Source organism: Oreochromis aureus, linkage group 23 (assembly GCF_013358895.1).
Source record: "Oreochromis aureus strain Israel breed Guangdong linkage group 23, ZZ_aureus, whole genome shotgun sequence".
Lineage (NCBI taxonomy): Eukaryota > Metazoa > Chordata > Actinopteri > Cichliformes > Cichlidae > Oreochromis > Oreochromis aureus.
This window is the reverse complement of record NC_052963.1, coordinates 42,352,235-42,404,982: the sequence shown is the minus strand read 5'-3', so window position 1 is coordinate 42,404,982 and position 52,748 is coordinate 42,352,235. Positions and strand designations below refer to the sequence as shown.

Sequence of the window (52,748 nt, the reverse complement as noted above, 5' to 3'; positions counted from 1 at the left end):
TAAAAATCGGTTTAAAGCCATGTATGTATACAATTTAGCCTAATTACACTATTTAAATATAAAACTGCATTTCTTTACAGATTTAGTTAATCACACAGGAAGCACTGAAACAATGCAAACATTCATGCTAATCAGTATCTCCTGCTGATCTGGCCGTGCTCGTGTGGTAGAAACATACATTGAATACATTTAAAAAATAAATGGCGCTTTCTCGCTACACTGCCAAAAACTGTTGCTATCGCTCCTCATAAAGCAGGCTTAATGGTTTAGTTTACACATTTACTTTCCATTCCCCGCCCGAGGTCAGCAGCCAATGGCTTGTCAGAACTTCAGAAGCGCTATTTAAGACGCAGACAGTTCAAGGTGGTTCAGATATCAGCGCACTGCGAGCAACAGGACGCGCGGGCTTATTCCTTACTACAGGACTGCATACACTCCCGGGCTGCGGCGTTTCATTGACTGATTTCGTCCTTAAAGATATTTTCTCCAAAAGGAATAGAGTGCAAAAGAAATGAGAGCGTGGAAAGTGCGGTTTCTGTGCTTCGTGGTGTTGAATGCAGCTGTGCAAAATGTGACGTCCTTGGAGGAAGAGCTCCCCGATTCTATTTTTGGTGAGTTGTCAGTTTAACTACATCCACATTTAGGTCTGTAGGTTTGTAGTTCTGCGGGTACGTGAGGTGAAAATTCCCGTGTAACTATAACATGTGGTGAAAACCACGCGCAGTGCTTGTGTATGATTTGCGTGTGTGTACAGTAGTTTCTACCTTGCCAATGATATCAACTCGCTATAGGACATACTTTAGGTCACGTGTCTGTGACTAAACTCATCTCTGTGCTCTCTGATACTCTCCTCACCTGGAAGAGACGCTCTGAAATTGAAGCTAACGCTGGAAATTAGAGAAATAAACGGAAATGTTTCAGACTGTTAAATCATCCCAACAAACTGATTTATCCGGGTGCCATCATGTCTGTTTATTTTCACAATATGGTCCTTAAACTATTGGAGCCTTTCATCTGGTAATTGTTTGGGTCTGGTCTCCACCTCCCCACACTTTGAAAATCAGTACAAGGCCCAGTCAGCTGACAGTGCCAGCGGGACCACAGAAACTTGGGCAGATTATATTCGGTGAGATGGCAGGAACAAAGCTGGGAAACCCTTAGGAGCCTCTGTGGAGCTCAGTCCTGACCAAGTGAACCCCTTTAACCCCTGAGCTTTGATCTCCTCTAAGGTGGAAGCTCATTTTCTGAGGGGCCCTGGGGGCGGACCTTATTGCCGCCAGCAACTCAGCTAGATGGTCAGACTTCTCAGACTTTCCAGCCAAAGTTTTAGATAAGATTTGCACATCTGATCGAAACACCAGGAAGCCAGAGGATTTGTTTCCTCTGCTTTATTTTTTTAAGAGTATAATGTCCTCTTAAACCATCCACCTAACTGGATAATCTTCTCTGTCAGGTAACTTCCTCGATCCTGTGAAAGCCTTTTTTGACCACAAGGCTGAGAGCAATGCCACTGTTGCCAAATTCTCGCTCCGCAAGCCATCCCATCCCGATGATGACCTCTGCTACATCATTCCTGGAAAACCCGACTCCCTGGCAACCTGCACCTTCAACAGCACTTCCAAAACCTTTCTCATAATCCATGGCTGGACGGTAAGCAGAGACGCATCAGCTTGTTTTAACCTGCCCCTATTTTCCAAAATATCCAGAGCTTTGTTTTCTTTGGACTCGAAAGGAGAATGAAAACCTGGGATTAACTTTCACCAAATTCTGGTGAGGTAGCATCTCACCAAAATAACAATCATATTAACTGATAACCAGCCAAAGTATTCCCTGACATGTTGATCTGGAGGTGGCTTAAATTACACGCGTATACTAGTTTCACCTGTCAGGATTGATGTTTGTTTGTCTTTTCAACAGCTGAGTGGTATGTTTGAAAGCTGGATGCCTAAACTGGTATCGGCACTGTATGAGAGAGAGCAGACGGCCAACGTCATCGTGGTGGACTGGCTCAGCTCGGCTCAGAATCACTATGTGGTCGCAGCTCAGAAAACCAAAGCAGTGGGGCACGAGATCGCTCAGTTCATTGATTGGATCGAGGTTAGTTGGGCTCATGATTTCACAGGTCTCATTAAATATCCTTTCAGTTAAATATAGATGAGTTAGTGATATTTAACCTAAAGTATTTAAACGATGTGTTTATATGAGTAACAAAGAAAAAGCAAATGAAATTAAACCCAAAGGTAATGTGGAGTATTTCTTACACTCTCCTTAACTTGGAATTACTTTTGATTTCCAAGGAGACCACCAACATGCCTCTTGAGAACATTCACCTGATTGGCTACAGCCTCGGGGCCCACGTGGCCGGATTTGCTGGCAGCCATGCAACCAATAAAGTCGGAAGAATCACCGGTAAACAAGACAGAACATTTCAGATGTTTGTTTTAAAGCTTTTACCACAGTAATAAAGTAGTGTAATGTTGGTCCTCCTCGTCTCTGTCTGAAGGTTTGGATCCCGCTGGTCCCGACTTCGAGGGCAAGCACGCCCACAGGCGCCTCTCCCCAGATGACGCTCACTTCGTGGATGTCCTTCACACCTTCACACGCGGCTCTTTGGGTCTCAGCATCGGAATCCAGCAGCCTGTCGGCCACGTGGACATTTACCCCAATGGAGGCAGCTTCCAGCCAGGCTGCAACCTCAGGGGAGCGCTGGAGAAGATCGCTAACTTTGGAATATTTGGTAAAAATAACTAAAATGACTGCAGCCCTGATTTTACTGTATCTGCACAGTGCTTGTTGTACTCTAGCTGCATAATTGGGATTTTTTTTCTTTTATGAAGAGAGTAAGAAACAGTTTAAGTTAGTTAAAGCGTGAATGATACCTTACCTTCTAAGGACAACTTTATTATGAAGCGATCAGATCAGAGCTTCAGCCAGAGTAAAACAAAATTAAGCACTTTTTTTTAGAAACATGTAAGCGCCTATACACAGCAGCACAGAAGCTTGTAACTGCTTGCTGCTGTCATTAATATCTTAGCAGTGGACATTGTTAATGACAGCTGCACAATGACGTCATTCACACCAGTGCGAAAATAAACAGAGGGTCCCAAACATGGCTGAGGAAAGGTCAGATTAAAAATAAGTAAATTTACCCGGAGCACGGTCAGCTACTGAATGGAAAAGTCATATATATGCAATGTAGAGAGTTACAGCAGATATTAAATTGCATCCTTTTTCTTTCCTCCTCAGCTGTCTCGGACGCAGTCAAGTGTGAACACGAGCGTTCGGTTCACCTGTTCATCGACTCCCTGCTGAACGAGCAGGAAGCGGCCAAGGCGTACAGATGTGGCAGCAACGACATGTTCGACCGCGGGATGTGCCTGAGCTGCCGGAAAAGCCGCTGCAACACGGTGGGCTACGACATCAGCAAGGTCCGCAAGCCTCGCAACGTTCAGATGTACACCAAGACACGATCCTCCATGCCTTTCAGAGGTCAGCGGCATGCTCTTTAATATCATCTCTGTTATCACATGAAAGCTGATATATTTGCAGAAACAAAAACCAAAGAATAATCTGAAAAACATCTCATACTTTTTGGGTTTAGTGACTTTTGAGATTTTATTTGCTTTGGTTGCAAAAGTCCGATCACGTGAAACTTAAACCCATTAAGTTTTATTACGTTAATTTACACGCATGCTTTCAGATCCTTAAATGGTGCAAATTGTTGCTTTGTTTTGCAGTTTACCACTATCAGCTGAAGATCCACTTCTCCAGTAAGGTGAATAGCTCAAATATGGAGCCCTCGCTTACTGTCTCGCTGTATGGAACCAAAGGAGAGGCTGAAAACCTGCAGCTTAAGCTGTGAGTGAGAGGGTTTGAACCCTTATAAAGAGGAATTACTGCACAGTGACTTGCATTTTTCAAGTTATGAGTTGTTTTTAACACTTGCACAGTAATCAAAGAAAACAGCACGAGACAGAAACCATAAACAGAAAGAGGCAACGACACACAAACACATTTCACTGCTGGGCCTTTACAGCGTGCTTTCATCGCCGTTCTATCATCTTTTATGGCACATACTTTACAAGCCTCAGTTAAATAAAACATGCTGGCTATGTGTATGCGTGGGGCTTTAACATTTCTTTCTGTGTCTGGCAGAAAGGAGAAAATTGTGACAAATAAGACGCATTCGTTCCTGCTGGTGACAGAGAAAGACATCGGTGACCTGCTGATGCTGAAGTTTAAATGGGAGGAGACAAACGGCTGGTCTGCGTCAAGCATGCTGAAGATGGTTTCCTCTTGGTGGGCCGGCAGCTCAGATAGCGCTAACGTGACGGTTCACAAAATCCGCATTAGAGCGGGCGAGACGCAACAAAAGTGAGTTGCAGAACATTAAAGGTGTAGTTACCAAATAATGTCTGTCTGCCAGAAGAAAATAACTCGAGGCTTCCCGAGTTTTCCTCAAACGCCAGTGTTGGAGTTTCCATGATGCACTTCATATTACTGGGATTTATGGCTAAAATAAATATCCTTACAGTCACAGTGTTGACTGTTATTATGAAGCTTAAAGCACAGGCTTAAGCGGAATCTCACTGAGCTACTTGAACACGCACAGTTAAGCAGTATTTCATGAATTTCTCCCACAGGATGGTGTTCTGCATAAAAGATCCCGACGCTCAGACGCTGACACAGGAGCTCACGTTTGTTAAATGTAAGGATCCGTGGAGGACGAACAGAAAGCGAACTCCAAGAAGGTGAGCTTGCCTCTGTGTTAACTCTACTCTTTACCATTGCATTACTGCTAACGCTGATAAATAACAATATATTTGCTGCTTCTGTCTGTAGAGTAACTCTGGAGAACCACTGATCGTGAAGAAAAGACACTATCCACCATCCCCTTTGTCCATTTCAGCACTTAGCAGATAATTTATACACTAGTAACTTTTATACACCTGTAAATATCTGAAAGCCTTTATCACCTTGTATATATCCAAATAGGTATAATGTTTAAAACAATATGTATGTGAATACTATGTCATACTTTGTAAAAAAAAGTCATTTAATGACTTTTGCTTCATTGTTGTACTACTAGTAAATCTTACTGACAGGCCAGATCAACAAAGTTTGGTTGTAGAGGTACTAATGCCCTGGTGTGTAGTACAATAATAATATTTCATATAAAGGAACCACTGTGAAATATAATAGTGACACCTCTGAAAATGAGGAAAAATAATATTAAAGGTGTATTTTTTGTGTGTTTTAAGCAGTAGGTTACAGTTTAGTTGCCTTTTTATGTGTTACCTAAGTACCTAAGTAACCGAGCATTCACCACTGTGACTCTCAGCGCTGTATGTGACTGTGGGACCGGTATCAGTGTGCCTTACTGTAAACAAGCAGCAGAAGCAAGCTCTTGCAAACTGAACTTTCGGCTTTTTATTGTTGCCTTCCAACTCGGCGTCCGTTGTTCTTATTGTATGAACTTATACTGAAGTACTCAAAGCTGAAAAAGGTGTTATTTTAAATGCTTTTGCATGTTTTACTGCTTCACTCCTGCAAGAAGATGTTACTTTGAAGCTGTCACCTCAAAGAAGTGCTGGATACTCTTCCAACAATGGCTGAGTATGTAATACTCAGTGTGAGCTAGAAAGCAAAGCTTGTATTAATGTTTGTGATGTGTGGTCTTTGTAAAGTGCAATGTCTGCTGTGGATAAGATTTTATTTTTTGGCTAATGCTCATTCAATTATGCATTTCCAGTTTGTAAGCAACACTTAAACCTCAGTTCTTCAGAGGTATTGTACTGTAATGATTGTGACTTTTAAAAAAAGGTATTTTGCACTTAAAACAGGGAAAGAGAAAACAACTCACCTGTACAATAAATGTAAATACTATAATATAGATACTGGAGTTTCTTATATGGAGCGCTGCTAGTTATATATTTTCACCTCTCTGTGAATTTGATCTATAAAAAGTGTGTTTATGTAATCACTGTATGTACATAGCTGTAAATAAATCTCTGTATTGTATAAATTCTTTAAAAAAAAACCAGTGTGTCGCCTGAGAGCTCATCTTGAGCTTGCATTTTTTTAAAGGTCGAGAGAAATGCTCAACTTTTCTTCCTTGCTCGCTCAGTATAAAAAAAATCATAATTATCAGTCCTATTTACCACCTCAAGGCTGTTTGTTCCATTAAAAAAATATTATCAAAGTGTGTTTGATCTAAACAGTTTTAACAATTTAAACACTCACAACTGTTTCTGATATAAAAGTGCAAGCAGCCTGGATTCAGCCCAGTGAGCTGTGTTATTTCTGCAAGTCCTTGTAATTGTGGTGTCCTGACACGTGTTTGGCTACATGTGTCAAGGTGACCCCAAAGATATGCTGAGTAAGGACATTGTAAACTGCAGCGTCAGCTTTAGTTTAACCACACTTTGGTTCTTTACGGGACCACAAAGGTTGGACCTTGCTGGTTTGACCTCGTAGATAAATTTGTTTTATATCTTCTTATTCTAAACTGTTAAGTAGGTTGTTAAGAAGATTGAAGATAAATGTAGCGGAGTAAAATGTACAGTATTTGCCCAGAGATTTGCAAAATAGTATCTACTGAAAGAAAGTACCGTCAAACTCTATGTACACGCAGACCCTTCAGTTGCAGGTGTTGTTATGGTTGAGATGGAAAGCTGGATGCTCCTCATAGCTGAAATTAGTGTCTTAAACATGCTCAGTTTATTTAAGGCTTTGTAGTGACAGATGGCTTTACATTGCAGCGGTGCTTCAGCTCTCTGAGGGGCACCTGACTGACCCACATTTGGCAGCAGAAGAAGCAAAATTTTACACAACACATAAATCACAGGAGACTCTTGCGGCTTTCCTAAATGTGAAGAGTTACACAAAGACATTGGTGAACATGACTGAGTTTTTGGGCAGTTGAACAAAGCTGATGAATCCTCGACGTGGCACCTGAAAATCTCAGGTAAAGGACGTTTATTCAGTCTTCAGGGATAAAAAGTCACTCCAAGTTACGTGTGTCCAGTTTAATGCTGCAGAGGCAGACGGTGCAGCCCATCACTCCAGACAGCGTCAGGATGGCCAGCAGGATGGCCCACCAGTGAGCCTGAGGAGAATAAATAAAAACATGATTTCGAATAAACTGGAAGCTTTGGTGTAGTTTGGTTTAAGATTAAGATTAAGATCACTAGAATAAAAATCTGTAATTTAATCTTTAATTTAAAATGTTGAGCAGGAAAAATAATTTTATTGTTCAAAGGTTTTCATATTTTTACCAAAAATATTACCTCCCTGATTTTGCTGTATTGTTCATTATTGTTCACTTTCATATTATTGCCTCAGTTATTACCCCCATTACATAAATCAGTCTAATGTTACTCAGCTAGAACCCATCACTGATACAAAGCTATTATTTAGTAATAATGTTATAATTAAATAGCATTACAGGCTATTATAATGTTATTACTCCGCTATTACCATGTTATCACCGAGTATTAATCTACCTTTTCTTTTGCAATCGTATCTCTTTTTGTTTATGAAGCAGATACTAAAACACTATACGTGCGACTTTTTCCACCACTTGAAGCATCAGAACAGTTTCTTCTTTCAAAAGTTTCAGTGTATAATGTTTTGTGGTTTCATACTGGTTAGGTCCCAGTCACAATAACCTATATACACTGGCTGATGACTACCTAGCAACCACTAGTTGCTAGGGAAAAGGGAGTATTCCAGTGGTTGTGACTTTTGTGACTGATTTCACACAGTGACAGCCAACAACCTCCTGCAACTACTCACCTACTGGTTGGGAAATACACAGTTTCTCCCAGTGACCAATAGGATACCAAGAGGGATTTAAAAAAGGTCGATATTATTTTGAATTACTTCAAATTCAAATGAACACAATGGCTAAACATCCTGTTTTGTTACACAGGGAGCACATATGGTAGCTGATCTTTTGGGTAACTCTACCGATTGAGTAAGACTTCTGACGCACAAACTGGCTGAAAGAAGACATGCTTCAATGCCTGCTGCACATGCACTCCACACCATTTCAACCCAGAAACTGTAGAAAAGACTGTACTTTGGTTTTTTTTTGTTTTTTTTTTTTTTTTGTTTGTTTGTTTTTTTTTGCCTGTCCCATTTGGTTCTTAAGCCATCAGAATTGTTGTCTGAAGACCAACAAGGATACCAAATGGATGTACTTTGTTTTAAGACTGAACACTGAACACCCAGATATGAACAACATATGGCCCTGATAGAGAAAACAAATGTTCTCCAGCTGCCAATTGCATATTAGCCAAATAATGGGATGGGCTCATCATGTGGCTCTACAGGTCGTCAGTCGTAAACCTCTTTTTTTGGATCATACCTAATCTGAAGGAAAGAGGATTTTTCTTCTGTATTTGAGCACAAAAAGCACTTTCTTACTACAACCATCTTTCTCACAAGCACCTTTTCTTATACCTAAGAGCTTTTAGCCTAAAGTTCACACACTCATACAGATGAACAAGTATACTTCAACAAATAGAGCAGAGGAGCTTCTTCTAGTAGACAAGCTGCTCTCCCTCCTAAACCACTGCTTGTGGTAAGGCACAGCTTTTACTCTAAGGTTCAGCTTAGACATGTTTTATAGCCATGTGTAGATCGAATACATTTTTGAGGTGTAGACAGATTTGTATTTATTTAGACCCAGCTACAATCCCTCATGTCTTAGTCTCAGTGTTTCTTCCTGTTTTATTTTAATAGTCTAAGGTCTCCTGTGTATCATGTTCAGTTTTGCTTCCCCTGTCTCGTCAGTCTGATTCTGTTCAGCTGTGTTCCTCAGGTGTGTCCACTCTGCCTTATTACGTTCAGAAATAGAGCCATTTTTTGGGTCCAACTGTGCCTGCCACACAGTGAAACCTGACAATCATTGTATTTATCTTATTCTGATGTTATCACACTAATGTAGCATCCACCTTCATCCACTCTCCCATGTCGTCGAAGTCATCCAAATGAAGAAAGGAGTTCTTCAGTCTTGCGATGGGGCCGTCTGCATCGAGGATGCGGCATACGTGAAATTTGTCGCAGTATCCACGGTTTCCAGAGCACGGCGCACCACCCACCAGAGGCAACACTTTTTTCTGGAAGTGATCGGACAGAACAGATGATGTGGTGCTCGCGCAAGTCTCAGGCTGATCTGCAAGAAATACAAACAAAGGAAATCAAATCAGATTATAGAAACATTACACACACACATAAAGAGAGAGAAAAAAAACTGTTTATACTTTATAAAAGCAAGTTTCTTGAGTCACATACCAGCCTGCGTGTGTATCATAAAAGAGATATGCCACTCAAAACTTGACAATGTGAAATGGAAACCAGAGTTTGAGAAACAGCTGACCTTTAATAACTACGATCTGTGAACACAGATTGGTCTAAAAGAACACAATCATTTAGTAACCTCAGCACTAATTAACACAGCCTGAGTTGTTGAGACACGGCGTGTAAACACATTCCTCTGTAGCAGAGGACACATATGCCTGTGGTTACCGGGCTTCTGGCAGCACATGTGGCATTTCTCCTTCATGGAGTCTCCTGGACAGTCACACTGCTCCAGGTGGTGCTTCACACAAACCGACCCAGTGCAGACCTTCAGAGACAAACACACAATACAGTTAGGATGCAGAGTCAGAAGAAGCTGGGAGAGAACTATGATGTAAGAAATTAAGACAAATAAGAGCCAGTTCAAGTTCATCAATATCAGTATGTCTATTGTTGATGATCAAAATATTGACTCGATTGGTAGGTAATTGGATTATTTCACTACCTTAAAGTTTATGTCAGTCATGCGAATTAGCAGTGAATTAAAATTTATATATCTTGATATTTATGTTTTATAGAGGACCTATTATGTTAATTTCCAGATCCATGTTTTTATTACTGGACTCTACCAGAGCTCATAAAGGTCCTTATTTATCGTACAGTGGACCCTTGATTTAAGCCATCTTATATCTCATTGGCTACCTCTCACAAACAGGAGATTTGAACTAAAGGTGGGCGGGGCTTCTTTCCTCAGAGCCAGAGACTAGTGCCTGTGCACCATATTAGACATATGTGCTCTCTTTGATGTCATACATATGATATGATATGATATATCTTTATTAGTCCCACAAGGGGAAATTTCATAAGGCTGCCGACCTATTGCACGCAATGGCGGCGCCATCTTACCCTCCGACCATACATACATTACACAAAAACATCACATGGGGAAGACAGGTCAGAGAGGTATAACAATGGGAAATGCACCACATGAGGAAAGATAAGGAGAAAAAATAACTCCCCCAGACTGAGCTCCAACAGGAGATCAGTTTGAGAACAGAAAAAACACCTCTGCACATAGCACATGAAAAAACTCTTAATACACCAAAGAAACACATGACAAGCAACAGGGGTGGGTAAAGGGTGAGAGACAGCCGATTTAGACAGTACATCCGGGCCTGCAGCCTATGCGCTGGTCTCCTTGATCCACCGTCAGCATCGGAAGGGAATAAGCGTCGAAGGCTTTTGGAGGGGGGAGGGGGGATGAGTGTATGTCTGCATGTGTATATATGTCTGTGTGAGTGTGTGTGTGTGTGTCCAGAGTTCAGCTGAGACAGTGTCCTTCGCCCTGCCAGGCTAAGTAAACAGTCTTCCAGCCAACCCAGGTGGCCTTGCATATAAAGGGAAGAACAGTCAAAACACAGTCGTTATCAGGGTGTTGTTGTTCAGCTCCAGCCTTGCAACCGCAGCTGGCGCCGAAGGGGATCTCCGCATGTGTGATGGTGGTTTTTACTTTAGTGCGAACAACTCATATGAATTTCCAAGCAGTTCTACAGTCCAACACTGGTCTCTCAATCTCCCGATGGAGAGCCGCGAGCTTCGCCATACTTGCGCTCTGTGATGTTGTCATTCTTGTGCCCAAAGAGACGATTCTGAGAACTCACGACAGTGTGCCTCCCCGAGATGTCATCGAATTTACGCTCAGAGATGTTATTCCGAGCGAGCCCTTCCGAGATGTAATCCAGTCTGCACTCAGAGATCTTATTCTGAGTATTCACGGCAGCCGTAGCCTTTCTAAGATCTTATCCGTGCTGCGCTCAATGAGCCCATTTTGAGAAACTCACGCCTCTTCCCATCATTTCAATCCCAGCGGGCAGCCTTGTGGAGGTTTGAACAGCCGGTTCCGCTTCCTTAGTTCTCCGGTAAGTCAGGGCCAAGCCAGCTCCGATCAGCCAGAACCCTGTTACCATGGTTTCGAATAGGTAGATATCTTCAGCACTCAGGCTCACCCAAGCCCAAACTTCTCGTTGAGAAAGGGGTGTCAATTGCATTCAGAGACCAATTGATCAAATCCATAATTCTCTTTTAGGTTTTAGAGAACAGACTGTGAGAGAGTGTTCCAGGGAAAAGTAATACAAAAAACACGAGACTAGACAAGGACACAAGCGGCTAAGCAGGGAAGCTAAGGGAGAGGAGGAGGAGGAGAGGAAAAAAGTGCGACCGCCTTCGTCAAGAGCAAGAGCAAGAGAGCCTAGGGCATTAAAAAACGGTCTGAAATCAAGAAAAAACACAGAAAAGTATACCAGGTTCAATTCAAACAACACTAATTCAAATACTCAAATACGTACACACGCACACACACACACACAAAAAAACCAAGCTAGTTTAGGGAGTGCTTTTCATTTCATGTTAATACATCAGATTTAGCCATTCATAACCATTCCTGGCTAATGTCTCATAAGGAAACTGGGGAAACAATGACAGGTAAGATGTACTGAGGCGCTTGTGTTGCATTAACTTTTTCAGTGTATATAACACTTACAGACACTTATATAGTGTTCGACAGATTTTAGAAACTGCCTCTTACTTTCTGAGACTTCGTAATGTGGGGATCTGCATCACAGATGTGTTTTACTGTTGTTGTTGTTTTTTAAGCCTGAAGTAAATTTATGTTTGACATGTTTTGATGAACCAAATATGTTTGTTTGAAGTTTTTTTTTCTCTTTTGTGTTTCGTTGGAAATAATATATCAGAGTCAGTGAAAAAAAAAAAGATGAATTTGAGAATTTTAACTAAAGATAAGTTTTCCCTTTCTTGGTTTACACTATTACTTACATCTTCTTAAAAGCCTTTTATCATGTTTTACGTTTGGGATTATATATTTTATGTTCCCGGATCAGGTCATCAAGGTTAGATGAGGTTAGAACATCTGGAGAATAATATATCCAGAAAACCACAGTCACAGCTAGAATAAATGCTCTCCTGCTGAGAGGACAGAGTAACATCTGTATTTAATTTTGGAGGGAGATCCTGTTGTTATCCTGCTGGTTAAAAAGGATTTTTCTCTTCTTTTTTCAGAAATGCTGTGTTAAAATGGCACATTTGTTTACACCTGTAATACCTGCCAATAAACACAGACATTGGGTTTTAAATGTTCTGATTATTTCAAGATAATTTTCATTTCGTGCTACCTAAAACAAAAACAGGAAGCACTTGATTGTATTTTAAATGAGAAACTGGAAACAGCCGAACTTATTTGTGTGCAACGCCCTCAATCACTTTTAATCACAAGGCAATTGCACAGGTCAGCTGATGGGAGGCAACCTGCACTCTCTGCACTCTCAGACACACTGGTGAGTGTTTGCAAATAATTGTGTTCTCTTCTATAAAAGTAGACAGACTGCTTATATGTCAGCATTCTGTCTGCAATATGCAATCAGTCTGAGTCAGTCTGCACTGATGAGTGCAACTCATCTGTAACACGTCTCTTTGCAATAGAGAACTTGATTCTGCTGGTTGCATTCTGGTAAAACTACTATATAGAAGCAAGGCCAGTTTGCAGTTAAATCACCTTTCTGCAGCAACGATGTCAAGTGAAGACATTTCTTAACTTTTATTTAAAATAAGTGAGCCTCTGGCTGGAATGTAATGTGAATTTCTGCATATGCAGACGACACAGTTTTATTTAAAAAAAAGGTCGTACGTAATTGCCAACTTGACCAAACTGACTGCAGACTGACATTGTCTTCTGTTTTGTGAAACTTGCTTGTTCTGCCAACTACAACAAATATCATTGACACTGATATTTTTGTATGATCACGATATTAGGTGTAGACAGCGCTGACACACAACACAACAAACTGCACTCACTGAACACTTTGTTAGGAACCCCTGCTCAACTGAACAATGTAAATATCTAATGAACCAATCATGTGACAGAGTTGTTGGTGCCAGGCAGGCTGGTCTGAGTATATCAGAAACTGCTGATCTGCTGGGATTTTACCACACAACCATGTCGAGGGTTTACAGAGAGTGGTCTTAATAAAGAAAAAATAGCCACTCAGTGGCATTTCTCATGGATGAAAATGCCTTGTTGATGTCAGAGGTTGTGTCAACATATGAAGAACTCTTTTTCATATCTCTGAAAGATGAACCAGAGTAGCAAAAGACCACTCCAGGTGCCACTCTTGTTAGCTCATAACAAGAAACCGCGTGTACGGGATTGCTAAAATTGGACCATAGAAGATTGGAAAACTGTTGTCTGGTCTGATGAGTCTCGATGAAGTTCTGCGGCATTCTAACGGTAGAGTCAGAATTTGGCTTTGACAAATTCCACAGCCTACCTGAGTATTTTTGCTGACTATGACCATGTCCTTATGACCACAGTGTGCCCATCTTCACCTAATAAGGTGTCTGGCGAGTGGACATGATGAAAAAGAAATCTCTGGAAAAGCTACTAAATGAACCTTATACTGAAAGTCTATTACCATGTGCTGCTTTCAAGGTCAAGATTCACATGCTTTGCAACATTGCTGCACACTTGCCCTCATTGGGTAACGGAGTGTGTTAAGTAACACTCTGGTGTGGTGGATGTGCCCGCCTCACCCCATTCAGGCAGACACGCGTGCCCTGACTGCACACAGTGAGGTTTTCCTTGGCAGCTGGTTCGGGGCAGAGCGGGGAGAGTCCTGAGCACACGCTCGCTTTCTGGCAGTCTGTCTCTTCGTTGCACCTCTGACCCTCCGGCTTAAACTCGCAGTTCTGACCACAACACAGGCCCTGACTTGGACTGATAAATGGAAGAGAAAAAACACCACAAACATGGTGACAGCTGCACATGAGAGCCACATCTAAACTAAACAAAGCCGCATCTTGAAACTAGAATATAAATAGTTTAGATGAAAGACTGATGATGAATATTTAAATTTATTAACCTCAAACCCATACATGATTGAACTTAAAATATTCAGAAAGAAAAGAAAGACAGATAATTACAGTATTAGGAAATCATTTCGCACACTTTGATGTTGTGTACATGTGGAGTACCTGCAGACTTTACCAGGCTTGAGGCGACACTGGATTCCTACAGGCTCTTTAGCACTGTAGCAGCAGAGATCTGTATCTTTGTTACCGACATCACACTCCTCACCCTCCTCTATGATCTGGTTTCCACAGATGGGCTGATCACTGACTGCCCAAAATGAACAGACAAGCAGATAAACACATGAGCAGATACACACATACAGATATAGCCTGAAGGCTGCAGCAACTAGTGCACAATGTAAACAGCATGCAGGACACTGATATTTCTTCCTCACCCATGAAGCAGTCATCTTTCTTCAGCTTCAGGATGTTGCTAATGTGTTTGATGCTGCAGGGTGAGAACTTATCGTTGTTTTCACGCGCCCCGTCTGTGGCGTAAGGAAACATCAGGTACCTGCCTTTACCGACATCGGAGCCGAGGTTCCTGCAGTTAGCGCCCTCATCGTGCTGAAACACAGACAAAACACCAAGCATCTTCACTCGACTGCAAACAGAAGCAGCAGGCGGAAACGGATGATCAACCCAAGCTGAAGATATTTGCTTCCACCTTTTAAATATAGATCAGGGAATCAACTTCCTTCACTGATCATAGGAGCTTTTTCAGTCATGTCCATCAGCAGGCCTCAGCTGAAAGGGCAGTTTTACTTTTAAGAGCAAAGAGACAAATCTTGAATCCCCTGTCCATCTAATGAGGTCCGCTGTGTTCCACATGTGCAATAAAACTAGAGCTCATACTCTTAGGATGATAATGTCTCTGATGAATTATTAGTCTAATGCAGAGAGTTGAAGTGAACATGCAAACATGCTGAGGGAAACGGCATTGATGGGGATATTTTTGCACATGTTTAAGATTAGGTTGAAAGACACTTGTAATAATACAGTCGTCAGCATGCATAAAACTAACTTGAATTGTGTTTCCACTCTTATGCCTCAGTTTCTTTTGTGGGGGCTTCAGACTTTACACCAAACCTTGTATTCGCTTCTAGCGTATACCAGAACTGTGCTTTCTTTATAGCTGAAAAACAGGAAGAAAAGCAAAGCTGTGTTCAATACCTCTGCAGAAATGTAAGTAACAGCACTTCCTGTTTACTTTTTGAGCACCTGTAGCAGTCTTCAGATGCTGTTTTCACAGACACGATGTAATTTTAGGTTAACCACAACCAAAACAAAGATAAATGTTTATACTAGAAAGCTTTTCCAATTCAGGAAAAACCTGGTGTGCTATTTCCTTGTATTTTATGAGGTACTGAATGTTTCTTCTTATACAAATATACATAAGCTCTATGCACTACACCCCCCAGAATACAATGAGAAAACAAGGAGCGGGACAACAAAATATTCAAGAACAAAGGATAAAGCAATCAATGACTATACAGTTTAAGTAAGTATGATTTATGGAGCAGCAACACGTGTAAACAAATATGGGGACAGGGGAAAAATAAAGTGTTCCTAAAAAGAAACAGGTTACTTTAGCAACGGTCGCGTAACACAGCATTCAAAATGAGCAATTTTTTTTTTTTTTTTTTTTTTAAGAAAAGGTATATCATCAATTTAAAGTTTTGGTATGTTTCATGTGTTCGACTGGGGATGAAATATGTATTCATGAGATGTCAGAATTAGAATCAGCATACTTTGTTAATCCCTAAGGAAATTATGTGGGTTACAGTTGCTCCAGTATGAATAACAGGAACAGAAACAGACTAGACTATTTAACAATACAATATGTTACAGATTTAAGAAATAGCACAGTACAAATACAACAATACAAATCACTCAATAATAAATATCAAGGATTAACAGAGGTGATTATAAATAAATATCTAGAATACTGACAGCAACATTACTGAGTAGAAAAGAGCGTGTGCAAAAAGGGTGTAACTATTACAGTGTTTACAGTTGTACAGGGAGATGGCCACGGGCAGGAATGATTTCCTGTGTCGTTCATCGGTGCTTTTTGGTAATCTCAGTCTCTCACTGAACGTGCTCCTGTGGCTAGCCAGCATGTCATAGAGTGGGTGGGAGGTATTATCCAACATTGTCCTTATCTTGGACAACATCTGCCTCTCCAACACCACCTTAAGAGAGTCCAGCTCCATCCCCACAACATTACTGGCCTTGCGGATCAGTTTATTTGCCAATCATTGCATTTTGTTTTTATTTCCATTTTACACCTGAAAAAAGAAGTTCCAACTTAATGTAAATTAAGACTTGCTGCGTAAATCTGCTTTGATAGTTTTGATAGTTATTTTCTTTTTATCCATTCACATTAGAGTTACAGCAAAGAAAAGATATAACTTTTCAGATATTAACGTGGAAGCCAGTCTGACAATTAATTAATGGGAAAGAAATGACCTTCAAAAATTCATTTTGTTGTTGCTGATTTACAGTTGCAAGTTGTAAAGGTTTAGATAGTGAAGGTTGCCTTTGCAAACTTTGGTCTTGTTTCCAACCCATCAATGATGTCCTCTTTATATTTCAGTTTATCTTTCACCTGATGAATTCATTTTTAAAAATCAGTGTAGAGATACACAGTTTGGAAGGGAAATATTCCGAAAGCCAAAGTGTCTTTTTAATCAAAATTTCCTCCCCATCACAGTCCACTCCTGTGCTTTTTCCACCATGAAGTTGCAGGGGAGACCTTCAGTCACATGTCTTTATGTCTTCCTCAATCCTATGCAGCCTGGAAACATGGCTGTCACAGGAGCAAAGATATTAGAGGGGCCGGGGTGTGCTTACAGTAGTTTAATTTATAAAAAGCCAGCAGGGTCTGACATAGCAGAGCTAATCTGCTCAGGAATGCCTCAGAGGGCTCTTTGGTGTGCGGTAATATGAATAATAGAGGGCAGGGTGAAAAGAGAGTGTGGAGTGCTGCTGGCGTTTTGGGCAGCAGGAGAAAGGTTGGAGGTGTTAGCAGCTGTCACACATACTGAGGTGCAGGCATTTGTGTGCTTATATGACGTGTGTGCTGTTATTGAGGTGGTGGAAGAGGCTGCCAGGCTCTGCTTATGGACACAAACAGAGAGTAACCATAGGACACAAGTGACTGACATCAGAGCTCCTCCCGTTCCCTTTTTTGAGACGTACCAGTGAGACTGAGACAGGGGTCCCTATAAAAACAAACCAGTCAATAAAGGACAAGGTCTCCAACGCCCACAGAAGTGAATCATTCACAGACAATTTGTTCCAGTGCAAACAGCCGTGTGAGAATATGTGACATAACACTTTGAATCTCTGGGACTCGTCACGTTCAGCAAACAGCCGACGTCGTTTTATGTTTAAATAAAAGATGGAAATGATTCAGGTTGAAACTAGCAAACAGACATCCAGGATACACTGAACCCATGAAACGTGCAAATCGAAGAAAGAGCCTCCTCACGTTTTACCGTCACTTATTAGAACAACAAACAGAAACAGCAGCAGATATGGCTGCACTAAAAAAAAGGAAAAGAAAAGAAAAGAAAAGGCATGATACATTTAATTTTGTTTTCTAGGTGCTGAGCAATCTGGCTTTCATTTCAATAGAGTTATTAACCATGAGTAAGACTGCTTCCAATACAGGTAGTATCAGTCAGAAATCACCTGGCCTTATTTTGGTGCATGGGGCACTGTTGTCACTAAAGCTAGGCTAATGCTAAGTCATTACTGTCACTCAAAAAAAACACTGTCCGTCTAATAACCCACAATTTGATTTACATGAACATGAAATTGTGGTCGTGGAGCCTTGCAGTAGTTCTGGTAATTAGCAACATATGCTAGCTGCACCATGGAGATATAGCAGCACAGAAGATTGAGATATACTTTTTAACCCAGATAAATACAACTTAATACAACTTGCTGTCTCTGCAGCTGCCTCTGCAATATCTACAAAAGGCCTCCTGTTCGACCTTCTAGATATAATTTAAACCACAACTGATGTCAACAAGTTCTGACATATATGAAAAAATCTTTATATAAATTGTATGGTTGAATTGTAATCATGTTTTGTTTTGGTTTTTTTGCTGGTGTTTTTCGTGGTGACTGACCGGAGATCCAAGGCTGTGGCCGAGCTCGTGTGCCAAAGTCAGCTGGACTTGTCGAGGAGGCAGAAACTGTCCGTAGTTCTGAATTGTGACCAGACCTGTGTTCAGGGTGCAGGTAACACCGCTTTTGAGGGCCGCAGGCTTTGAACACACTCCTCCACAGTTTCCTTAGATAAAGAAAATAAAAGACAATATCTGAGATTGTGAGGTTCACTGAGTATATGACACTTAATACTATTTGTAAATATAGTTTAAAAGCTGAAACTTCTGAACATTCCGATTTATCCCAGCGTGCTCCTGAAAAACTTTTACATATACATGTAATGATTGTATGATATATTTTGATGATGTATCTTTGCAATTGCAAATGTCCAATGCATTTGATGCATTGGACATTTTTGGCAACTTTTTGTTAACAACAATGTTAATTTTATACAAAAAAAGAGTTTTGTCCATAACATTTTGAAATTATGGCAGGTATTGATCATGTTGATGAGCGAGAGGTCTCAGAAACTCATGTATCAAATATGATACAAAGGGCATTATAGGGTTAATTTTGTTATGTTTGTTACTGTAATTACTTCTTATCTTTGTATAGCTGTCAATTCAATACATCTCTGTTTATTTATATAGCAGCAAATCACAACACTAATGCCTTCAAGGTGCTTAATAGTGTAAGGTAAAGAATTTACAATAATCCAAAAAACCCCAACAATTAAACAACCTTCTATGAACAAGCCCTTTGGCGACAGTGGGAAGGAAAAACTCCCTTTTAACAGGAAGAAACCTGTGGCAGAACCAGGGTCTGGGAGGGGTGGGGCCATCTGCTGCGACCTGTTGTGAGTGAGGGGAGCTGTCTGAGTGCTGCAACCAAATTATCCACATAGGATTTTAAAAACCACTGAAGCAGCTGAGAAAGGTAGAAGTACAGGTCACTGCAAAGCTGTAACCTCATGAATTCCTCCTGAGTTGATAAGGAAGATCTTACAATCATAACAGAAACGAGCTGCAAATCTAATTAAAGCATGGCACCTGTTACTTTACAGGGTGATAAGGTTGCATAAGTGACCTTGTGCTACTGGAAGTACTTTAAACCAACAATGCTCTGCTACTGAGGCTCCAGTTTGAGGTGTGGCTAGAGTCAGGTGAACCTGCTGAGCTCTCCTTTTTTCACACCAAAGCCTGTGGTCGTTTTCATTGCCTTTCAGTTTACATAATATCCATTGAAAGCCACTCTTACAATTATAAACAGCTGTCCACATTCACATGGAGGGATATCTGGGAAGTGATGTCACCTTGCAACTGGCCAGCCACTGAGCTAGCTCTACAGAAACCAGTCTGATTGGTCAGGCTGCACACCTATAGGTCAGAAAGACTCCGGTCCGCTGGCTGTTCATTGGATAAAGTATGATGTGAATACCAGTAGTTTGATATAGTTATCTAACTAAATTTTCAGTCTTATAGGGTCAGTTCTTCTCATTGTCAAGAACACACTGAACCTTGGAGGAGTCTAACCCGCGTTTTCAAAGCACAGAAATATAAGTGATCACAACATCATCCAGCTGGGGAGTTACTTCCCCATCTTTTCATTGGTTCCCGTGCACCCATGTGTCGGTTTAGGTTGCAGGTCTTGGCAGTCTGGTGACTTTTATGTAACATCCTCTTACATAATGTTATCAGCACTGCCATTTTGGCGGGAAAAGCTCACAACGTACGTGTCCGTTTCGGAGAAAACCGAGTTCGCCAGGTGTCATTGCGGACTGTGGGAAAATGTCGCTGGCATCTGGATCTCCCACCTGCATGTCTTTGTTACGCAGTGGGTGTAAGTGTGACAGGAAGGGTCAGGGACAATCAGAGGTCAGAAAACAAAAACAGAAGCGTACCCTATGACACCAGGCTGGAAGCAGTAGCAAATAAAATGTCTTCTAGATAAGCGAAGGAGGGTTGAGGCTATTTTATCTTTTGGCAATTGAGACTTTGAGGCTTTTAAGCTTTAGATAAAAACACAAAAAGAATTAAGATAGACTGCCATAACTATAAATCCTCCGCAAAGTTAAAAGTCAAACTGCCGAGCACGGCTTTTCCAGTCACATTAATGAAGAACGCTGGCTGCTTTTCTCCTCCATTCCCTCCTTTTGACCTGAAATGGTCCCCCTAATTCAAGGGGCTGCATTTCCTAGAAAGAGTGTTACTTTAAAGGTCCCCACTGTGGGTTTTGTCAGCGAGCGTGCAAGCGATCGCAGACTCGGCCTGCGCTCTTTTCCTCTCCTTTTCTCCTTCTCGTCTCTGACACACAAAGGAAGCGTACTGAAAGACTCCTATTATTAGCCTGCTGGATAAACACAGTCTGCATGAGCAAACAATCATCTGGCTCGCTTAAATCTAATGTACACACCAACACACACACACGCACACACCATCAGCAGGAAACATGCGTGCATATATTGTATACATACACTAACGGTAGAAAAAAAGCTTATATGGTGACACAGCATCAGTTAACATCATAGCACACACAAACACTGAGATGCTTGCACAGCACACACACACAAGCAAACACACATGGTTTTAATGTAAATGAGCAAACGCTACAAAGACGGAAAGGGTCTTTCCTTAGACCTGAACATATCTGGGGGAGTCGGAGTACCCAAATAAGACCTTTAACAGCAAAAGCAGATGTAGTGAACATTTTGAGTGCCAAAAACAACAACTAGTTCCCAGATAATACACTGGTACTACTCAGGAAGGCAACCAAAAGTACTGCAAATAATGTACATCTATACAGGCTTCTGCTCAAGGCTGTCTTTGTCTCCAGAGTTCAATGACCTTGCAGTTGTGTATGTTTATTTGCTGTGTTATGAGGCTGTTTCGAGCATTTTTATTGGTCAAAGACTAAAGACTTAATCTGACGGGTGTGTAGCACAGCTCTTTATCAGCCGGGGTCTTACACTTTGTATGTTTTTCAGCTCCAATAATGTCAGTATAACAAAATGAAACTATTTCATTGAAAAGGTCTTAGCTGCCACTGCTGGTTATTTGCATGCATTCATTTTATTACTGCTGCCACTGTTGTACATAGGTTTGATTTTTATGTGTCTTTCATCTTTCTTAATTCTTCTTTATAATAAGGAGAGAGAGCAACAGTATTTTGATTCTCCTGTATGTCAAGTACATGCAGGAAATTGACAATAACAACAAAAACAATCATTGAATCTTAAAGTCCGTTTTTTTTCTAGTTAATTGTGACAGGAGAGACCCTAGATGGTTAAAGCTTGAGGACTTTAATAATTAAAGTAAAGAAACCTTAGAAATTATATTATTCTAGTTATTATATATATATATATATATATATTATGGATGTATATGGCTATATGGACATATATATGTGGATATATTTTTTATATTATTAGTTGTGTCCACTCACTACACACATATTTCTCCAGATTACAGTGTGAAAAATCACTGACAGAATGATGACTAATTTGAAGTTCAGTCACAAGTTATGAGCCCTGCATGCCACCAGTACAGAATAAGGTTATTAAACAGCTTGTTATAGCTGAGATTTTATGCACCTGATCTGAATAAGACTTTTTTTGGTACAACACACATAAAGCCTTTAATTGGTCTACTTACAATTACAGAACAAATAACTGGCCTAATAGTAATTAGATACTTCTGCTGCTTTCTAAACTCCATGCCATGCATTGCATTGTATTTTACTGTGTTTTGACATTTTGTCCTTGTTTGAAAGCTGACAGAGAGGCGTGCAGGCAAAGGGAGTGGGTGGGGGTGGGTGACATGTGACAAAGATCTAAACGTCCTACACTGAATGTCCCAGCACCGGCACAGGCTGAAAGGTGATTAACCACAAATAAGAGTCGGATCCAAAGGAGAGGAGCTGTGCTCTGTCTAGCTTTTCATACAGCAGATTATTTACAGATACAAGCTACATTTTCAAAGCAAACCATGGTAATGAAAAAAAAGAGCTTTCTCGAGTTTTCTTTGCAGCATTTCCTTTAAAGTTTCTCCATGTCTAATATAGCTGGCGAATATCCCCTCCTTTGTGTATGTATACATATGTTCGAGGCCATTGTAAAGATTCATTAACGCTAAACGTAATGTCTGGAAACTTACTGTCTTGGTGTGGTTCGAAACTCCGAGCTGAGCCCAACCCCCCACTAACATAGAAAAACACAACTTGGAGGGGTTAGAGGAGGAGTTTGGTGTGGTGGATGGGGGTTGTGTGTGTCTGCATGTGTGTGAATGCAGCACTTTGCTGAGGCTGCAGATGGAAATGGGGTGTTTGAGTTTAAGGGCCAGTGGTGAAACCACTAAGAAACTGGTCATACGGAGGTCGAGTGCATCAGTCTGTGGAGGTCAAACCTCTCTGCTGTTTCTATGGGAGGTCACATGAGCCTGAAAAGTCCTAACAGTGTAACACTGCTGCTATGAATCTACAAAGTGTGTGTGTGTGTGTGTGTGTGTGTGTGTGTGTGTATTGCTCATGTGAGATGTCACCATGGCAATCATGTGGTGGAATGCAGCTCCAATCCTCTCTAAGTCGTCTAGGAGCGGCTGTGTGTGTGTGTGTGTGTGTGTGTGTGTGTGTGTGTGTGTGTGTGTGTGTGTGTGTGTGTGTGTGTGTGTGTGTGTCAAAGGTTCAGCGCGCCCTAATCGTATGTCTTTCTGGTGGTTTGCTCTCACGCCCCTGAGTTTAACCAATCAAATGTTGCATGTGAGACATAGAATCAGGCAAGAACCTCCTACCGCAACAGTTCTCATACATGTGGTCAAGTCCTTCCAGCACACCAATGATACTGCAAATCTACGGCAGCTGACTAATGCTTGAACAGTACGAACTAATCCAGGTATACTGTGGCAAAGTGGGATGGGAGTTTATTTATTATTATTTATTATTATTTTACATGCAAATAATAAACTCATCATGTTTTCAAAAGAAATGCTTTGTGTAACATGCAGGTTTGTATGTGAATAACTGAGGATTATTACTTCAATGTCTCAGACCCAAACACTGTATGTATGAAAGCCTTGAAATGGGAGCTGTCTAACTCCTGTAACTGTGCAACATTGTCATTTGAACAAGGAAAACTATGCTTGGATGCATTTTAGGGCAACCAGCACACAATAAAACATATGTGTTTCTATATATAGTTCTTACACCCACTTCGATACCTCATTTAATGCGCATTTTTATTTAAATATTCCTTTTCCAGGTTACAAACTTTTTAACAGTGACTGGCTCATATCCACACATTCTGTATAATTCTGTATAATGTATTTGCATAACGCTGAGCCTGGCTTATGTTCTCAATTCATCCTTTTTAATTTTTCAGTACAGCAATGCTCCAGCATATATTTTAATCTCTATTAACTGTTGAAAAATGCTTACCAATGCTAAAAGTTTAGATTTTTAATAAATAATGAAATGTTTTGGTCTTTGTAAAACTGTTTTCAGTTAAAGTTAGATTCATATCAGATTAAACTCAAAGTAGTAGTTGGACACCTGCTCTGTCTAACACCTTTTTTAAACTTTATTTTATTTATTTTGTTCATAGCGAGTGAGTGTTGCTGCAGTGTTCCAGCAGCAGCATGTTATCAGTAGTGATAGTGCACAAGATGAAGATAGCATCATGTCTGCTACCTGTGAGAAAGAGAACTGATTCTCTCTGTGTCGTGGAAAAACAATGAGTTTATTTTGTCCAATTCTTGAAAAATGTTGAGTTGTTCCACCAAGTCCAGAGTTTAGCTCATACTTGTATTCAGGAGCCAAAACACAGCTTATACTGATGTTTTATTAGCTGTTAATTAACTCATTGTACTGGGGTGGCAGAGTTGCAACGCTGACACTGACTGGTCCAATGCATGATGGTCTCTGTCAATAGATGGACCATAAAACTTCTGTAGGGAGAGCTACACGATGATTTTGTGGTCTATTAAACAGTGGATGTATTTCCAGGAGGCTGAGTCGCTCTGTGCATTATCTAGTGAATGAGTAAAGGTTCATTCGCAGCCTAACAAGTGTTCCAAATTCTTTGTGTGCTTCTTTTGTGAGGAAACCAAACACAATATTACATTTATGGCACCTGTGGAAACCAGTGTTTCCACCATGCTGCATATGCATTAGTTACATGAAGAAGTCATGTGTTTATGATTTTTGTAAAAGTGCCAAAGTGATTCTGACTCACCGGCTTTGCCTTCCCAGGCAAGCCCCAGCACTCCACTGTAGTCTCTGTCAGTGAGCAGGTAGGACAGGCAGAAGTTGCCCCAGTTGTTCTCCGAGTACAGACTTAGCAGCTTCTCGGGGCCGATGTACAGAGGAGACAGCGGGTCATTTTTATCCTCTTCTGTCATCACCTGGGGGGAGTCAGACAAACACAGGAACAATCAAACACGCCACAGTTCTGAGAGAGGTCCTGTATTTCAGCTTATGTTGTTGCTGTGACACTGTCTCACTTCCACTCCCAGAAGAAAACACTTGGGCACCATCACAGACTGATGCATGAACCCAAGTATCTCAATAAAAAGCTTGTTCATTACATGATTTTGAATGTGTAAAAGCTTCACTGTGTGATCAGCGACTGAAGAACATTGCTCAAAGGTTTGTGGAGTTTGTGCACTGTTCTGAAGCTTACTCTCAGGGACTTGACTTTAAAGTTGATCAACTGGATTCCACTGAAGTCTACCTTGTCGTAGATGTCATTCACAGCCCGGATGTACGAGGCAACCTGAGAAACCATAGTTAATGCGAGAACAACAGGAAAAATGCGAGAACAACAGGAAAAATGAAAACATTAACTGATATATCATAATAACTGATTCTATTTCATTTATAAATAAAAACAGGATTTTCAGAAGGTTTAGCATTTTATCCTTTCAGTGCTATAACTGATATTTTCTTCTTGAAGATAACCTTCTCCTGCTGATTTGAAAAGATTGAACAATAGAAATCTGTTGACAACAATGTGATTGTTATATATTTAAATGTGTCATGTCAGGTAATCTATAAAGCACTGGGTGTTTTTGTTGTGGTTGGCACAGATTGTAGCAGTTTCAGCAAAGCATGTGCACACCGGTCACATGCGGAGGTTTGATTTTGCACAGCAGGAGACAAACGTACAAGAGAGCCTGTGGGGAAATGCTCATGAATGTAAATATTGACACCTTGGATGTAGGAGACATTCAAACTGGGTCAGGAGCCTCTGACAACAACGTTTTGCTTATTTACACTCAACGATCCCATCACGGCATCAGTTAAAGTATATTTTCTCACTCGGTGCAACAAAGGTCTGGCGCTGAACCAGAGACAACAAATGTGCTTAGGTGTAAGGTGGAAAGAATCTGAGGCGGGTCAAAGAGGTGCTGAAAGGGAGGACAGCACAAGAAACTCCAGAGAGAATAACAAGGAAACTAAGGACAAACTGACTTACTCATTAACTGACTTGACTTTGACTAATAAGAGATTTAATTAGTGAAAAAAGAGATTCGTGGGAGCATGAACTCACATCTGTGCACTTATCTTGTTTTATCAAAAAAATAATGACTCTTTATTGGTTTTTAATTTGGAGGAATCAGAAAGATAATCATACTGAAGTGAGTTTTTGCATTATCGTATCATCTTGTAACTAAACTCAATTAAAAGTAATGCATCATGTGACCTCTGGTCTGATTATGTTTCTGACTGCATTGAGGCAATGCGGGGACATCAGCAGAAAGTAAGCTTTTAGCTGCTTGTCTGCTGATGTCGTGGCAGATGGCCCCGCCCCTCCCTGAGCCTGGTTCTGCCGGAGGTTTCTTCCTGTTAAAAGGGAGTTTTTCCTTCCCACTGTCACCAGAGTGCTTGCTCATAGGGGATCGCATGATTGTTGGCTTTTTCGCTGTATGTATTATTGTAGGGTCTACCTTACCATATAAAGAGCCTTGAGGTGACTATTTTTGTGATTTGGCGCTGTATAAATAAAATTGAATTGAATTGATATTGAATTTTAGCCCAGCATGTCCTTTAAATTCAATGCCTGTTCAACTGGAAAGTATTAAAAATGTTTTTAGTTTCCATCTGTAAGCTCAGAGTTGGTTTTTAATACAGCTGCAGCAGTTGTACAACATTACAACTGAGGGATTTTCATGCTTTAAGCTTTATGTGTTGTTTAAAAATAAAGAAAAGTGCGGATGCACCGTGGATAACTCCACCCAATCAGAAGTTAGTCGTCTTCTTCTTCATTCAGCTGCTCTCTTTAGGAGACACCACAGCAGATCATCTGTCTCCATCGCATCCTCCTCTGTCACATCAACCTTCCTCCTTCACTACATCCATGAATCTTCTTTCTGATCTTCCTCTTTTCCTCTTTACTGGCAGCTCGAAATTCAACATTCTTTGTCCAATATATCCACAGTCCCTCCTCAGCACATATCCAAACCATCTCAGCCTTCACTTTAACTCTTTCTCCAAACTGCTCAACCTGAGCTGTACCTCTGATATATTTATTACTAATCCTCTCCTTGGTTATTCCCAGTGAAAATCCGAACATCAGCTCTGCCACCTCCAGCTTGGCCTAGAAAGCATTTAAGCATAGAAAGCAGTGCTTGTATAAATGGGTGTGAATGGATGAATGATACATAAATATGTCTGTGCAGGTTCTCAGTCATCCAGGTCATGGTAGTCTAAGGAGCTTGGGAAGAAAGTGACTGGACTTGTTTCACCTCTGGTCAGAGAAGCTTCTTCAGTTCTAAAACCAAATGGAGAGTCCCAGGTATTTAATCCTTAGTGGGAGTTGTCCCTTCATTGACCCACTATTGATCATGTGCCTAACCACATGAGCCAAAGTGTGAAAAAGAGTGTGGGTCATTATCAGCAGAGGTTTCAGGTAAAACCATTGTGTGACCTTGCCCCACCCTTTCAAGTGATCCTTTGAGATCACCTGATGCAAGATGTGAAGTGGGTGATGAGGTGCCTCAAAACTGCACTGTAGGTGGCAGACAGTTGGAGTTGTAAGCCACCGCCTCTGTTCAAAGATGGTGGTTCACAGCAGATATACGTAGATGGCTTCTCTTACTCCTCTTTCAAACCATCTGTCTTCTCTGTCCAAAATGTGAACTTTGGCATCCTCCAAAGAGTGACCTTTGACCTTTAGATGCAGATGCACAGCTGAATCTTGTCCTGTCAAGGTGGCTCTTCCATGTTGTCCCATGCGTTTATGGAGTGGCTGTTTGGTTTCTCCAGTGTAGAGGTCTGAGCACTCCTCGCTGCACTGCACTACATATTTAGCTTTGTCCTTGGGATGAACCAGTTTTTGTCTGAGGGTGTGGCTGGGTCTGAAGTGTACTGGGATGTCGTGCTTGGAGAAAATTCGCCTATGTCAAAGCATAAAGTGCTTTGAGTTCTCAGGTAGACCAGAAAAGCACTATACAAGAACCAGTCTGTTTACCATTCACCAATGTTTTATCAACGATTTTCTAAAACTTTGATTCTGATGTGAAAGACCGTGTTTGGGTAGGCAGAGCCAGCCATAGCTATTATCTGCTTGGCTTCAGTTTTCAAAGAGTGGGTGAAAAAGGGAAGATAAAGATAAAGCAAGGTAAGCATGGACAGTTCACCATTTACCATGCATTTAACATCTAAACTTCCCCTTGTTCTCAGCATGGCAGTTTTATAGTTGTCAGTTATATGTTTTAAAGAACATACTGAAGACACTATTTAGAAAAATGATAACAATTCTGGTCTTTGCACCAGAGCCTCATTTAGCCATGTTTGCAGCAAGTGCGACATAATGTCTCCGCAGTGCGTTGCGCCATGGCTGCTGTGTGCGTCAGAGTGGGGCCTGGCATTTGCCTCTTCTTTCGGCGTCAAGGTAGCAAACACTGTTATTTTTAGTACTGTTGACTAATATCCAACCTTAGCCCAGCAAAATGCTCCTTTAATACTTAAATAATATGATAGCAGGTAAAACCTGACACCGTATACTGAACTACTAGCTGGTACAGTTACAAAAAGGACGATAAGCAGTAAACAACCATAGATTTAGTATACAGTTTTTTTTTCTGCCTGTATTTTGAAACAAGAGGCTTGAATGATAATTTAAAGTCTGGCTAATGATTGCACTTGTTTCATTAGGATAAGGTTTTACTATTGACGATTGACATTAAGTGACCCGTGTACCCAAAATCCAGGACACCGAATGCAGTTTAGAGTGTGTAAACAAGGCGTGGAGAGTTCTGCCAACAAGAGGGGAAATGTGCTGTGATTTGATGCTCCTGCAGGATGTCCCAATAGAGAAACACTGCGTGCTCTTAAACGAGCGCCCTGTGGCCCTCAAGGCAGGGGATCTTTTGTTTGTGATGTCAAAAAAGCACAAAGAATCAGAACTATTCTTAGCTCTATGTTTTTTTTACATGTTTCTATTTAGCTTTATGCAAATCTTTCTAACCTTTGCAGCAATCCTGAATATCTGAAGCCAAACATCTTGTATAAAAGTGGCAAATAAGACCGTTTTGAACTTCTCACCTGAGCCACAACAGCTTCGACAGACTTGAATCTTTTGTAGTAGAGGTAGTCAGCATGAACGTGGAGGAGGCAGGTGGTCTTTGACTCATCCAGAGTTCTCCTCGCCCGGCTCACTGGTGCCTCCTGTGGATGAAAATGCAAGGACGTGATGCAAAAGAAAACAAACCGATGGGAGACCGATTTGAAATTTGTTATTCTCCATAGCAAATGTTCAACAGAATGTAATGAAATTACAGATCTGATTTAGGGAGAAAGATGTCATGAGGTGGCAAAAACTGTACATACACGAGTTTAAGAAAATGAAAGCAGATGAAAGCGAGACTTTCTCAAAGCAAATGTTGACACAGAGCTCGTACTCATGACCTAGTGGGAGCGGGGACAGGTAGTGGCAGGAACACAACTTGGATGCTTAAATGGGAAAAACATCTGTTGAGAACATCTCATGACCAAACAGTGGAAGTGATCTCTGATAGGAGGTATGTTGTTAAAAATGGATTCATACCAATGTCCCAACATCCACTGTTGACAATAGACTTTGAGAGCACCACCCACTTGGTCATAGGTTAACAATTTTCCACGTGCCCATGGGGAATATTAGATTAATTGATACAGCAGATGTTTATAACAGCTGTTTTTATCATTTTACAGCCAAGGTCGCCTGTGAGGCGGCCGCTCAGCTCCCTCCTGGTCACCACGCTACCGGTGGTGTGATGACAGCCTTCTGGAGTTATAAACAGTAACTTACTTTCGGTGACTCACGAGGCCCAATAAAAGTGAATGAATGGTCAGTTATAAAAGATGAATCAGACACATGAGTGAATTTCTTCCAAAAACATTTATAGGATTGGCTATAAATAAAGATTGCAAAGGAGGAAAGAGGAGGAAAGTGGATACAGTAGATCCCTCATTCAGTTTATGTCTGGATGATCATACCTGACTGGATCTGAGGTTTTGGGCGAGGACGTTTAGAGTTTTTGCAGCACAGAATCCATCGGGGGCAGACGTCATGTATGACAGAGCTACACAGTAACAAACACAGATATTTACAGTCACAAAAATATTCAATCTGCACTGTTCTTCTACCTCGCCTTTAGCCAAATACACAGAAAGTTGCAGATTGCCAAGCCAATGAGTGACGCTTGTTCTTGAGCACGTCATGTTGCTTTCTCTTCAGTCATACTAAATAACTGAGCAGAGATCAAAGGCTTCCTCCACCTGCAACTATTCAAATTTATTGGAACGAAAGAGACATTGAGAAAGATCAAAATAAACACATGATGTAATGTACTCGTCGGCCACAGTGTGATCTTTGGAAAATATTTGTGCTGACATGATAATGGTAAATAACTGTTGCTTTGCATGTTTGTTTCTCTAGGGGCAATGATCAGTGAACAAATACTGAATATATGTATGTAAGAACTGGACTGCACAGAAACATTTCCTGCCTGTACTGATTGCTAGAACTACCCCCAACCCTGTACCCCAGCCCTGTGTGATGCTTATTCTCTACTAAATAGTTGCATTTGGTCACAATAAAGACTTTACTCCTCTAATAAGAAAAAATCTACAGCTGTTTCTAGATTTTGCTGGCAAATTTTGAAATTCTTTCTTTTAGAACTGTTCCTGCTGTACTTCACTTTATTTATTTTTAGTCATTTCCAAATGGAAGCTAATATCAGCAATTAGAACAAAGAGCAAGAGAATATTTAAAATATCAAGTGAAAGGCCCTCAAACTGGAAACTTACATGAAAATCACATCACATGATGCAGATCAGTCATGCGGTTCCACTCTTGAATTTGCTAACAATAACAAAAGCTGGGGATTGGGTCCTTGTGAGCGACCATTCGTGCAGCAATCATGGACAGAAGCACCCTCACACAATTTGTAAATAGACCTGCATTTGGAAACCGGCACACTGGTCTGGAGTGAGAGCAATGGAGCCACATGTGGAAATGATGTTATAACTGCTGCTCTGATTTCATTAAAACATTGTCTGTGATTTGCAACACCTCTGGGAAGGCTGTCTCATTCAATCTGATGCAATAATGATGGGTCTGCAGGCACGGGGGGTATTGCTTTTGCATGTTTTGGCGCATCATGTTGCATTGAAAAAGCTGCAGAATTTCACAAAAGTGCAAGAAGTCAAAAGGTGCTCACACTGAAAGAGTACAAGGTTTATAGTCCGGAAACCAGTGCAAATGTAAAGTAATGTAATCCACTCTGCATTAATGTTGACCAAATATTATTGAAATCCACAGTTACAGTAGAGTCACATGACATGATAATAAGTGACTTTAAGGGGTAATGCAAAGTGTGTGTGTGAGAGACACTCAGGCATGAACCTACAGTGAGAGAACACATGATTGGATCACACCATGTTATCAAAGTCCTTCAGCCAATAAGAAACACGTAATTTATCCTATACATAGCACGAGTGGGGGTGGGTATAGATGCAGAGGCCTAAATGCTGGGTGTCGACTCCCCACAGACTGAATTATTTCCAGACCACATGTCCATGTTCTCTTTCTTAGTCTGTTGAAGAGTCTCACAGCAGAAGACAAATCTTTGTGTAGTCAAACTTGCAAGCAAATAGTTTCTTCTTTATAATATTTGTTAAGAAATAAACACCTTTTTCCAACTGGAAACCAAAGACAGCAACTAAATGGATTTAATTGGAATGGCCTCTTGTACAGTCAGGGCAAACAGAAAAGGATTTTCCCAGATGAAAAAAAAAAAAAATCAGTGTCACATTTCAGCCAAGACCCTCATTTCCAACAGCTGCTGGAAGCCACTTCTACCGTGAAGAAAAATGTAGAAAATCCAATCCAGAGTCAAAGTCTTATTCCAGCTTTTTAGTGTAACAGTTACATTATTTACACACAAAACACAAAATTACAATCCTGCCACACAATCACAGAAAAGTTAAATCTTTAATGGATGCTCTTCCTGTGCATAAATTGTTGCATTGTGGTGGAGAGATTTGGGTTGTTGGGGAGCAGGTCCAACACAGGCACTGAGGTTGGAATTGAATAAAATATGTGTGCATAGGAGAGCTCTGTTTTTGGCCCAAAGTTACTGGTTTAGGTGCCAGATGAGCTTGTTGGACCCCCTTCTATTTTCTGGGGGGCTGGAGCCTATCCCAGCTGTACATAGTGGGCAGGTCGTTTGTCCTTCCCAGGCCCATGTTGGACATTAGACCTCTCTTTCTTTTATCCCATAGCCTCTGTCTCTTATTGTACTCGCTTTTATTGTTGTCAAAATATTAATTTTAAAAAAAGCATAAGTGTCACAAGCATCATCTGTGATACAGGAGTATCAGATAAACTGTTTCCAGCGGGTGTACATTACTCATGAACACATGGTCGTTGCCCAAATTAGATCTTTGATCGAACAGTTATTCAGTGGAGTCACAGTTTGCCCAATGATGTCATTTGCCCACTAACTGGGAAGTTGCTTGACGATCCTACTTCAGATATTTCTCATCATCCCACGTCTTGTCTATTTATGCAATTTATGAGACTTAAATACACCTAAAGGTACTTCCCACTATGAATGACACTTGCTGAGTATTTGTTTGAAATAATGTAAGAACATTTTGATGCATCTTCAGCCATTTTCACAAATGCACTGAACCTTTCTGAATTAATCAGCAGAGACTCAAGTGTCTAGCCATGCTGGAACAGATTAAATTGTATTAAAACCGCAAAATACAAAGTCTGTGTGGGGTCCTGTTGTGCAGATTTACCCAATGTGAGACTTGCCTCCTGGAAGCTCGGATTAGGAAGCACCCTCACCTGAACCAAACAGAGGATTTTAAGCAGTGAGAACAAAGCTCAGACAAAATACCTGCCTTTGTGTGCTACATGCCAAAAAGGACAACTATCATTTTCAAGAGCTAAAAACTCTTACATCAGCATTTTTCATCCAGAGCATCACCTACACGCAACAACTGAAGCAACTTTAGCACCGACTCAAATGTTTGATGACTTTCTTGTATTGCTGGAAAATCAGGAGTTCAGCCGGGGTGAGAGTTATTTCTCAAATTCTCCAAGCTTGCATGTAATAAATCAGTAAATACAAAAAAAGTAGATGTTTGAAGGTCCATTTATGTTGTTGTAAGATTATAAAATGTAACATAAATTCTCAGTAGATGTTCTGAAGAGGACATATATTGTGGGCAACGACTACTTCCTGATTGTAAAGCCACTTTCAGTTTGGAGGAGCAATTAAGGACCCAGCAGTTAAACATTAAAAGTTTTAATAAATGTGGGTATTTATTACTTTTCATTTAACCAAAAGGAATGTGAGGTTAATAATTACCCATCATTTCTAGGCTACTCCCTAGCAGGAAGTAACTGCAGGTTACTCCCTATGCACGATCTCAGGGGCAATGAGTACACATTCCCTGAAACACTGTATTTACTTCCAAAGTACTTAAGATGGCTTAGATGGCTAAAAAGATTCATAATAAATTGATTTAAAAAAAAGTTAATTCTCATATTCACAATGGAAAGTCAATGATATAATTAGATAAACTTAAAAAATATATATATATGAAAAATGTAAAACTGAAAATTTCCCTTCCTTTTTGGTATTGTTAATTTGTTACACTGACAGTTATAAACTGCATTTTTGCAACATAATTGTTTTTTTAAACATCTAGGGGGCAACCAGTTTCCTCTATCTTTATTTATGCAGCCCTGAAATTAAACAAATTTGTTTCTTATTGCCTTTTTGATAGTATTTACATGCATAACTTAGTGTTTAGTACGTAGTTATGTTCCTACGATGTGGATGTGTCTATGCATTTTAACTTTTTTGCATGTAGTTTAATGACCTTTAATGGTATGATTGCATTAGCCAAAATAGATACTGATAATTTAAGTTTTTATTCAAATTTTTAAATGACCAGGACAATACTGGCCATCATCTACGGGCGGAAGACTAGCTGAAGGGTTCCCACAGTGCAGACAAAATGACTTGGCACATTGTTCATATGTTACTTAATGTTACCACACTGCACTATGATGATTTGCTGCAATATGTCCGCTCTTGGCTTGACCTGTTCCCCAGATCTGAAACATGTTATGGCATCCAGTATCCCATGGGGGATGGAAAGTTCCTCATGCGTCCCTTGTTGCCTCCACACGACACCCACGGGAAGTGGAAATATACACAAGAGCAGACACATTATGTCACCCATCTCGTGGTCTAATTTACCACTTTGTTTAGAAGCATTGATTGTTTATTTATCATCTGCAAAATCTTTCACAGCTTCCTGCAGATATGCTGGCCTTGTGAATGAAAGAGCAGGATGTTAACAGCTTCGATGCTATCGCATGCAAAGTTTGGCTACAGCTTTGAAAGACGCTGAAGAAACGGCAGGAGGATTAGGGAGGAAAGGCAGCCACGGAGTCTGTGCAGACTTCTGGAGAAACGGTGGGGGGAGACGGGGTTTCTTGCACAATGTGAATTATGTTTCCAGTAAAAAGCTTTCTTGGAAAAATTCAGATACTATTGCAAATATGCACCTTCAGCAAGGGAATCCCACTTTGGCATCCACATTGATTCATGTACTCTTTGACAGTTGTCTGATGTTCCCCATCTGGACAGATCATATGATCCTAAGCCAAACCCAAGTTCATCTTAATCTGTTGTTGTAGAAATTGTCTCCAAAGCCCTCAAACCCTGAAGAAGTCACCACATACTGCCTTTCTTTCTTCGTCTCCTTCTTTTAGAAACCTACCTCCTTGTCTTCCCCTTCTCTCACTCCTCTTACTCCTGATTTAGGCCCAAGCCTCACCCACCCCTCCTGTTTCAAAAGTCAAACCATCTTCGGTTTATCTTTTCTTTGGCCAGTGACCAGGCAGTGAGGGCCCCTACACCCCCTCTTAAAGGGTTGTTCTGTTACATTATAAGGTCCCTGGGTACTACACTGACCTCTAGTAACATTAGTTTGAGAACTACAGGCTGCAGATACTACACAAGAGAGGAGCACTAAGGATGAAAAATAGTGGGAAAGATGTGTTGCTGTAAAACTGCCAAAAGGGCCATTAATCAAGCTATTGATATGTTTATGCCAAAGGCCAGGAAATTCAGGTCATGGTGTATCATTTGGATTGCAAATGCACAAATATCCTGCACAGTGAGCATTACTGGGACCATTACTCCAGAGGCACTAGAAGTTTGAGTGCAGGACAACCTTTTCATTGAAGTCAAAGCAGTCTTACCCATGTCGTCCTCGCGGTAGATTATCGAGTGGTGGTCTGTTGGACTGCTGGTGTATCTGTCAGATGGCTCTATGTGATAAGTCCCATTTTCTGTATGGATAGTTCCCTCAAACTGTCCCTGTAACACAGAGCCATGGCAGGCAGAGACAGGTTCACCTGCATGACCAGGGCAGGAGAGACTGGGATTAGAGAGAGGTGAGAATATATATGATGCTGACAGAAACCTGAATACTGGGGGCAGCAACTGCACACACAAGGTGAGGTATGGGGTAATAGAGAAATCAGATTACTTTTTAAAAAATTTGTATATATTTTGCATATTCTGTTGTATTTCTTTTGTTGTACTTTGCGTAGTTCTTCATAATGGTTTTTAAATTATCATTTACTTTATTTGTCTATTCTGTTTGCCATCTGTGGACAGCAAAGAAAGAATTTCAGGGAAACCTGTTTCTTTCCATTGCATATGAAAATAAACCTTGAAACCTGAGACTTGAATGAGGACTTTTGAAATTCTGCAGAGGATCTTTTATCCTTGTGCCCAGCACGGTTTATTTTGGCCTAATATATGTGGAGCTATTACTAAAGATGTTTCTTCAGGTGGAACTTTCCAGATATAGCCCAGATTAAATTTTGATTGTAGTGAAATTGGTTAAATAGATCTTTGCTTTTTTTTTTTGCTTTTTTTTTTTTTGCAAATGTAGACAAATTGTTTGGAGTCCTACAGGATGACAAGATATCTCTGTGATACCTACCTTCTAGTATTCCTGAGTAGATGTGGGAAAGATCAACATATGTTGAATCATTTTCACTGACTAATGTAAAGTCTTTAGAAAATACTGCTCTGTTTTGCCTCAAAAGCAGGTGGAAAGTCCTGAAGGGAAGAAAAACACAAACAGCAGCTTACAGATGTGGTCAAAGCTTTGTAGTGTTGTGGGAAGTATGCAGCTCTATAATCTCCTGAGATATATGGACTAATGAGTAACTAATGTCTGACATGTGTTATAGGTTTAGGAGCAACAACAAAGAGTTTGCACAACCAGGTATTTCCTATTAGTTTAACCAAATAGTTGCATATAGACAGACATTTTCAACCAGTTGCCCAGACGGAAATGTGAAGTTACCTGTGAAAAGCAGTAAAATTCAAATGCAGTGTATAGTCCTGAGATTGTGTGGCTCTCTTGGCTCTCAAGTGCTTCCTGTGAAGATCTTCCCTGTCGTAAGACAAGCCCTCGTAATACTTTATGTAAGGACTGATGCTACTCACAGCACCTGTTGGAAAAGAAGACGTTCCTATTACTGGAGAAAAGCAACATTTTGAAAGTATTTTTGTTTCTAATTTTCAGGTTACTCTGATTTTAACAGCTTGTGTTATTCTTTGAAATAGATAGAAAATCATGACCAAATGTTTTGGAAGTGCTGGCTCCTCTTTTTCATAATGACTGCAGTTCTCTATAGCATGCTGGATATCAGCATCCGAGCCAAGTCCTGATTGATAGTGATGTATTCCTGCCTTATCCGCACTTGAAGTTGATTACAGTTTGTGGGCATTTGCTTAACCACCCGGTTTTTAAGGGCTGAACACACAAAGACCAACTTCTTTTAATGATCCAGGAACAATTTGGTGATAATCTGTACCTTTTTCGAAATGATAGAGCACCATTTCACAAAGCAAAAGTGATAACTAAAGGCTTACAATAAATGAAATTAACATTATGTTCCTATTGCTGAGAAGTTCCAGTCACCCGTTTCAACTTATCTAATTAGTGGTCATAGTGGGGTCTCAAGTCTGTTGCAAGGCCAACACAGAGACAGACAACCATTCGCACCTACAGGCAATTTAGGATAACCAATGAAACTGCATGTATTTGGACTGTGGGAAAAAGCCAGAGTACTCAGAGAGAATCCACACAGACAAAAGCCTTACCCAGATGGTGTATTTGAACCCCAAACCTTCTTGTTGTGAGGCGCCAATGCTATAAGCACAATGCCACCATGCTAGCCAACTGAGAAACTCACTAAACCTTATCCGACTGAGAACCTTTGGTCGGTCCTTATAAAGCAGGGGCTCAAACAGAAACACATGACCAGCTTCAAGCACTGATAAGGCAGGAATAGTATGCCATAAATAAAGATAACAGTCCAAAAGCTGATATCCCATTGTGGATCGAAATATAATAGAAACATGTTCAAAAAGATTAGATAAACAAAATCTGAAGGTTCCAAATTTGCACCACTGCCAAAGCTTTTGGTCATGACTATAAGCAGCCTTTTGTTCTTATCAAAAATTTTAGAGAAAGCTGTCTTTCTCCAAATACAGGCCTACTTAGTTGCAAATAATATCACTGACAAATTCCAGTCTGGCTTTAAGCCACACCATAGTACTGAAATGGCCCTGCTAAGAGTCTACAATGATCTTCTTGTATTTGCTGACTCCTGTCGCCCTGCCGTTTTAGTTTTATTGGATCTGTCTTCAGCTTTTGACATGGTTGATCATAATATTCTCTTGAGGAGGCGAGAGCATGTTGTAGGCATCAAGGGTTCTGCCCTTAACTGGTTTAATTCTTACTTCTCGGATAGATCCTTTTCTGTTGTGATGGGAGGATACTCTTCCTCTGTTGCCCCTCTGTGTTGTGGTGTGCCCCAGGGGTCTGTATTGGGCCCTTTATTATTCTCTTTGTACATGTTACCCTTGGGCTCCATATTTGAAAAATACAATATTTCTTATCATTTTTACGCTGATGACATTCAAATTTATTGTCAACTGACTGATGATCTGTCAGCATCACTGCACTCCCTGTTCGATTGCCTGAGAGAGGTCAAAGATTGGCTGTCGGATAATTCCCTCATTTTAAATGAGAAAAAAAATGAAATTATGGTGTTCGATAGTCATATTCCTCGAGACCAGCTTGCTGCCCTGCTGGGGCCCCTTGCTAACTCTCTCTCTGACTCTATACGTAACCTGGGTGTCTATTTGGATAGCTCCTTTAAGCTGGATAAGCAAGTGTCATCTGTAGTTAAATATGGCTTCTTTCAATTGCGCCAGATTTCTAAAGCTAAGCATTATATACCACACAGGGACCTGGAAAAACAGACTCTATCCAATCCTTTAAATCAAGATTGAAAGCATACTTATTTAACCTGGCTTTCCTGACCAGTTAATACCCTTTTAAAACTTTTTATTAATTTTATTATTTTATCTTCTTAGTAGATATTTTGTATTCACGATCTGACCTTCCTCCTGTATTGAGGCTATTTTACTTAACTCTTCCGGTCTATTAGTGCCTCCATTCTGTCTGTGCTAGTGCCCGATCTGTACTTTGTTATTGACTTATGTTGTTTCGCTGTATTACTGTGAAGCACTTTGGTGTGCCTTCGGGTTTTTAAATGTGCTATATAAATAAAAGTGTATTGTATTGTATTGTATTTACAGAGTCATTTATATTTGGCACTCTACACTACAAAGTCAATCCTGATGCAGATGACACATTCCTATTCTTACAAGATCCTTGTTTATTACAGGAGACATATTCATTTTTTTTTAAACACAATCTTTACTCTGTTTTGTTTTCCAGCAAGTTGTGTTTGCAGGTGTAGGAGGTTAAACAGCAGGGGCGTTGTTTTGGAGTTGTCATGATGTTTTCCTTGGTTTTAGATGCCTTGTTATCTAGGGCCATTCTAAGATGCTAAGGTTTTGAAAAAAATGTTGCTGTGATTTATTAATGTAAACTTAAACCAGAAATGTGATTGTCACTAAGTGTCAACATTCACTCTCTCAGTAAACACCGGGTTTGTAAAAAGTTAATTTAAAATTAGACGTGAATCCAAGTCTGCTATTCATTCTATTAGTAGTTTTACAGTGCAGTGGTTTACACATGGGCATAGTAAGAGAAACATCCACAGTTCAATGACAAAACGAGATCCAATTCAAGACACATACGAATCCCTTGGAGGATGTGCCAGGAAGCATCTGGTGTAAAAATCTGCCAAATCAGATATGTGGGGCTTCCCCTCTTGAACGAGAGCATCAAAAGTAGCTGCTTCTAAATTCTCAAAAATATCTTTCTTTTTTTTTGGAAGTTTATTTTAATTAGTTTCATTGTTAAAGCAAAGAAATATTAAACATTTTGAATATACATAACTTATTGAACTTCAACATGACTTCAGATCAAGATTATGATGACATAAAGTTTGCTAAGCACATTCATGCTAAAAGGGGAAAAAATAAATCCAGCAACAAACCCAAATTTATCCTAAATAATCTTTCCAGACAATATCCTCTTGGCATAGTCACAACAATTTTAACTGTCTGTCTGCCTAAAACTAATCTGCCATCTACTGAGTGTTTTCTGGCTAACTGAAGAAACCCTTGAGGGAAGAAAATTATAATTCCCTGTAGCTTGCAGCCATTTTTAGTTGCCCATCATGAATGACTCCCGCATAAATACACTATAATGCACTCCAATAAGCAAGACTAAGTGAGCAAAACATTTTTCTCCACTGCTGATAACACTTCACAAGAGCACACTTCTGTACAGCATTCCTGGGGGGACAGGTTGAGACATGTCTCACCCAGGACAGACCAGTCCACCAAAACAGAACTATTTCATACACACAGACACTCAGGCAGACTGACGCGCACATATGCACATGTGACTACAAACAGCGCTGTTTAAAAGTTCAAAGACCTTTTATTTAGACAGTATCTACCTGTAATCCATTCATGGCAGCTGACAAGCAAAAGCAGCAAACAGCAGTGTTGGACCCCCATCGTCTCCTTATTGATGCGCTCTTCTCCTTTCCTCACCTCTCTCTATCTTTCTCATCCCATTTCTCCTTACCTTTCTCTTCAGCTTCTCTCGTACCTGTGGTTTCCCACACTGGAATGTGACTACTTATAAAATTCAAGCCATGACACAGGAAGATATGAACACTGACACACTGGAGAGGCAAATTCAGACTTGTTTGCTAACAGATACCTGCGCAGTTGCAGGAAGGCTTTCAAATGAAGTTGTGAGATATGTTTCTCAAATAGTTAGCATAGCGCAGAGATTCTCACTTTTTTTTTTCTGGTATGTCCAAGTTCAGAAGACAAAAGACAAAAGCATATTCTGGGGGGGGATCAATTATTACTAATAAAAAAGGATAAAAGTTGAATTTTAAGGAACTAAAGGTCCTCAAGATGAAATTTCCCCAGAGCCTGCCCAAGAGGTACAGAGCTCCTGGTGGGCAAGATTAGAAGTGACAGAATCAAAAGTCATAGAACTGCTGTGAAAAAGTATTTGTCCCTTCGCCCCCCTTATTTCTTCCTTTTTTGGGTATTTGATCACCAAACTATTTTTTTTTGTAGCCAAAATAACCAGATTAAATACAAAATGTATTTTTTAAATGATGATTTCATTTGTTAATGAAAAAAACCCTCACTAAACTTGCCTTGCCCTCTAAAAGTAATAGCTGAAAAGGGCGGCACGACCAGTTCTTATATTTAGGGGCCAAATACTTCTTCCACATATAGAGTTGGGTAGGTTTGGATAGATATATAAATAGAGGAATCAAATTCAAAGAGGCACATTTTCTGATCAAAAGTCAACAGAATAACACAGTAGTTGTTTGGTAAAACAAAGCATACAAGATTACGTTGTAAATAAGTTGCTTGATCATGTTGCAATTTTTAGCGTTGCAATGATTCAGCATTCCTGAAAAGGAAGATGTCTCCCACAGGTTTAATTATTGACCCTTGTGTAGAAAAGAAAGTGCTGAAACGGTTCCTTCTCATAATAAATACGAGAAGGAAGTAATCATTTGCATGACTAACACTGTGTGAAGGGTATTTTGTGTCCTCATCCTGAGCAAAGGGGTGACAGTTTAAGATTTTAGAACAATAGCAGAACCAGGACATTAGTTGACCTGGAAGTGATGCAAATAAAACAAAGGTTTTACTGCTTAAAATAAAAGCCACCTGTTTCACTTCTGCAACAAGAAAAGCAACATGTTTACAACAGTTTCCCACATAATTAGAGATATCATGAATCAGGGATCATGTACTGATAAAGAAAGCAGTGATATTCAGCTTAGATTGGATGTGGGAAGTGCTACTAAATTAATGTGTGGATATTTATGGCTTAGAGATATGCATTTATACAGTCATGGTAAAAACTGATTAAATGGCTTAATTTTTTTCGTTTCATATCAGAAACTAATAACAATCACCTAGTCCTCAGCAGGTGCTAAAAACAGGTAAATAAATGTAACCATAACAAAGCCAAAATGATGAAGCTGTGTGGAAAAACAATAAGTGCACCCTTGCTGCTTCCATAGGAATTAAAAGGGAAAATGGCAGTCGGGTCAAAAGCACTTCTTTAACTGATCATCAGCAAATCTGAGCATCTCAATAAAAGCAGAGGTTTGCAGTTTCTAAAGAATTTGAAGTCGACATTGTATGGTGAGAAGGATTATTCACGCAGCCCAGTTAAGGTTTGTAAAGTTGCAACTGTGCAAACCACAAGACTGCTGGAACAATGTCCTTTACGCAGATGAGGCCAAAGTGGTTTGGCCTTAATGCAGACACACAACTCCATGTTGGAGAAAACCAAAACACGGGATATCAACACAAGCGTCTCATACCAACTGTCAACCACGTTGGAGTAAGGGTGACCATTTGAGCTCGTTTTGCAGCTGTGGGATCTGGACATCTGAAAAATGTGAGGCCATCGCCCCGGCACGTTTTGTTGTTCATCTCAGCTCATATTTACCTGATTTTAAGACCCGCTGAGCACCAGATGTTTGATATTTTGCCCTGTAAGTAAAATCTTAGAATTTTAAGAGGATGTAATATAAGTTTGATCTATTTTAACATTTAGAGTTTTTGTTTTGTTTTGTTGTTTGTTTTTTTGTCAAATGTGTATCAGCAGATGTCCTAATTTGACTTCTTGACCACATAAAATGAACGCAGGTTGGAAGCAACTTTATTTTATTTATTTTCTATATTTAAATAGTTTCAGTCTTAAGTAAATAACAGGTACAAATGATCTGAGAGGTTTTACTGACATATCACATGGTGTTGATGATATTTGCATTGATAAAAACGTCTCACGATTTACAGTGTGGGACTTCCTCACATTGTCCCGGAGAGGGATTTCTAGTGATCGACATCCTGGAGCTCTCAGTGGGAACTGGAGCCAAGTGAATCAGACCGGATTAAAATGGTTTCCACATTGTTAGAGTTTTGCAGCCATGTTTGTTATTTATTTATTTTTGTATGAATTCACAGCAGATTTTATTGCATGTTTAACTTTGATTCCTTTTTGTTCCTGTAAACCTAATTTGCACTCATCCTTCCTGTTTTAGTATTCATCGTTTATAAAGGATAGGACTAAATCAGTCGGCCCGGTTTTGCGATTATGCAAAGTTGTCCTTATGTTGTGTTCTCATGGTGTAGTAGTAGAAATTTGTCGAGTTAAGTCTTATGCATCAGACTGCTTTATTTTTGAAGTTTTATAGTATGTCTGTGCACACGTGGACACATAAGATCTGCCTGTCTAAGAGACGGTGGGATAACGTCCTCACTTAATACAGCTAATACTGAAATGGACTAAGACTGGATGGATGTCTCAGCTGGGTCACATCCAGCCACAGATTTCAAACTTGGCCTGCAGACGGGTTCTTGGCCTGAGAAGCTACTACAGATGAACATATTACTATCAGTTTACTCCAACAGGTCAGTTTTTACAGCCTGGTTTAGAGCTTCCCCTCCCCCATCCCTTAATCATTCACTGGCAGGCTCCCCGAAAGGCCTCCAGGTTCCCGCTGATTGGCTGAAAAGGAATCACCCGGATTTGAAGACACACCCACCAGGCTCACACAACTTTGGCCATACACACATATCATCAAGAAGTCTGCTTATGGCTGTATCATCAATAAAACAAAGTGCAACTAAACACATGTGTGGAGTGTTCATGTGTCCTTTGGGTTGTCAGAGTGAGCATTTTTAATTTTAAAATGGAAATGGCTTAAATGACATCAAATATAGTGAATAAAAATACAGAATCAGAAGTTGGCTATTGAAAACAAGCAACTTTTACAGCTCTCGGAGCGGCCCCATAACCTTTATGCTTCCTATAATTACCTTTATGAAGTGTAGAGGTTACTCCAGGACGTTGACTTTAGACAGAAGGTTAACTCACACACTATCTCAGCATTTTTCTTATGAAATGTAACCTTGCCTTAACATTTTATGGCCCAAAGTTTGCTTTATTGGAAGATTTTATTCTTGAAACAAAAGAATTCAGGTTTCAAATCAATCCTTTCCATAGGTTTCCTGCTCGCATGGATCTCGGCGCTTGTTGCATATCTCACATGCATCCTATTGTAGGCCACGCTACTGTAACTGATCCTGTCTGTTCCTCCTTTTTCGAGTTGCAGGAGGTGGTCTCATGAGGTTTTTCGTCTCTAACTCGCTGAAGTGTTTTTCATGGGAGTTTCTGGTGGCCTTCAAGGCTAAATCAAACCAACACTATTCCTGACATCCAGTGTGACCCTACAAATGTCTACATAGTTCGAGACAAAGGATCACGGTTTCTTTGGTTCTCAGGGGGGTTCATAGGTTATGGGAATTATCAAATCACATCATTCTGCTGACAGAGACAAGTGTTAACCTCTTTACCGACCTGAGCCAGTTCACAAAGGGCCACGGCTTTCCCTTTCTTTATAACATGCACCGTACAATATCCAGTCTGTGTTAGACTCCATAATGACAGCATTGTATGCACAATTTGAGCTAAACAGATGGATGAGTTGGCATCTGACGATGTCTGTGATGTCATCTGATGTCGTCGCTGGTCTCTGAAAGCTGAGGGCGAAATACTTAGAAGTAGATCTGCAGGATCGTGTTTGTTTGCAGTGGCCTCTTTTACACTGATCACAATCAGTATAAAATAATGGAGTTCTTGAAGAGCGCACTGTAGTTGTATTTCAGTGTGGACTCACATTGTACATCCAGAAAGAGAAAAACACTATGCGAGGCTGTCCACTTGCAATGCAATGCCTCCCCCTACAGTAAACACGTCATATGCAGTTTTTGTTCATATTTCTTGTAAGGCTGTGATTCCCCTTTTTCTTTTGGTGAAATCTTTATAAACCTTTAATGTCTTTTTTCATATGACTAAAAAAGTAACATTAAAATATGTTTGTAGTTTTGTGAGGGTTTTTTTGGAGACATGTGTGGCACTGTGCACTGTGGCACAACACATGTCAAATGCTTTTCATTCAAATCTCTCAATATTTCATAAAACTTAAGAATCGTTAATAGATTTTGAAGGCCTTGTCATGTCAGGTCATGTCACGAACTGTTACCCAAAATATAAACGGGCAGACGAGGTCTTCCAACAGCAGAGATAGGAGCAATCTCTGCCCGTTAAACTAACATTTTGATAAACTTTGTTTGATATGGCTCTAATAGCTCTGATGCCAAAACACATTATATAACCTTGACATATTTGAGAATGCAGTACAGTCAGCATCGTGTTGAAATGTTGCAGTTTGAAACTGAGAAGTGAAAGCATGCCCAGCCAGGATTTTCCAGTTCAAAGATTTACGTTACATGATAGTTTTGTGCAGCCTTACTAAATGCATGTCTTTGGACTGTGAGAGGAAGCTAGAGTACCGAGCAAGAACCCACGGAAACAAGGGGACAACACGCAAACCCCACACAGAAAGGTCCTGGCCAGACTGTATATTTGATCCCAGGATCTTCTTGCTGTGAGCCACCAGTGCTAAACACCACTCCACTGTGCTGCCTGTAGTGGGGTTAATTCTAAATTGCCCATAGGGGTGAATGGTTGTCTGTCTCTCTGTGTTAGCTCTGTGACAGACTGGCGACCTGTCCAGGACATACCCTGGCTCTCGGACTTTTGGATTTTGGAGTTTCCATGTTCTCCCTGAGTCTATGCGTGTCATATAACCTTACATATATGCCTCAAAGACATGCATGTTGACTTTAAATGGCTGCAGGTGGGGATTTACGTGTCAGGGGTTGCCTGTCTTTCTGGGTTAGGCCTAGTAGACTGGTGACCCTTTCATGGTGTGTCCTGTCACTTGCTTGATATCAGCTGGGATAGGCTTTAATCCTTCTATTAACCTGAATCAATCAGTGGTTGAGAAAATGGATGGAAGGAAAAATGTTACCTGTTGACATGAGCTTTGATAGTTTTAATTGTAAGTGTGACTAATCTTATGCAAAGCTTTTTAAGAATTGTATTAAATACAAGTCCAGTAAATAAAGGAAATAACAGAAACTGCAACCTGCCCAGCTTGGCACTGTCAGCTGGGATAGGCTCCAGCCTCCCGACAACCCTGAAGTAGTAGTCTTTTTCTCTACAGGCCTGTCTTAATTCTTTGAGGCATTGAGTCAACAAGGTATTGGAAACATTTCTTAGAGATTTCAGTTCATATTCACACGATAGCGTCACACATCTGCTGCAGAGTTGCTGGCTCTACATCCTTGATGTGAGGCATTTTTTTTAACCCAGAGAACTGGGTGTTTTCTGTTTTTCACACCATTCTCTGTAAACAGTTAGTTGGTGTGGGAAAATCCCTGGAAAACCCTGTCTGATACCAGCAATCATGCCACGTTCTAAGTCACTTAAATCACCTTTCTTCCCCATTCTGATGCTCAGTTTGAGCCTAAATGAGCTGCTGCTGTTTGACTGACTGATTAGATGTTTGTGTTAACAATTAGTCGAACAGATGTACTTAACGAGGTGGCCAGTGAGTGTTTCCTATTGGTCTCACTTGCGACAAAGAAATGAGAGTAATCAGCACACATTACGTCATATTCTTCAAGCCCAGAAGAGGGAGCTGTTGACAAACCTTCAACAAATGTGATTACGCTCAGTGAGGAGGCAGTGAGAAAAGGAGGGGACACCCCCACAAATGGAAAACAGCAATATTCCCAACCAGGGACAGAGGGAGAATGGGTGCGACTCAGCAAAAATATAAGCATAAATTTTGTCGTACTTCTCTGTGGCAGCACTGAAAAAAATGGAGTGTGGCTACACTGAAACATCATAAAATGAGCTGATTTTGAAAAGCTGGAGGGGAAAATACACATCTCATAAAGTAATATGTGTGCATTAGTGTGCGTGAGACCTCTTTTGTTTGTACTGCTGATGACAAATGACCCCAGCCATTAGTCTTTAAATGAAGCCACGTGTTCAAATATATGTGGGTAAGGCAAAAAGACACAGGCACGCATGCACGCACGGTCTCTGGTTCACATCATGAGGTTTATTGCTTTATTTTATAACTTTGTCAAACAGAGGTACAAAAGCTAATGTAGATTAATGAGGCAGAGAGAGATAATCAGTGTTGAGAACAATACTGGAATGATTTGACCGAAAAACAAAGATGCTGACAGAGAGAGGAGCAAAAGTTTACCAAAGAAGTTCCACATTGCGAAATCAGGAGGGAGAACATTTCAGGTCAGGCTGGGGGGAGGTGAACTCCAGGTTGCTGAAGGACAGAAAGAGCCCACCGTCACAAACTGAGCCCAAACCGTGCAGATGAGGAAGGCTGGAAATGGTCTACGAGTTTCAAGGAGTTCCTCCACAATGGGATTTCGACTTTATGTGAGGAGCCAGTGGAGGCTTCACAAGAGACGGGTGAGAAAAGAGGCTTTGGCAGCAGCGTTCTGGACGAGCTGCAGAGTATGAAGTTCATCCAGTGAGGAGTTACACTAAAAGCTACAGTCTGAATAAAGAGCTTGACTCAAAAAGTAAATGTGTAACATCTGTTAGATTTTCTCCACTTAAAGTGGGATTTGGCTGCAGTGTTTACAGTCGTGATTTTCTCACAGTCTTCATGCATCCGCCACACCTCCTTGTTTCATTTCTAATCCAGGAAGACTAACGAGCACTCATACAGTGACCTTTGACCTCCTGTGACCGAGCTGGCAGTGGCAGCACTTCAGGTTTTAATTAACTGGGATATGCTGGCAGCAGCCTATCAGGCTAACGTCATGCATTTTCCGGTATGGCTTCTTAACTGGAGAGCTTTGATAACCTCTGCAGCACGCCTTTGTTTATATGGTGAAAACTTTGTCCTTGAATACCTTTAAGAAGGATAAAGTCTGTACAAATGCTGCTTAAACACACAATAATGAAGGAAAAGCCTCAGAAGCTTGTTATATGTGTGCGATTTTGTGGTATATGAGGCAAATAATTTACTCTTAAAGATGTTCTAACCAGTGTTTTTATATGAACAATGGTTCTTATGTCTAATGTGTAGATCTGTTGCCGGAATGAACCCACAGAGATTCAGTTTATACCCTCAGCTCTGTGGAGGTTTATAGCCCATCGTTTTGGGCTTGGTTTTACAACCTACATTTTTACTGTTTTGGTTCACTCTCACCGCTCTCATCAACCTCATTTCCAGCAGCAGGAGCTATTTTCAGCCATCCAGCACCAAACTGCAGACAGGCAAAGCTGGCAGCTCCTGCAGGTGGAGATCATATTAGATCATTTAGTCAGGACTATAAGAGATTATAATGTAAGTGTGAAATTACATTAATTTATGATCCATCCTGCATTCATTCACACTGTTAGCCATTCATGACAAAATGTGTGTCATCTCACCTCTGACAGGGAGGTAATATAACTTCCCTGTCAGCCCCTCTTCTGATAAATGAGCGTGATGAGGCGATAAAACTGTGAATAACTGGTGCAAGACAGGCATTCGAGACAAAGATCTTTATATGCACATTTGCTGTGAGCAATGTTAAACAGTCAGATAACATAGGGCAAGACAAGGCAGCGCCCATCAAAAATAGGGGCGTGCATACAAATGCACACACGCATACATAAGGTGTGCTGGTAAAAGCAGTAAATGAAACCATGGGGTTTAAATGCTAGGGCAGTGCATCCAAGAGACCTCTACCTTGGACCGTCTGTAAGACACAGAAGTGCTCAGAGACTTCAGAGGACCCTTAGAGACTCACCACATAACATTAGCCTCTAACCTTAAGCTTAAGCAAAGTATTATACATGCATTTGTTTTGCCATTAGGCAAATGGTACACACAAACAGACTGGGGAATGTCTTTTTCCCTGAGGTATGGCCTCCATCACGGCTATAGGAGGGATGCCAGTCTAAATTTTGTTGCATTTGTTTAACTACAATAAAGTTCATTCTACTCTAAATTATGGGAATTTGCTTTTTCTTCCCAATGGAAGTTGGTTCCTTACAGTGAGTCTGTTAAACAGATAAAATGTCAATACACAAAATTCCAAATATCATATATTAAAGCTCTCCCTTATTCTTTTACACTGCTAAAAAAAACAAAACAAAAAACTGCATTTTGGCCAAAATGGCAAAAATGCCAAATAGTTTGTTTGTGTGCAAGACTTTGAAACATCCACGCTGGCAGTAAACTTCTCTCTGGCTGTTATCCAGTAACTGCTCACAAAGAGGACATCCTACAGAATTCTTTGCAAGTCTCTCGACAATACCAATTTCTCATAATGGCTCACTTTGCGAACGCATCTTTTGTTTATATCTCCTTAAAACTGCAGATAGTTTTCCCATGTGTAAGAAATGCATGGGGTCTGTTTCCCACACCCCTCCCCTCGTGATATGACTCAGACAGGAGATAATTGACATGAATGTTGACTATGCAGCAGGTCAAAGACTCGGTCATAAAGATACAATCACAACCAGAGCTAATGAAGGCGTTCAGTCATAAAAGCCCTGATAGTGAAATGTTATGAAAATATGACTTTAAACTAGCAACACTTGAGGAAACTGACTCGGCTCTTGACAAATGAGGTGTGCTACTTAAAAAATAACACAATAATTCCAAGCACATGAATTTTCTTCTGCTAGCTTTTCATTGGGTCTTCTTCCCTGCCTTTAGCAGCTCTCTCTCTCTTTCTCTCTCTCTCTGTAGCTTTAAATATGACTATATCTTAGCTCTTTTCCCAAGCGAGAAGAGTTTTGGGAAGTTTTTTACCTTAAAAGGCCATGTGGAGTGGAGCGCTGGTTTCCTGTGGGAGGGTTTTCCTCTCTCTAACTCTGGAGCTGGAGGCCCAGCCCATCCTCATCCTCTCTCGGCCCTGCCTGTTTAAGGCACTCCTCCTCATACACATGCACACAGCCACCTTCCGTTTTTGCACTCCCAGCAAAGTGGTGAGATCCAGCTACAGCCAGATGTGTGTGTATGTGACAGTGTTCATGTGTGTCTGTGTAGGACTCATGCTGACCTTCCTACTTAACAGAAGGTGAAAACACGGTTAAAAGCTGGGAAATGAGAGAGAGGAACCAAGTGAAGACAGAAGGAGAGAGAAGCAGGAAAGAATTGGATTCAAGTGTGGGAGGAGACAGGAAATAAATGAGAGGGATTAAGGAGAGGGAAGATGTGTGGTGTGGTGATAATGAACACTACTCTTGTCATCCCCCTTTCAGTTAGTCTGTCAGTCATTCACACAGCACAGAATGAGTCAAATATATTGTCCTTATAAGGCCTGTGCTGGAGCTCTGACTGCAGTGCTCCTGGCACAGCGGCTGGTGTGTCATCACTATGAGGTCATTACTACTGTGCCCCTGTCTGACTTCCTGTCTTTTTGTCAGCGCTTACAATTATGATCTACAGGAGTTATTGTGGTTTTATTATGTTTAACCCAGTTCAGTCAGTTTTATGTAGGGCTTTAGCTATCATCACTTTATACTTTTAAATACTACATTTTATTTGTGACCTAATATATTTGTGGCTTCTGTATGCTATATAATGTGGCTCCGTGGTGCATGGTTAACACATTCACGTCATATGTGACAGGTCCCTGGTTAGAGGCCAGGAGGAGCCACATGCTGGGGGGTCACATCCTGGTGTACTCCTAGTTCCGGTTGCAAGCCCAGATAAATGTGAGTGTTAGCTTGGAAGAGTCTGTGGCCTGTTATCTGTGCCAAATTAACATCTAGCTCCATCCACAATGGTGCACCCATGGGAATTAATAAAAAGTACCTTGGTCTATATGTGGCATAAGCTCGGATGTTGGATTTTTCTGTTCACTTGAAGTCATTTATATGGATGTTCTAAACAAACATGAGCAAAGTTGATCCAGAGCAGCTAGCTCAGGGTTCAGACATCTTTAACAATCAGTTTCAGTATTTTTTTTTCCAGACATGTCAGTGAGAGTGGATATGTCTAATATGAACATATCAGCACAGAAGTCCCACTCACCAGCTTCTGCTTGGGAGGAGCAGACAACCAGAAGAAAGTAGGCTTAAAGGGAGAGTGATAAAGGAGGAAGAGCCCAAAATTTAGCTTGTTTTAGACAGAAAATGCACCAGGGCCTACAATAAGGAAATATAAGGATTATTGTGAGCTGTGAAACATACAGGGTGACTGTAAGGATTATTGGTTGCATTTAAAGGGCAAATTACTGCGCTGTATGTGTAAAGACCTATCATTAAATTGCAGCTGGCCAATGGAAACTCTGCGATGTTTCCCTGGATTTTTTCTCTTTACTGAGGGAATATTGAACAGATTGAAGTACTGACAATGTTTTAATACAAACACCATTATTAGGACGTTTTATTATAATATTTGTTTTAGATATATTTATCAGAACTTCCTTTAAAGTCTCTAATTTTTCTGTGTTGTCTGTGACTCTTTCTGCCTTTGCCTGTCCTGTTCTTCCTCGAAAGGTATATGGTTCATTAGTTGGTAATGTTGTCTCTTGTTTTATACACAGGAAGTTGTTGCATAATGGAAAAGTCACAGACAGTGAGTGGGTAATGGTGTAATTGCTTGAATGATCATCAGTCATAATCATCGATATTTCATAATAATGGCAGCTCGTTTGAGCCCAACCCAACTTTCTTGCTTATATCAGGATATTTTTTCAGTGCTAATCTTAGTGTATTCCTGTAAACTGAGCAAACAGTCTGGTGTAGTAGGTCACCTGAACAGGAGAAAGTAAAGTCACCTCACTCCCAGGTCGCACCACTTCATTTTCACGCTTATGCTCACCACCTGAACCTGAGTGACAGGTTTAGTCTCCAGGTGACCTGACAACAATTCTTCATTACACAGTGACTCATTGTGCTGTGATTACAGAGTTACTGAGCTTAAGTATTATTGCAAAGGCGTTGGAAATAATTGGGATTAATTACAAAGCTGATTGACTTGACTGAGACTCACTCCATTCACTGCAACACGTTCATCAGGACATTTGGGTTGGGCAGCTTCTGAATTCAAGATGTTCGAACAGAGGTAGAATTTGTAAAACACTAAAACGTGAAATGAGGTCACAGCATGCAGCTGCGTCTGCATGTTTGCGATTTCACCTTAATCGGTGCCCGTAACAATGATGTGTTTACTTACCCCAAAGCAAAGAGAAGTTGAGACATGCCAGGTCAATTCTGATTGGCTAGCCGTGAGTCAAACATTTGTGAAATGCCTGTGGAGAAAGAGTGTGTAAGTACTAATCACCTTGAAGGGATCTATATATGGGGACATGCATTATTTTTTTTTTAAGTCCCCTCAAAGTAAATAAACAATCAGCTTAGGGCAGGTTTATATTTGAGGTTGGTTAAAGGTATGGTTATGGTTAAAGCACAAGTCAAGAAAATGTAAGTCATTAGAATATTTTTTGAGATAACTGTGCACGTATGTGTCTGTGTGAGTGGGTTAGCAGAGGTGGATGGGAGGCTTCTGACGTCATTTAACCTCGTCGTCATACAGGAAACATGCCTCCGCCTGTACAGACTCTGAGTTACAAAGGGAATGTGCCTCACCATCTGAGCATGTGTGTCTATGTGTGTGCGTATCACCAGAGTCCAGGTGGTGTCCTGTCTAGCAGAGTCATGAGCTTTGTTTCCACCCCAAGGCCACAGGAGTTCACTTACGCACATGTACAAAGAGTTCCTCTTGTTCTGCTGAAGGGACTGGAGCTTCAGTTGTGCAATAGCTTTGATGCCGTTTTGTTTAGCTTTGCATTAAGAACTCCAGTACAGAAAGTCCTGCCTTTTGGCTGCTTTATCCTCTCCGGTATTCTGTTCTCCATCAGAAATAATGATAAAAAACATTCACTTTCATTGGCTGCTCTGCTTGTATTTGCAAAATATCTTCATGTTTAGTCTGGGCCCCTCCGCAGCATTTCTGTGGCTAAGCTGCAGAAAGAGAAAGCATACTTGGAACATTGGGAGAAAATATTGGAGACACTAAATTATACTCTTGAATTACTGGCTGAGCAGTCGGGTGGAGCAGGGTTACATTCACACAGTATGTGTAAGAGACCTAAAGCTGCTGCTTCTCAAACCAGAGCAACTTCTGCTGCTGCTGTATTTACACGCATAGATGTTCAGAGTCAGTGCTTTCAGGTTTTATGTGATTATCTTGGTAACTGTTGTAAGTAAGACATGAATTTAAAGGCTCTTTATTAAGAGAAAATATTCTCATATGTTGAAAAACCCTGACATAGAATGTCTGTAGAGAGTCATTAAATCTCTATAGATTTTTTAAAAGACGGCAAACATGCAGCAAAGATTTGAAATCCAGCTGGCTTCACATAAATCTGGTTTAGTCTTTGTCGTGAGACCTAAACTAATGTCAAGAAAAGCTACTCTGCTGTTTCACTAATACA

General features: G+C 40.5%; 2 protein-coding genes across 2 annotated transcripts; one reads left to right on the top strand and one right to left on the bottom strand.

Annotated features, from left to right (window-relative positions):
- Nucleotides 1-366: 366 nt before the first annotated feature.
- On the top strand, nucleotides 367-6,040 carry LOC116309219 (lipoprotein lipase). Its single transcript, XM_031725766.2, has 10 exons — nucleotides 367-611; nucleotides 1,454-1,650; nucleotides 1,918-2,097; nucleotides 2,298-2,409; nucleotides 2,504-2,737; nucleotides 3,247-3,489; nucleotides 3,738-3,858; nucleotides 4,156-4,374; nucleotides 4,644-4,751; nucleotides 4,843-6,040. Exons 1-10 carry the CDS (start codon nucleotides 512-514, stop codon nucleotides 4,862-4,864), a joined length of 1,536 nt encoding a protein of 511 aa, XP_031581626.1. The 5' UTR covers nucleotides 367-511; the 3' UTR covers nucleotides 4,865-6,040.
- Nucleotides 6,041-6,692: 652 nt separating this feature from the next.
- On the bottom strand, nucleotides 6,693-40,105 carry si:ch1073-396h14.1 (disintegrin and metalloproteinase domain-containing protein 10). Its single transcript, XM_031725783.2, has 15 exons — nucleotides 39,824-40,105; nucleotides 36,238-36,385; nucleotides 35,869-35,987; nucleotides 35,117-35,272; nucleotides 29,818-29,903; nucleotides 28,885-29,007; nucleotides 25,019-25,111; nucleotides 24,572-24,740; nucleotides 18,369-18,532; nucleotides 14,622-14,793; nucleotides 14,350-14,494; nucleotides 13,909-14,092; nucleotides 9,535-9,634; nucleotides 8,961-9,181; nucleotides 6,693-7,108 (listed from the first exon to the last, which is right to left on the bottom strand). Exons 1-15 carry the CDS (start codon nucleotides 39,882-39,884, stop codon nucleotides 7,004-7,006), a joined length of 2,046 nt encoding a protein of 681 aa, XP_031581643.1. The 5' UTR covers nucleotides 39,885-40,105; the 3' UTR covers nucleotides 6,693-7,003.
- Nucleotides 40,106-52,748: the final 12,643 nt, after the last annotated feature.

Coding starts and splice junctions, on each gene's coding strand:
- LOC116309219 (XM_031725766.2), top strand. CDS start 512: ATGAGAGCGTGGAAAGTGCGGTTTCTGTGCTTCGTGGTGTTGAATGCA. Junction 2,738..3,246: donor CGCTAACTTTGGAATATTTG/GTAAAAATAACT, acceptor TTTCCTCCTCAG/CTGTCTCGGACGCAGTCAAG. Junction 3,490..3,737: donor ATCCTCCATGCCTTTCAGAG/GTCAGCGGCATG, acceptor TTTGTTTTGCAG/TTTACCACTATCAGCTGAAG.
- si:ch1073-396h14.1 (XM_031725783.2), bottom strand. CDS start 39,884: ATGGGGGTCCAACACTGCTGTTTGCTGCTTTTGCTTGTCAGCTGCCAT. Junction 36,386..39,823: donor CTGCCATGAATGGATTACAG/GTAGATACTGTC, acceptor CTTTTCCAACAG/GTGCTGTGAGTAGCATCAGT. Junction 18,533..24,571: donor TGCCTGGGAAGGCAAAGCCG/GTGAGTCAGAAT, acceptor TCTTTATCTAAG/GAAACTGTGGAGGAGTGTGT.